This window comes from Rattus norvegicus, chromosome 5, assembly GCF_021556685.1.
Source record: "Rattus norvegicus strain SHRSP/BbbUtx chromosome 5, alternate assembly SHRSP_T2T, whole genome shotgun sequence".
In the NCBI taxonomy this organism is placed as follows: Eukaryota; Metazoa; Chordata; class Mammalia; order Rodentia; family Muridae; genus Rattus; species Rattus norvegicus.
Window position 1 is genome coordinate 5,687,692 of NC_141538.1, and position 72,089 is coordinate 5,759,780.

General features: G+C 42.0%; 1 protein-coding gene across 1 annotated transcript; it reads right to left on the bottom strand.

The window, feature by feature from the left end:
• Nucleotides 1–6,880: 6,880 nt before the first annotated feature.
• Nucleotides 6,881–54,248, bottom strand: LOC148005599 (nidogen-2-like). The gene is made up of 8 exons (XM_087551466.1): nucleotides 53,964–54,248; nucleotides 52,945–53,165; nucleotides 42,143–42,402; nucleotides 39,517–39,694; nucleotides 9,987–10,049; nucleotides 9,391–9,478; nucleotides 9,035–9,140; nucleotides 6,881–7,406 (listed from the first exon to the last, which is right to left on the bottom strand). Exons 1-3 carry the CDS (start codon nucleotides 54,186–54,188, stop codon nucleotides 42,204–42,206), a joined length of 645 nt encoding a protein of 214 aa, XP_087407592.1. The 5' UTR covers nucleotides 54,189–54,248; the 3' UTR covers nucleotides 6,881–7,406; nucleotides 9,035–9,140; nucleotides 9,391–9,478; nucleotides 9,987–10,049; nucleotides 39,517–39,694; nucleotides 42,143–42,203.
• Nucleotides 54,249–72,089: the final 17,841 nt, after the last annotated feature.

The following is a 72,089-nucleotide window of genomic DNA, read 5'->3' on the forward strand; positions in this document are numbered from 1 at the left end:
CTACTACCACTGAGTAGTCAAGGCTACCTTGATTAGAAGCATCCAAGACTTATCTTCTTTTCTCTTTCCACCTTACCATGTGACCTGTGGTATCCACATCAACCATGCCCATGCTTATTTCATATGGATTAGTTTTTGATATGGTGGCTGTTTGCGGCAAGGTCTTTTCCTTAATGAATAAAGGTTTCAGGGCACCAATCACTGGACATATACTTCCAGGTTAGACTTCCAGGTTGGAGGGAGAAAGAGAGGATGAGAAAAGGGACCTGTGAATTGTTGGATTGTGGGAGAACTTGGGGTAGGTTATATAATGAACTAGAGCCTCCCACTTGGATTTCCGATCAGTCAGGATCAGCCACTGAAGGATTTCATTTACTATGGCTTACTAATAAAGAATGTTAGTAGTTGTACTCAGTGATTGAATTACCTGTTGATTCTAAACTAAGTTTGTGTTGTGTTTGCCTTCGCACAGCTTCTCAATTGTTTTCCAGAGATAGGTACAGCCCCACTCCCACCCCCACACCCCAGCCAGCCGATAAATTTGGATGCTCCAATCTGAGGTTTGTCATGGTAGTGACTTTCTAAGGTGACATAGCTAATTGGGTGAAGAGATTTCTGGAGCTACAGGCCAGAAAGTCTGTCAAGATGAGAACAGCCCACCAGGGCCAAATGACCCATTGGTGCCATGTGACCTGCTGGTACATGGGGTAATATGGGATGGCTCCCTCTTCAGTATTTCACGCTGCAGGTGTACAAATTCAGTTTGAACCAAAATGAGTACTTTGGTATTAAAGCCTAAGTTTAACCAATAACAATATTCCAGCACTGACATTATATTTCATAGCATAAAGCATCCTATGGGATCTGTACGGTTCAGAATGAGTTCTCTGTATTTGATCTTTTCACAAGATTCAACCCAACTCCCAGGTCCATTGGAGGTCACCAACTATACTATAGGCTGTTCTCCTATGGCACCAAACCTGGGCAAAAAATGTAAAATGTTATCAGGTTGATTGAATTCCCATGAATCCATTTCCTTTCACTTTCCTCTTTTTCAGCCACTGATGGCTTTTGGTTGTCTTTTTAAGTAGCCATACACATACCACCTTTTACATTGCCTTTTACAGAGAGGCTCTATGGCTCATGCCTGGACAAACCACACCAGGCCAACAGGGCTCCACGTGGAGAGGTTTATTGCAATGGTAGAGACAAAGGCCAAGGGGTGAAGAGAGGTAGGAGAGAAAGAGAGGAGAAAAAGGGAAGAGAGGAGAGACAAGTGGAAGATGGTAGAAAGGATCTGTCTTTTATGTGAAATGTGGTGTAACTGTAACATGAAATGTATGCTGGAAATGGATGACCATTGCCTTGACAACAGATGCTCAGGTGACCAGATGACATTATTGCTGGAGGCAAAAGCAGTTCCGGATACCAACATTTGGAAATTTAGGTCACCAACTGGGACCCTCCTTTGTACTTGTAGCATACCTGTCCAAAAAAACTAGATCTAATCATGCAGGGATGGCACCTTGTGTTTGTACCTTAGCAGCTGCTGAACTCCTTATTCAAGAATAAGAAAACCTAACATTTGGGTTGCCTATAATGGTCTTCTCCTCTTATAACATGTCACAGCTCCTACCTTTCAAAGGTTTACAGAATCTACCTCCCTCCAAGGTTCTTTCTCTTCAGGTAGCACTAATTGAAGACTCCACACTAACCTTTCAATCATACCTGCCTTTCCAACCTTCTTTCTCCACCAAATACTAACCACTCCTTATCTCACCCCTGCACTAAAACCTTAGAGGAATTATTAACTCACCCTTCCCACATACAGGAGGGCAATTTGCCTCAGACATCTAAACCTGGTATACAGATGGAAGCTCCTTTCTACATGAAGGAGCCATAAGAGCCAGCTGCCTCATAGTGACAGACACTGAGGCACAGGCCCTTCCTGCTCATACCACCAATCAACAGGCTGAAGTAGTAGTCATTACCCATGCATTTCAACTGGCACAGGGACAAACCCTCAACATCTACACAGATTCTAAACATGCTTTCCATATCATCCTGACCCATGCCATTAACTGGAAGGGGCATGGGGTACTTATGACTAAAGGACGATCAGTAACTAATGCAAACCAAATTATGGCCATGCTAAAGGCCTCCCATCTCCACACAGCTATTGGATTTGTCCACTGCAGATCCCACCTGACGAATGACTCTATTGTCTCCAAGGGAAACAACGGAGCTGAAGAGGCAGCCAGAGCTGAGGCCCTTAGGGGCCTACACATGTAGCACCCTCCCCAGGACATTCTTACACTGCAACCCACAACCCCACTCTCACTCCCTAACACTCATCAAACTCTGTCCTATCTTCGCCACATCTTTCATCCTAACAGCAAGGCATTGTCTTATTTTGATAAAACCCACCTGAAGCCTACTCCTAAGGACTTAAGTTTTTTAAAATCCATCACTGCCTCTTCCAAAGTCTGTCAAATGTCAGACTTACACCTCTGGTATTGTAGCACCCCTTTTTCTACCCATCAGGCCAGAGGTTCCCTTCCTGGAACTGACTGGCAACTTGTCTTTACCCACATGCCAAATGTGCTAAGTACCTCCTAGTTTTGATTGACACATTCTCAGGGGGGGTGGAGGCATATCCCACAACTAACAAAAGGGTTCAGACAGTTTCTGAGCTCCTCTTCCAAGAGATCATCCTCAATTTGGTGTCTCAGCCTCCCTTCAGTGAGACAATGGTCCCGAATTTACTTCCCAAATTTCTCAAATTCTGTCTAAGGCCCTAGACATCACCTGGCATTTTCATATTCCATACCACCCTCAATCTTCAGGTAAGGTAGAAAGAACTAACTGCTCCCTAAAAACCACTCTTGTCAAACTGTCACAGGAACTTTGATTGGACAAAACTCCTGCCTCTGGCTCATTTAAGGCTACAAGCTCTCCCCAAGTGACCTCTCTTTGTCTCACCTTTCAAACTCATGTATGGTTGTCAGTACTAATTCCTGGTCTTTCAAGTAAATGTGCTCCCCTCCTAGACCATTGACTTACACCATTACTTTGTCACCCACTTTCTCTCCTATGGAACTTTACTGACCAACACTGACTAAGGCCACATGGTGTCTCCTGTCCACTACCTATCAACAATGAGACCAAGTTCGTCTGTCTCCTCCAGATCAGTATCTCTTAGCTGTCTCTCCTAAATGGTAGGGCTCTTCATGGACCCTGCTCTCTTAAGCTCCAAAAGATGTTGAGAACACCCACCTTGTCCCCAATCCCAGAAGAATGAGACTCCACTCTAGCATCTGCGCCCCACTCCACTGGAATAGACCTGGACTTCTCATCTGATCGTTTCCATCCATGGTATCACTTACATCTAGAGATTCAAGGTTCAAGGAATCCCCACTGATAACAAACAGACTTTCCCAATAGGATCAGGAAACCGCTCCATGCTGGGAGCCAATCCAAATTGCTGTCATCCCTATATCTGTCATTCCTTCTACATATTATGTTCTCTTTGTCTGCTTCCTCTTTGACCAGACAAAAGATGATTGCAAAAAATGGCCAGACAAATATGGGGGCTGCCCATTTGGTCGTTCCAGATACATATGTTAGGATCAAGGACCAATCACTTCTGTCAGCAATGCAAGACCCTGTTCTTCTCTATACCAGACCCATGGAATCCCAGGTAGAAAACAGGAGTTGTTGGTAAGCTCTAATGTAAAAACCAAGCAGGGACTCCAGTGAGTACTATCCACATCCAGAGAAATTTTGTCCAATTTCCCAAACTCTAGATATTGGAAAAATAGGAGAAATAATCAAACACTCCTCCAGGGTCCTTACGTCCTTGACATCCCCCCTCACAAATGGTACTAACTTGTCATTTAGCTTTTTGATTCAGACCCTGACCTTGGTGTACCAACTCTTTATGGCACCCAACCTAGTCACTTTAAAGACTGCTAGCTATGCAGTACTCCCCTGAAACTAATTCACAATTGCCAATTACAGCCTCTCTAGTGATACTGCCCAATAACCTTACCTCAGCTTTTATCAGCTGCCCTGACTCCGATGCTGCCATCGCCCCATACTTCTTTATATCCCTCTTATTGGTTTGACAGTTTTATGAAATCCAGGACATATTCTGAAGGAAAACTCAGTTCCCTAGACTGCAATAGATCCACCATCCTTGATACCCCATCTCTGCTGCAGTGCCCTGCAGTCCAAAACACGTCAATTCTCTGTGGCACTGGTATATATCATCACCTACCTGCCAACTGGTCAGGAGGAGTTTGCACACTGGTGTTCCTTCCCTGAGCTAGGAGTAATACATGGCAAAGAATCTCTACCAATTCCAGTTTTTGACATACCTGTCCAGCATAAGAGGGCACTGCAGGTTGTGCCATTCCTGGTTGCTGCAGGAGTAGCTACAGGTGCTGGCACTGGAACAGCAGGGCCGAAGACTTCCCTAACCCTATACCAGAAGTTCTTATCCCAGCTTGCAACCGTTTCCAAGGAATGTATGAAACCATGCTCATCATCCAGAAAAAGATCGATTCTTTGGCAGCAGTTGTGCTTCATAACTGACAGGGACTAGATGTCCTGACAGCTAAAGAAGGTGGTTTTTGTCTGTTTCTCCAGGAAGAATGCTGTTTCTATGTCAACGAATCTGGGGCAGTAAGAAATAAATTCCATCAGCTGCAATCAGACATCCAGAAATGCAGGGAACAGCATGAAGCCTCCAATTCCTGGGTTTTTCAAAACCCTACATGGAAATAGGATACTGCCCTTCTTAATGCCTCTTCTCCCCATTTTCCTGGACCTACTATTTCCTCCCTGCCTCATTAATCTTGTTTCCACATTCCTTCAAAGACAAATTCAAAATTTTCTAACCAAAAAGTCAAACAGTTCCTTTTACACAACTATCAAGTGGGCCTGGATGGTGAAAGTCAGCTACACCCGAAAACTGATAATGCTCCTAGACAGCAGGGAGCAGTTTAAGAGGTCTAAAGCCCCTATTTCCCTTTTAGCATTGGCTTCCCCTGTTTCCCTTTTTTCTTCTCCCTATGTTAAGAAAAAGGGAGGTATGTTATCATCAGAAGTGGTTTACAGCTAGCCTCTGAATCCAGCAATGACATCATCCTTAGGTAACAAAGACCTGCTTGCTTCTGTTGCCACAGCAACCACCACACTCTCAAGGCACATGCCTCACTCACATTAAAAGTACACACACACACACACATATTTACACACACACACACACACACACACAAATGAGTATTTACAAACAGATAAGTAAGGTAGAGTACACTATTCTTTGTATTATTTTATACTATCATGTGTATTTATAACTATGCTCACATAAAGAAAAACTATTATAAGTAACTAAACATCATTTAAAAAATGGTAAGAAGTAATACGTATCTATATAAGCAATGGAAATGGAGAAAAGTACACAATTAGAGTGAGAAATTATCTCTTTTTAAATTGTTTTTAATGAGTTTTTAAATAACCATACCACTAGCTTTCAATTTACGTCCCCAGGAATTAAATTCCTAAAGCATGTTGTACCATAACTGACATGGATAAATCCTACCTCATAGTAATAGTACTTTTTTAAATAGGCAAAGACATATTTGTATCCATGAAAATACATTGTTTCAGGTAGCATAATTTAAATTTTCAATCTCCACCTTCCTCTCCAGACTGTCAACAGCCTTATTTTCAAATGTTTTCCTATTTCCCATCCTTTCCTTTTCACTTCCTCAGTCAGTTCCTTCCAATGAAATTTAGGTCTTATACGCAGTATTCCTGCTTGGCATAAGCTTCTGTGAATATGTAAGAGATATACTCCTTTCCATGGTCTTTCCTCTTATGTTCATTAATGGACCTGGTGAAATTCAATAAAAACACACTAAGAAGTGAAATAAATGGTCTAGTGACTTGTTTTCATATAAATCCAGGATGTAATTACAAAATATTAATTTTAAATTATAGGCTAAATAACAGTTTTGTGCTACAACAAATAAAAGCAGTTTTTCAAAAAACAAAACAAAACAAACAAACAAAAAGCAAAAACAGGGTATGTTGCAAAACCAAGCAGGCGAGCCTAAGCTATGACATTTAGGAAGCAGATTTTGTTCTGAAAATATTTGCGCCTATATTAATGGAACCAAGATCATACATGGTTCAGAACGAAGAAGTATACCTTTTGAGTGTGCACAGTGTTATAATCTGTATTTACAATAAATCAATATTACTTCCTGAATCCTATTTGAGCCGATATAAAGGTAGGGGAAGAAAAGTATGTAAAGGGCGCCACCACATTCTCAAAGTTGAAAAGGTAAGATATTCCAAAAACAGTTAGAAAACATTTACTGGGAGTCTAATCCTGATGCTGAAACCAAACAACCGGAAAAGAAAGTCATACACCAACATCTCTGATGACCATAGGTGCACAAGGCATTAATAAAATACATGTAAACCAAATGCAGTAACACAAACAGATTTCCCATTAGGTTTAAGGCAACTTCATCCCAGAGATGGAGGAAAGCATCAATACATGAGAATTAACATAATCTACCACATAAGTACAAGTACCACCCTATTTCATACATAAAAGACCTTTGATAAAATACACCCTCCATTTGTGAGGAAAGTCTTGCAGAGAATAGGGATACAAGGGATTTATCTCAACATGATAAAGGCAATATACAGCAAAAGTCACCCAAAAGAGAGAATAATTCAAAGTACTTGTGTTGGAATCAGGACCAAGACAAGGATGCTCACTCTTCTCACTTCTCAACATACTTCTTACAGTGTTAGGTCAAGCAATTAAACAAGTCAAGGTAATGAAGCAAATACAAATGAGAAGGGAAGAAATCAATATATGTTTATTTTCAGGTTTAAAATTCTATACATAAAAACTAAATCATAAAAAAACCTCCTAGAGCTGATAAATATTGATAAAAGTTGAAAAACACAGAGTTAAAGCACAGGAATCAGTATCCTTTTTAATATACAAAAGACAAACACAGAAATCAAGGGGACAATACTATTCTCAAGAAACTAAAACAAAACAAAACAACAACAAAATACTTGAAATTAATATGACAAAGGAATGTGTGCCATGAAAACTGTAAAACACTAAAGAAATTCACTGAACATATTCCTGCTTTTTTTTTTTTTTTTTTTGAGCTGGGGACTGAACCCAGGGCCTTGTGCTTCCTAGGCAAGGGCTCTACCACTGAGCTTAATCCCCAACCCCCACATATTCCTGCTTAAGAAACAGCTACAGGTGTTTCTTGCCCTCTTGCTAAGAGCAGAAGAATAAATAATACTCTGTTAGTACTCAGTGGCTTCTGGGATTTTCTTAATATTCACATCACCACAGAGACCTACAAACAAATAAGAAAACTCTTAAGTTATTGAGAAGCAAATCCCAAGCTTCATGCGTTTTTCATGTAAATGAAATAAACTATTTAAATATCAAGTTTAAAATGGAGATAGGATGTAGTATGCACCCCCCACCCCACCCCCCGCCCCGATCACCACAGTCCTGTGGGTGTTACTCAGTGTGACAGCTCCAAGGACTATGTGTCCTGAGAGCTATGTGTCCTGAGGACTTGATGCTGTTATGCTGTTATGGAGTTCTGCTCTGTTCACTGCCAGCATGTTCCTCATAATCTAAGAATTATGGGAAAATTCTAAGGTGCCTCAAATCACTCACTGGCCAACATATCTGGCACTAACAATTGATTTCTTATACACATTTTTGCCCTCAGCTTCCTGGTGAGATTTATTAAGAATTGCTCTTGAGTAGATACTCATTCTGAGGATTTAAAGTAGATATGACTGATTTTTATATAAGTGGTTAGATCTGTGAGTCTTTTAAGAATACTTTTTAAGGATAAATAATGAAATAATTACTCCTGTCTTTGTCTAGAAGAAAACTAAAACAATTACATTGCAACTTAATGCTGCTTGAAAGATTTGGCTGGGATATATAAGTGATGGTACAAATAATAAAGCACAAGGGTTAGGGCATCCATCAACTATGTGTATCTCTTAAGGCTTGTGTATGATAGGCTGGAACACTGTTCCTTCTAACATCAACTCTGTGTGTGTGTGTGTGTGTGTGAGAGAGAGAGAGAGAGAGAGAGAGAGAGAGAGAGAGAGAGAGAGAGAGAGAGAGGGAGAGAGAGAGGGAGAGAGAGAGAATTTTCTCTCTTCCCTGTTCTTTCTCACTGACCCCAAGAAGTTAAGAGTTCATAGGTTTTTCGCTGATCATAGAGAGTGTCAACCCCCCAGTAACTTAAGCTTTGCTCCCTCAGAAACTGTCTGTTGAGTAACATCTCTAGTCGCTGGCTGCCTGTGGCAGCATCCCCATAGGTGTCTGGATCCACCCCCATCAATAGCTTTAACCATTGACCCCCATTGGAAGGTTGCCTGCTTCATTTTACCCACCACACAGACGCCAACATTGGTCATCAGCAATGGTAGAAAATCATTTACTTTTAATTTAGAAGGAAATTGAGTTTCAGCTTAATTTTCTGTGTGTTTTCTTGAATGTATGTGACTGTGTCCGTGAAGAGACATACTGCCCAGAAGGGCAGTTATGAACAGTTGTGAGGCGAGTTTTTCTTATTTGTAAAGACTGACAAATAAGGCCTCGCCAATGCCATTCAAATAAAAAAAGAAAAAGAAAAAGAAAAATGTAGCTTTCAATTTCTTATCATTTTATACCTGAAGGATGCTAAACATGACAATGCCTATTACTATTACTATTACTATTACTATTACTATTATTATGGTTTTCATTAGAGGATCACTAGGGACTATTATGTTATTTAAAATTCTTTACATGGTAGTATAGATGAAGGACTCAGACTAAAATATTTCCTTTGTAATATATATTTCATAAGTGGAAATTGTAGCACTGACTTGCGAGGCTTAATCTTTCTAAAAATATTAAAAAAAAATCAACTATCCATTAAGAAATAGAACTCACTTAGTTTCTCCATACCTGCCTTCATAGCCACAAGAAGCAATTTCATCTCTTGAAAAAAACAGAATCAATTCAATTTCTTTGCGTAGAATCGGGATTCTTACTGATGAATCTGATATTAGGTCTGCATTAAAATACGATTTAATCATTATGTTAAAATATGTTTTCCTTAAATTTTATTAAGGAAATATGGTTTCTATTATTTTCAGGTGTAAATATTTAGGTTCCAAACACCTGCGCGAATGGCCATTACTTCTATACTTAGTACAAAAACTAGTAAAATTGTTTTTTTATTCTTCAGCAGTGTTCAGACAAAAACGTGTCACAATAAACTCACGGTATCATGTTTTAATAAATGTAAACCATTCTGTTACCTTGTCAGACAGTCCCTGGGGTAAGCAAGGGTGAAAATGGTAAGGAGGATGAAGTCCACCTACTTGCTTAGGAGAACTATTCAGCTCACTATAACAGGAAAAACAGAAAAGAAGTTTCTTGGAATGGTTATTTTTTCTTTCCTAAAAGAACTTTCTATAGAACTTAAAACTAATATGTTAAAGAAATTTCAAGTTTCTGCCAGCCATTTGATTAAACAAAAACTTACTAATCGTTTTTAGAAAGTTTGGTTCCCTGTTTCCCATATCCAGAAACTAAGTCAGTGTAGCTTGATGATTTCATCTATACACTACATCCATACATACATGCGTACACACACACACACACACACACACACACACACACACACACACACACAAATATATGCACATTATATAAACATTTTTATATACTATAATGTCACTTTATCTTAAACATTAAAGTTTTTCTTTTACGCACAAGTAAAAACAGTCTAACAGCATTATTTTCTACTTGTCATGAAACAAGTGCACCTTCAACTAAAAACCTGAGCTCAATTTTATTCAGTAGTAACTGCTTTACAGAACATAATTCCAGTATCGATAGAAAAACAGCTTACCAGCATTTGTAATATCCAAACCAAATTTTCAATCTCACCCAGATGTATAAATGTGCCCGGCACCTGAACCATAAAGAAGTCCATTAATAATGGATGAGTATATTAAAGAAAGTGGTCATTGCTCTGGATAATACTATTAGGTTAAGCATGATGTGTGCTTTTATAGAACTTTTTCTGCTACAAACAACACTGTTAGTAAAGCAAGACCCAAACCTATCACTTTAGCTAATTCCAAACAAAGCTATTCTGTGTACACTGCAGTGGCACATAGTTTAAAAAACTACTCACTGCCTCTTTTTCACACATATTGAAACACCTCAATGCTCTATGAAAAACAGCAAAGTTATTGCACCACCAGAAATACACAGTACAATATCTAACTTCATTTCAGTAGAGCATGAGACTTAATCTCAGGGTCAAGGGCACCAATTATAAAAGGAATTAAACACTCTAACTAGTCCAAATAAAAGACACACAATCCAGGTACTTTATTTACAAGTCATAAGCATAATTGGGCAGGTTTACAGCTATACTAACCTATTTCCATGCCATAATGTCCCTTCTTACTTGCTCTTTTTCCAGGTCATATGCTCAGGGTCCATCTCCTCACATGGTGGCTTCCTCCTCCCTTGGTCTCCTCTCTTGTTCCCCCTTCTCCTCTCTCTTGAGACCCTCCACTCCATCCTCAATTCCCACCTTTCTTCTTCTATTGCCTAATCACAGACTCTATCCATTTTTGATGAGTTAAACTAAGAAGCAAAGTTTACAAAGCATCACTTGGGGTACTTGAGGATCTGCTCCTCAGGGCTTCCAGATCTTGGGAGCCAGTGGGTAGGGAGCATTTAAACACAAGCAGCACCACACCAACCCCACCAATAACTTTTCCTTATCTGACCAATAACCATCAACATCTTTACCTAATACACAGCCCATACAGATATTTTCAGATCCTAGCACCCATAGCTATGGCTTCTGGTGAAATGTAAGTACGTGTCACATTTTTACAAACTCAAGACAAACTGAGCAGATTATCCAGTGTTTTCACAACAGTCCACTATTTAATCTGCAAGAATTTAAGGGTTATCAATAACAAACCAACAGAAAATGCCACTAAACAAAGACAACAGCCATGATATATTATATTCCAAAGTTACAACCATGAATTAAGCTTTAAAAGGAAGTTACATGACCTTTATATTTTAAAGACTTTTAAAATAAGAGTCTCACTTGGAAATTATGCAAAGTTCATCTTTGCCTACTGAGTGTGGGCCATGCACCCTCACTGCCCTGGCCTGAGAGGCAACACCAGAGTGTTCCTCTTCACTGGGCTAGCTGACCTTTTCCACAGTGCAGCAGAGTGCATGGGTCTCTCCACTAGCAGAGTGATCTACTCTATGTGAGATTCGTGGAAATGCAAGGATACACGGTCCTCACTGGAGGGCAAACTAGACAAGCACATGGAGAAAGAATGTGGAGGAATAGTTGGAGAAATCAGAGACCAGGACACAAAATTGTGAAAGAGGAATCACTGAGAGTCAGTCTGTGACCAATAGAATTTAAATTGTTGCTCTTGTAGAATGAAAAGTAAAGTTGCTAAGAGGGTAGAAAACATCTGCATCCTGGGAATCCAGGAAGGGTTTGTAAAAGGCCCCAAACATGTGCAGAGATTAAATAGCTCTAAACAGAATCATCAAAGAGATGATTCAGGAAACAGCACACAAAGGAAGTCACAGATGGATCAAATGCTCTGGTTACATTGACCTAATTTCTTAATGTAAGGAACAAGAAATCAGTTTCCAAAATACACGAAAGATGCTTCATCTAACAATACAAGTCAATATTAGACCTAATTATTATAGAGCTAATGTGAGAAGTCAAAGATACTAACTTCTAAAATGACTCTTAGTACATTTAATTTTTGTGCAATGTCTAATAATGACTCAGAGAATGTGATATTGGAAAAAAAGTGGAAGAAAGGCATTGGAAAAGGAGTTTTAGGCACAGGTTTGGCTGTAAATTTAGTAAACGACAATCTAGTCATTTTATATCTAGCAAATACTTTTACAGGCTCCAAATGTATCAAAGACCTTAAGATACAAAAATGAATGTCATAAAGTTAAAACAAGAATATAGTATCAAGGTATTATGACCACTTTTTTACAGGAAAGGAATATTTCATTTTCTGGAACTTAAACATTTCCTCTAATATTTGACTTCTGGTGGTCCATCCAAAAGAAATGAAAAAGATATGAATTATAAAAGGATGTTAAATATTTTAAAAATCCAGTAGCTAATAAGATGCAGCTAATTAAGTAAGCAAAGAAAATATTCTGCTGCAAAACCAGGCTTGGCCAGCCAGTGATGGAAAGCAAGACAAAAGAAGATTAGTTTCCTGCTATTTTCAAAGAACAAGCACCTACCCAGGTCAAAATCTAGATGCAGACTACTAAAACAAGCAGCTGACTTGGAGTCTACCCACCAGACTGAGCAACAAAGGAACTAGAAACACCACCAAACATGCACAACAGTTTTTTTTCCCTCATTTTGACAGATGTTCACTAAGTATTTTCTTAGTGTTCAGCATGGGACACGTACTGTGTACTTCCTTCAGTTACACATCCCTTACTTTCTAGAACTTAAATTTTTATCTATTTAATAATACGAAGTAGGAAATTCAGAAAGAAAAAGCAACATGGTACACAAGTATGCTGAAGAAACTGACCACAAGCAATGAAACAAAGACTCAACAAGCTCAGGAAGTTATCCCAAGATCTACTGACACAAATCACTAATCTCAAACTTTTCTGAAAACATTTAACTGCTATTAAGAGCCCTAGAAAACTTGAAAAACTGATACACATATAAATTTTAAATGTGTGTCTACAATCACCCTTCCTGGTGCACCGTGTAAGCAGATGATGGCAACCAAGAAAGACTAATTCCCGAAAAGAAATCCAGATGGCCAGATTCTGTTTTGCCTCAACAGGGTCATTTCTAAAATAACCATTGTTTTTTTAAATCTGACAAAACAGGAAACAGAAGTAACTGGGATAAAACCAAAATCTAGATCCTTTCTACTGTGCTATATGTCTTTCTTCTCGCTAATGTGTTCCTAAAACAATGATTTTTTTTTTAATATTTGTGGTTTTACAATTTATTCTACAAGGAAACCAATGGGAAAGACTTGCCAATTTCTTTGGAACTGTAAGGCAGGGTAGTATAACAAATGAATATCTTGTGATTGTAAAGAGACTAATATTCCAACACAGTTATGGAAATATTTTTTCTAAGAAACCAACTCACTCAAATGAGGCATTTAGACTCTGGTTACAATAGTGGTTGTGTCCTTCCTTGAGTCGGGGTTCCCTGCTCTGTAGCCTTCCCTTGAAAGTTCTGTTCTCTTGGTGTCATCTCCTGAAAGCCGAGATTAGGTACCATGGTGTCTGCTTTTAAGTTCTAAAAAATACTGAAGAACATAAACTTCAGTGTCTGCACGGTGACATAAGCCACATCGCTAATAGCTCATCTAGTTAATATGAAAAAATCATGCTTTCACTCCCAACCTAAGTTGGGATTGAGTTCCAGGTGAACATCATCCTCCAGTTCCAGAAATCAAAACTATACACTGGTCATTGCTCAGATTTAGATTTTGTTTGGATTCATGTTGTCACTTCTAGAAGTCTGGACCCGGTTCTTCTTCCCAGCCCCATGATCCCAGAAATAAGACGGAGACTCAAAATATATTAACAAATACCTTGGCCATAGAGCTAGACTCTTCTCTGACAATTCTAACCCACTTACTCAAATCTATATTCTGCCATGTGGCTCATTACCTGTGCTCAGGAACCAGGAGTCTGTCTGGTCACATTTTCCAGGGCAAATCTCTCCCACCTGGCTCTATCCCAGAATTCTTTCTGCCTCCTGGATGTCCCACCTTCTATTCTACCCTTTCCTATAGGCCATAACTTTTTTTAACTGAAAGGTGATCTATCCATACAAATACACAAGATACTCTCTCTACAGTCACTAGCATTCTTAAAGCCTTCAAAGAGCTAATTATTCCAATTCCAATTTTACTTCTAATGCACCAACACCAACAACAACATTCAGAGACCATCCATGGGAGGACTATAGCTTTAAAGAACTTATGTGATCCCTGGCCCAAGAGGAAACTGTATAAGGCCTCTGGGCTCCCGTGGGGGAGGGCCCAGGAGCGGCAGGACCCCTGGCTGAGACACCGCCGGAACCTGAGGGAAACACACCGGATAAACAGTTCTCTGCACCCAAATCCCGTGGGAGGGAGAGCTGAACCTTCAGAGAGGCAGACAAGCCTGGGAAACCAGAAGAGACTGCTCTCTGTACATACATCTCGGACGCCAGAGGAAAACACCAAAGGCCATCTGGAACCCTGGTGCACTGAAGCTCCCGGAAGGGGCGGCACAGGTCTTCCTGGTTGCTGCCGCCGCAGAGAGCCCTTGGGCAGCACCCCGAGAGCAAACTTGAGCCTCGGGACCACAGGTAAGACCAACTTGTCTGCTACAAGAGTGCTGCCTGGTGAGATCGGGACACACAGAGGCAGAGTTCATCTAGGACCGGGCACGTCCTGTGTTTGCCGGAGGTCCCACTCCCGCAGATCCAGGCCTGCAGCAGCTCTCTGCTCCCAGACCCCTTGGGAAAGAGACCTCACCGCCTGGTCAGGTGGGCACTCCTGAGGCTGCAGAGCGGAAGAGACCACCAACACTGCCCACCCCTGCCCACATCCCTGGCCCAAGAGGAAACTGTATAAGGCCTCTGGGCTCCCGTGGGGGAGGGCCCAGGAGTGGCAGGACCCCTGGCTGAGACATCGCCAGAACCTGAAGGAAACAGACCATATAAACAGTTCTCTGCACCCAAATACTGTGGGAGGGAGAGCTAAAACTTCAGAGAGGCAGACAAGCCTGGGAAACCAGAAGAGACTGCTCTCTGTGCACACATCTCGGACGCCAGAGGAAAACACCAAAGGCCATCTGGAACCCTGGTGCACTGAAGCTCCCGGAAGGGGCGGGACAGGTCTTCCTGGTTGCTGCCGCTGCAGAGAGCCCGTGGGCAGCACCCCACGAGCGAACTTGAGCCTCGGGACCACAGGTAAGACCAACTTTTCTGCTGCAAGAAAGCTGCCTGGTGAACTCAAGACACAGGCCCACAGGAACAGCTGAAGACCTGTAGAGAGGAAAAACTACACGCCCGAAAGCAGAACACTCTGTCCCCATAACTGACTGAAAGAAAGGAAAACAGGTCTACAGCACTCCTGACACACAGGCTTATAGGACAGTCTAGCCATTGTCAGAAATAGCAGAACAAAGTAACACTAGAGATAATATGATGGCGAGAGGCAAGCGCAGGAACCAAAGCAACAGAAACCAAGACTACATGGCATCATCGGAGCCCAATTCTCCCACCAAAACAAACATGGAATATCCAAACACACCAGAAAAGCAAGATCTAGTTTCAAAATCATATTTGATCATGATGCTGGAGGACTTCAAGAAAGACGTGAAGAACTCCCTTAGAGAACAAGTAGAAGCCTACAGAGAAGAATCGCAAAAATCCCTGAAAGAATTCCAGGAAAACACAATCAAACAGTTGAAGGAATTAAAAATGGAAATAGAAGCAATCAAGAAAGAACACATGGAAACAACCCTTGATATAGAAAACCAAACGAAGAGACAAGGAACCGTAGATACAAGCATCACCAACAGAATACAAGAGATGGAAGAGAGAATCTCAGGAGCAGAAGATTCCATAGAAATCATTGACTCAACTGTCAAAGATAATGTAAAGCAGAAAAAGCTACTGGTCCAAAACATACAGGAAATCCAGGACTCAATGAGAAGATCAAACCTAAGGATAATAGGTATAGAAGAGAGTGAAGACTCCCAGCTCAAAGGACCAGTAAATATCTTCAACAAAATCTTAGGAGAAAACTTCCCTAACTTAAAGAAAGAGATACCCATAGGCATACAAGAAGCCTACAGAACTCCAAATACATTGGAACAGAAAAGAAACACCTCCTGTCACATAATAGTCAAAACACCAAACGCACAAAATAAAGAAAGAATATTAAAAGCAGTAAGGGAAAAAGGTCAAGTAACATATAAAGGCAGACCTATCAGAATCACACCAGACTTCTCGCCAGAAACTATGAAGGCCAGAAGATCCTGGACTGATGTCATACAGACCCTAAGAGAACACAAATGCCAGCCCAGGTTACTGTATCCTGCAAAACTCTCAATTAACATAGATGGAGAAACCAAGATATTCCATGACAAAACCAAATTTACACAATATCTTTCTACAAATCCAGCACTACAAAGGATAATAAATGGTAAAGCCCAACATAAGGAGGCAAGCTATACCCTAGAAGAAGCAAGAAACTAATCGTCTTGGCAACAAAACAAAGAGAATGAAAGCACACAAACATAACCTCACATCCAAATATGAATATAACGGGAAGCAATAATCACTATTCCTTAATATCTCTCAACATCAATGGCCTCAACTCCCCAATAAAAAGACATAGATTAACAAACTGGATACGCAACGAGGACCCTGCATTCTGCTGCCTACAGGAAACACACCTCAGAGACAAAGACAGACGCTACCTCAGAGTGAAAGGCTGGAAAACAACTTTCCAAGCAAATGGTCAGAAGAAGCAAGCTGGAGTAGCCATTCTAATATCAAATAAAATCAATTTTCAACTAAAAGTCATCAAAAAAGATAAGGAAGGACACTTCATATTCATCAAAGGAAAAATCCATCAAGATGAACTCTCAATTATAAATATCTATGCCCCAAATACAAGGGCACCTACATATGTAAAAGAAACCTTACTAAAGCTCAAAACACACATTGCACCTCACACAATAATAGTGGGAGATTTCAACACCCCACTCTCATCAATGGACAGATCATGGAAACAGAAATTAAACAGAGATGTAGACAGACTAAGAGAAGTCATGAGCCAAATGGACTTAACGGATATTTATAGAACATTCTATCCTAAAGCAAAAGGATATACCTTCTTCTCAGCTCCTCATGGTACTTTCTCCAAAATTGACCATATAATTGGTCAAAAAACGGGCCTCAACAGGTACAGAAAGATAGAAATAATCCCATGCGTGCTATCGGACCACCACGGCCTAAAACTGGTCTTCAATAACAATCAAGGAAGAATGCCCACATATACTTGGAAATTGAACAATGCTCTACTCAATGATAACCTGGTCAAGGAAGAAATAAAGAAAGAAATTAAAAACTTTTTAGAATTTAATGAAAATGAAGGTACAACATACCCAAACTTATGGGACACAATGAAAGCTGTGCTAAGAGGAAAACTCATAGCGCTGAGTGCCTGCAGAAAGAAACAGGAAAGAGCATATGTCAGCAGCTTGACAGCACACCTAAAAGCTCTAGAACAAAAAGAAGCAAATACACCCAGGAGGAGTAGAAGGCAGGAAATAATCAAACTCAGAGCTGAAATCAACCAAGTAGAAACAAAAAGGACCATAGAAAGAATCAACAGAACCAAAAGTTGGTTCTTTGAGAAAATCAACAAGATAGATAAACCCTTAGCCAGACTAACAAGAGGACACAGAGAGTGTGTCCAAATTAACAAAATCAGGAATGAAAAGGGAGACATAACAACAGATTCAGAGGAAATTCAAAAAATCATCAGATCTTACTATAAAAACCTATATTCAACAAAACATGAAAATCTTCAGGAAATGGACAATTTCCTAGACAGATACCAGGTACCGAAATAAAATCAGGAACAGATAAACCAGTTAAACAACCCCATAACTCCTAAGGAAATAGAAGCAGTCATTAAAGGTCTCCCAACCAAAAAGAGCCCAGGTCCAGACGGGTTTAGTGCAGAATTCTATCAAACCTTCATAGAAGACCTCATACCAATATTATCCAAACTATTCCACAAAATTGAAACAGATGGATCACTACCGAATACCTTCTACGAAGCCACAATTACTCTTATACCTAAACCACACAAAGACACAACAAAGAAAGAGAACTTCAGACCAATTTCCCTTATGAATATCGACGCAAAAATACTCAACAAAATTCTGGCAAACCGAATCCAAGAGCACATCAAAACAATCATCCACCATGACCAAGTAGGCTTCATCCCAGGCATGCAGGGATGGTTTAATATACGGAAAACCATCAACGTGATCCATTATATAAACAAACTGAAAGAACAAAACCACATGATCATTTCATTAGACGCTGAGAAAGCATTTGACAAAATTCAAGACCCCTTCATGATAAAAGTCCTGGAAAGAATAGGAATTCAAGGCCCATACCTGAACATAGTAAAAGCCATATACAGCAAACCAGTTGCTAACATTAAACTAAATGGAGAGAAACTTGAAGCAATCCCACTAAAATCAGGGACTAGACAAGGCTGCCCACTCTCTCCCTACTTACTCAATATAGTTCTTGAAGTTCTAGCCAGAGCAATCAGACAACAAAAGGAGGTCAAGGGGATACAGATCGGAAAAGAAGAAGTCAAAATATCACTATTTGCAGATGATATGATAGTATATTTAAGTGATCCCAAACGTTCCACCAGAGAACTACTAAAGCTGATAAACAACTTCAGCAAAGTGGCTGGGTATAAAATTAACTCAAATAAATCAGTTGCCTTCCTCTATACAAAAGAGAAACAAGCCGAGAAAGAAATTAGGGAAACGACACCCTTCATAATAGACCCAAATAATATAAAGTACCTCGGTGTGACTTTAGCAAAGCAAGTAAAAGATTTGTACAATACGAACTTCAAGACACTGAAGAAGGAAATTGAAGAAGACCTCAGAAGATGGAAAGATCTCCCATGCTCATGGATTGGCAGGATTAATATAGTAAAAATGGCCATTTTACCAAAAGCAATCTACAGATTCAATGCAATCCCCATCAAAATACCAATCCAATTCTTCAAAGAGTTAGACAGAACAATTTGCAAATTCATCTGGAATAACAAAAAACCCAGGATAGCTAAAGCTATCCTCAACAATAAAAGGACTTCAGGGGGAATCACTATCCCTGAACTCAAGCAGTATTACAGAGCAATAGTGATAAAAACTGCATGGTATTGGTACAGAGACAGACAGATAGACCAATGGAATAGAATTGAAGACCCAGAAATGAACCCACACACCTATGGTCACTTGATTTTTGACAAAGGAGCCAAAACCATCAAATGGAAAAAAGATAGCATTTTCAGCAAATGGTGCTGGTTCAACTGGAGGTCAACATGTAGAAGAATACAGATCGATCCATGCTTATCACCCTGTACAAAGCTTAAGTCCAAGTGGATCAAGGACCTCCACATCAAACCAGACACACTCAAACTAATAGAAGAAAAACTAGGGAAGCATCTGTAACACATGGGCACTGGAAAAAATTTCCTAAACAAAACACCAATGGGTTACGCTCTAAGATCAAGAATCGACAAATGGGATCTCATAAAACTGCAAAGCTTCTGTAAGGCAAAGGACACTGTGGTTAGGACAAAACGGCAACCAACAGATTGGGAAAAGATCTTTACCAATCCTACAACAGATAGAGGCCTTATATCCAAAATATACAAGGAACTCAAGAAGTTAGACCGCAGGGAAACAAATAACCCTATTAAAAAATGGGGTTCAGAGCTAAACAAAGAATTAACAGCTGAGGAATGCCGAATGGCTGAGAAACACCTAAAGAAATGTTCAACATCTTTAGTCATAAGGGAAATGCAAATCAAAACAACCCTGAGATTTCACCTCACACCAGTGAGAATGGCTATGATCAAAAACTCAGGGGACAACAGATGCTGGCGAGGATGTGGAGAAAGAGGAACACTCCTCCATTGTTGGTGGGATTGCAAACTGGTACAACCATTCTGGAAATCAGTCTTGGAGGATCCTCAGAAAATTGGACATTGAACTGCCTGAGGATCCAGCTATACCTCTCTTGGGCATATACCCAAAAGAACCCCCAACATATAAAAAAGACACGTGCTCCACTATGTTCATTGCAGCCTTATTTATAATAGCCAGAAGCTGGAAAGAACCAAGATGCCCTTCAACAGAGGAATGGATACAGAAAATGTGGTACATCTACACAATGGAATATTACTCAGCTATCAAAAACAACGAGTTTATGAAATTCGTAGGCAAATGGTTGGAACTGGAAAATATCATCCTGAGTGAGCTAACCCAATCACAGAAAGACATACATTGTATGCACTCATTGATAAGTGGCTATTAGCCCAAATGCTTGAATTACCCTAGATACCTAGAACAAATGAAACTCAAGACGGATGATCAAAATGTGAATGCTTCACTCCTTCTTTAAAAGGAGAACAAGAATACCCTTGGCAGGGAAGAGAGAGGCAAAGATTAAAACAGAGACTGAAGGAACACCCATTCAGAGCCTGCCCCACATGTGGCCCATACATATACAGCCACCCAATTAGACAAGATGGATGAAGCAAAGAAGTGCAGACCGACAGGAGCCGGATGTAGATCGCTCCTGAGAGACACAGCCAGAATACAGCAAATACAGAGGCGAATGCCAGCAGCAAACCACTGAACTGAGAATAGGACCCCCGTTGAAGGAATCAGAGAAAGAACTGGAAGATCTTGAAGGGGCTCGAGACCCCATATGTACAACAATGCTAAGCAACCAGAGCTTCCAGGGACTAAGCCACTACCTAAAGACTATACATGGACTGACCCTGGACTCTGACTTCATAGGTAGCAATGAATATCCTAGTAAGAGCACCAGTGGAAGGAGAAGCCCTGGGTCCTGCTAAGACTGAACCCCCAGTGAACTAGACTGGTGGGGGGAGGGCGGCAATGGGGGGAGGGTTGGGAGGGGAACACCCATAAGGAAGGGGTGGGGGGAGGGGGATGTTTGCCCGGATACCGGGAAAGGGAATAACACTCGAAATGTATATAAGAAATACTCAAGTTAATAAAAAAAAAAAAAGAACTTATGTGCACCTGCTTTTCCTTTCAGTTTATTCTGGTAATAATGCCACTCCAGCTGGGTGTTAGCATCAGGATGAAAAGGTGTTCTATGTAGACCAGCCTGGCCGGGAACTCATAGAGGTTCACCTGCTAGGATTAAAAGCTTGCTCCACCAAACATGGCTCTGATGAACTGACTCAATCTAACAGCAGCAGAGTCAGTTTTCTGTGGCCTTTGATTTCTTACAATGAAAAACAGGCAACTTGGATACCAGGTTCAGATTGTAGGAGAAGAAAATGAGACAAAAAACTACAATCAGACTTTTGTAATTCTGGTATAAGTAGGTATAAATAGATTTAGAGAGCAGGGGGCTCAGAACAAAGAGACATATAACACACAAGCTCTCCTGCCTCACTACATAAGTCAGACAAAAGAACAATAGACCAGAAGGTAAGTGTCCCTAGCCTAAAATCAATTCCTTTACATTCAAAAAAATCCCTTTCAGAGCTGAGTCAAAACTACCTAGAACAAAAATAAAGCCTTGTTGGGAATCTAGAATTTTCTAGTATTTTCACATAAGAGAAAAACTGACTTTCAAATGAAACTGCAAATGTAGCTATCTTGTCCAGAAAGAACTAAAGAAAAATGCTAAATAAATGCTTCTAATACTAGTAAGTAGTACACACATAAACCTGAAATTTCATTTGCAAAACAGACTGCCCAGTTGACTCAACTCAATGATACAGAATTATCCAAAATCCAGAAGTTAGTATGTTTACTGACATTAAGGGAGGAGTTATTTGAACAGAAGAGAAAGTCTGAAGACACAGTATAGCAGCAAATTCCCCTTAATGTGCAATAAAAAGATATAAAAAAATGCAGAAACTCTCATCTATGTGAGATAACAGAGTCCTCAATTTAAGATACTCTTCTCTGTATATTTCAATGTACACTAAAGCAGTACTACTCTAATTTCCCTATACCTGTGATAATAAAGGGTAGCCAATTTGAACAAATGAATAAATTTAATTGAGAAAAAACAAAATACTTTCCAAAGAATATATTGTTATCGTTTCAGATACACACACACACACAGACACAAAGACACACACTCACTCTCTCTCTCTCTCTCTCTCTCTCTCTCTCTCTCTCTCTCTCTCATGTATCAATTTTTTTAAACAAACAAGAATACAGATCTTTAAGATCTGTTATACTTCTTACACCCAGGAGACAAAGAAGAAAACAGTATCAACATGCCTTCCAGAGCTCTGATGTCTGGGTGCCCTCAATACTGACATATTGCCTAAACGGAAAAAAAGAGCATTCAAACCCAAGCTAATTCTTCTCGTTAAAAACATATTTAGTCAATTTTAAAAAGTCACATTTAAGAATAATGTTAAAATAATATAGACTATATTATGGACTGTAAACCACCGTAATAGATGAATTTCCATTTCCCCAGTTTTCTGATAGAATGTTAAATCACTTCTAACAATAGCATAGCATTATTTCCTATTCTACATTCTAATCTTCTTCCTTTAGATTATAATTTTATAAGATAAATCTTATTATACAATTTAGTTATGTGTAGTTTCACCTATTTAGCTTTGATAAACTCCATTCTGCACAACTCTACAAATTTTATTTAATGAAACAATTACAATGGCTACTACTACCCAATGTTGTTGATAAGTAATAAAACACAAGAGGTTTACAAGGAGTTAGATTAATCTCACAACACTATAGGGAAAAATTCTATCACCCACAACTTTTATATTAGTAATATAAGTTCAACAGCTGGTGAGTGCCCAAATAGGAATTTATTTCCAGTCAGTCTGATTTCCAAGCTCCTAAATTATCATACTTCTTGTTATTAAAATCTCGTTGTAATAAAATACCCACCACACCCATCCAAATAGAGCACACAAAACTAACACAGTTCCACTTGGTGAAATTTAATGGGAGAACAAGACAAGGGAAAGGGGCGAGAGAAAGAAGAGAAAAGAATGAAGAGAAGAGAGAGCATGAGGGCAGAAGAAGTCTGCCTTTCATTTGGAATATGACATAACTACTCCCACGTGGAGTTGGGATTTGGACCAAAAGAATACTGCGAATGTAGGGCTGTTGCCATGTCAACAGTTACAAAATGGTGTCGCTGCTCAAGGCAATTCCTGATACCAACAATACTGCTGTTATAATTCGACATATTTCAAAAAGTAGTAAAACGAAAACAAAGTCTATATACACAGGGAATTTTTCTTTCATCATTAGCTGTTACTAGTTCTGCCGCATGACTATTATATTTATGGAGATGAAAGTAAATATTATCTCATAAGGAAAATTACTGACTTAGAATAACCAGAGATTGTTAATAAGGATTATTATAACCCAACTATTAGGATAACACTACTTTATAATAATATTACTTCTAATAATCCCCCTGGTGTTCCAAAATATGATAGTACAGGTCCTAAAACTGCCACCCATTTCTACATGTCTCAAGCTCTGGCCGAATCTTTTGTGCACTGTGACAGCCAATTCTGTGAAAAACTGACTCATAAAAGGCCAGTGAGAGAAGAACACAGACTGGAAACAATTAAAAAAAAAAGTCTATTCAGTCCCAAATCAAAGGACACCTGCCTGTTAAGATAAAGGACAGAGCAAGCAGTGAAGATCCAGGTAAATATATTTAAAATGCAAATTATACCAGCCCTCAACAAACACTGAGAAGTCAACAAAATGATCTAAGTATTAAAAAGAAAAAACAAAACAAACAAAAAAACCCAAAAACCCCAAACCACTCTTTCTCTTCAACAAGATGGCCAAGTAGCAGATGCCAACATGCAGATCTTCATGAACACCCTAATGGGCAAGACCATTACTCTTGAGATTGAGCCCAGTGACACCATCAATAATGATCCAAGACAAGGAAGGAATCCCACCGACCAGCAGAGCTGATACTCGCTGACAAACATTTGGAGGATGGCCACACCCTGTCCAACTACAACATCCAGAAAGAGTCCACCTTGCTCCTGGTGCTGCTTCTGCACAGTGGCATCAATGAGTCATCCCTTTGTCACCTTGTCCAGACTTACAATTGTGACAAGATGATCTGCCACAAGTGCTACTCATGCCTGCACACAGTGTAGTCAACTGCTACAAGAAGTTCGGCCACTCCAACAACCTGAGCCCCAAAGAAGAATGTCAAATAAGGCTGGGGCCATACCTGGCCTGTGACCCTGTGACCAAATAAAATCTATTGACTGGGACAAAGAGAGAGAGAGAGAGAGAGAGAGAGAGAGAGAGAGAGAGAGAGAGAGAATGACAAAGAAAAATATCAAGCTGGGCACAGGACTTAAACCCTAGCATTCAGAGACAGAGGGCAGGCACATCTCTGTAAGTCTGAAGGCAGCCTGGTCTACAAAGTGAGTTCCAGGACAGCCAGGGCTATACAGAAAACCCTGACTGTAAAACAAAACAAAATTCTGACAATTAGCTTTCCTGTGTAAAACCATTATGACTCTTTAGCATATCCAACAAAAATTCATGTATTGGTGGCAAGAAAATACACTGTTAACTATGAATACTCTATGCTGGTACAGAACACCAGACAATCCCACATTTGGAAAACAGCTGTGTAAGAAATATAGTAAAACACACATTTAAACAACTAACATTGGATTTTGTACTAAAAACTGAGATCTTACGAGTAAACGGTTGTGGTTTGGCTTGATGCTGCTTGTATATTATTGTTCGTATTGGTTCCTCAAGAGGGGTTGCCCCCACCCCACAAGCAGAGCATCCTGTACTTAGGTGATGCTATGTGAACCTTCTCTCCACTTTAATAGGTCAATAAAAGGTTAGAGCCTATGATTGGGTAGTAGATAGGAAAGGTGGGACTGGAGGCTCAAGAGGGGGTGGCAGGTAGAAGGAGAAAAAGAATGAAGGAAGAGGAGAGAAGGAAGCCACTATGCACCAGAATCATGTGGCTGGGAGAAACCAGAAGTAATAAGGAGTCTTAGAAATGGGAAATAAGTTAGTATTGTATTAGATATGCCCAATCTAGGCATATAACTTATAATTAAAATACTTGGATTGTGTGTCTTTTGCATGGGCTGTTAACGTTGGAAATTTTAATAACAATTTGACAAACCCATGTCTGGCTTAGAACCAAAGTAACCCAATACGGAAATCCACCCCCATCCACTCAATATTAACAACTAGGGTTTCACTCTAAAGCTCCTTCAGGGTGGCAATTAAGCATGAGTCTAAAGGGTGTACAGAGAGCTAACTGAGAGGCTCCCTGCCCAAGCCCCAAGCAAACCTAGGCAACCGGAGGTACCACACCAGCCCTGAGCTGGGACACAAAGTAGCACCAATGCCACAACATAGTTGGGGCTCCCTGAGTCTGAGAGAAAAAAAAAGGACAAGAAGTCAAGGTTGTCTGAGATGAGGCCTTCACAACTGAAAATTAGCAACTGAAAACACAGCAGGTATCTTTCCAAAGCTTTCTCACAGATAACAATGGGCTGATCTAGGCATCTCTCTCCCAAGTCAATCTTTCCATGCACACTTTGATTTCCAACATCCTTCCACTTCTAAACAGGGCACAGGACACAGGTAAGCGAGACCAGCTCTCTCAACTGCTTACACTGCAGGCTATGTAAGATCAATACACAGGCTGAAGGCTATACAGGACAGTCAAAAGACCTAAAGGGCTCAAAACACAAAAGCCAAGGGTCTTTGTACAGTCAGCCCCTCCCTACTAGTGAAAGAATCTGAAAGGACCTAAATCAAAGACCAGAAGGAAACAAAGATAAAAGAAACTTCAGACCAAATATAAGAATTAAAATAGTACCACTGCACTCTTTTCCTCCTTCGCTTTTTCCCACATAAGGTGCTATAGAGAATTGAGGAGTTTCTTAAGTAGTGAATATAAAAAGCAGTGATTTTGTTTTTAACATTCTTAGCTTCTCAGAGTATATATGACCAAAGTCTAAGAAATTAAATTTGCCAAGGTATGTTGAAGAAAATTTTTGCATTTTCTACAGGCTAACACTAAAAGCTGTACCAGGATCCACTCTGACGTAACACTTTACCAGCAAAACTTGTAATTATAAACACTATGATCTGCTCTCATTAAGCAAATATCTTGATTGATTAGTACTTAACTTTAACTCAACGAATAAATAAAATAGTTAGATTCAGTCATCACAGAGACAACAACAGTACAATTAATACAGTAATGAAAATGTAGCTCTACCTTATGTCTATATAACAAGGAACTATAGGAAGGACTAAAGAGTGCTAATATTGCACATACCTAAAGAGGCATGGACCTGGGCAGGAGAGATAGCTCAGTGAGTAAGAGGTCCTGAGTTCAATTCCCAACAACCACATGGTGGCTCACAACCATCTGTAATGGGATCTGATGCCCTATCCTGATGTGTCTCACAGCTACAGTGTACTCATGTTAATTAATTAATTAATTAGCCATGGACCCAGAGAAACAAGGTGAAATCATCTAAACCAGTATGAAGACAACCAGGCAATCAAGCACAGTGATATATGAAGAGATCTCAAATGACAAATATGTATCAGTCAACTGCATGGGTTCAAAAAATGACATTGACATACATATTGATAGCAATTTGCTGTCAATTGGGGGCAAACACACAACTATGACCATCAAGAAGACTTAAAATTAAGAAAAATTTGGGTAGTAATACTCAATAAAGACAAGTGCTAAAATGATCAGAAAGGAATAAATCTAGATTGTGTAAATGAAAACTCAGAAAGAAATTATTTGGTATAAAAAAAAGAAAATAAAATTAATTAAATAAATAAATAATTGGGGGCCAGAAACAGATGGAACAATCTCACTGGGCAAGACAAAAGTAGGTGAATAGGTGTCTTACAGTTTTATTGCTGTGAAGAGACACCATTACTGAGTCAACTTTGATAAGGAAAACTGACATTGGGCTGGCTTACACTCTCAGAAATTTAGTCCATTATCGCCATGGTGGGAAGCATGGCAGCATTCAGGGAGGCATCGTGCTGGAGAAGGAGCTGAGAGTTCTACATCTTCATCTGAAGGCAGGAGCAGGAGACTGTGTCGACACTGGTCATAGCTTGAATATAAAGACCTCACAGCCCACTTTCCCAGTGACCTACTTCCTCCAACATGGCCACACATACTCCAACAAGGCCCCACCTCCTAATAGTGCCACTCCTTATAGGACAAGCATTCAAGCATATGAGCCTATGATGGTCATTCCTATTCAAATCATCACAGCAGATAAGTCTTCAGACAGGGAGTTCATAGCTAAAACAATATAAAAATTAAAATTTCCAGATATCTTCACTAACCCACAAGACAAACTACTCATTGATTCCAGAGACTAGACCCAGGAAGAGTAGATAGAGCTGGTAGAAGAGGCAAACAACACAAAAGGGTAACTCGGTGATACCCTTTCTAGACTGACAATTATGGCCTTTTCCTGGTCTTCTTTGACAAATCCAAAATGTTCTCTGCTATGTATGTACCCTTTCTCAAGCAAGAAAAAACAGATCTTTCTCTAGGAAATCACAAGCATGAACCCCAAAGGACCTCAGGGCCAACCCTAATCCTGAGTTCCTGCATGAAGACCCTGAGAGATGAAGTGAAGCCTGGGATACTTGTACAGACTCCAACGTGTTGGAAGCGCCAAAGCTGTGATTTCTGCCAGGGAGAATTGCTTACATGGGATAGAACCAGCCTGGAAGAGATATGTTTTACAGGCAGAAAGATGGAGGGATGGTGCCATCTAAGCCTCTGATATCAGATATTAAGCTAGAGCCCTGGTTCTCAACCTTCCTAATGCTGTGACCCTTCAATACAATTCCTTGTGTTGTGGTGAACCCCAACCATAAAATTATCTTTGTTGCTAATTCATAACTGTAATTTTTCTACTGTCATGAATCATAATGTAAATATATGTTTACAGTTGGACTTAGGGAGCCACTGTAAATAGGCCATGACCCAGAGGTGGGAAGTCTGACCTAGGAGACTTGATGTTTACATGCTGCCTTATCAGTCTTGCTTGGTCCAGCGTTTTCTGACTATGCCCCCATTCCTCCTTTTAGGAAATAGTAATATATATCTTTTCTATTGTATGTTGAAATTAATTCACTTTTCGAATTCACAGGGTTTTATTGAGACTGTGGGAGACCATGGGGACTTCTGAAGTAGGATTAAATATACTTCGTGTTGTAACAATGGCCTTTGGAGCCTGGGAGGGAAATGTGGTGGTTTGAATGAGAATATCTCCCATAGGCTCAAATGTCTGAACCCTGGTGGTGACTTTACAGGCTATACCTTGCTAGGGGCTAGCTCTGAGGCTAGTATATAGACTAGCCCCAATTCCTGTTCACTCTCTCTGCTTCATATTTGGGGTTTAACATGTGATCTCTCAGCGCCCTGCCATGATGGTCTCATGGAAGCCCAACCAAAATAAATTCTTCCATAAACTGACTTGGTCATGGTATTTCATTATAGCAACAGAAAAGCAAATAAGTCAGGCTATAAATAGTTAAAGACTAAAACAATTTTTTCTTAATCTTAAAAAGTTCATGATAAAATTGGGCACAAAACCAGTAAAAAGCACTCAACATCTCTAACCATTAATATAGATAGCAATTCCTCTAAATATTGCAGTGTCCCATCCTCCTGCTTAACAGAACAAACGGTTCCTCCAGCTTCTGGAACAAGACAGCCAGGTGCTCATCCTACAACCAAGAAAAGACATTCCAATAAACAGCAGGTACAGCTCCCTGCCACAAAAATAACTTTAACATACCAACACACTTACAAATACAATTTCATGTTTTTTTTACACTGTTTTGATTAGTTTGCTTCTTTTTCTCCATCTTTATTAAATTGGGTATTTCTTATTTACATGTCAATTGTTATTCCCTTTCCCAGTTTCCAGGACAAAATCGCCTAACCCCTCACCCTCACCTTCTATATGGGTGTTTCCCTCCACATGCTTCCCCCATTATGACCCTCCCCCACCAATCACATTCACTGGGGATTCAGCCTTGGCAGGACCAAGGGGTTCCCCTTCCACTGGTGCTCTTGCTAGACTATTCATTGCTACCTATGCAGTTGGAGCACAGGGTCAGTCCATGTATACTCTTTGGGTACTGGCTTAGTCCCTGGAAGCTCTGTTTGATTGGCATTGTTGTTCATATGGGATCTCAAGCCCCTTCAAGCTTTTTAAGTCTTTTCTAAGATTCCTTCAATGGGGGGTCCCATTCTCAGTTCAATGGTTTGCTGCTGGCATTCGCCTATATATTTGCTGTATTCTGGGTGTGTCTCTCAGCAGAGATCTACATCCGGTTCCTGTCAACCTGCACTTCTTTGCTTCATCCATCTTACCTAGTTTGGTGGCTGTATATGTATGTGCCACATGTGGGGCAGGATCTGAATGGGTGTTCCTTCTGCCTCTGTTCTAAATTTTGCCTCCCTATTCCCTCCCAAGGGTATTCTTATTCCCCTTTTAAGAAGGAATGATGCATTCGTATTTTGGTCATCCTTCTTGGGTTTCTTGTGTTCTGTACATCTAGTGTAATTCAAGCATTTGGGCTAATATCCACTTATCAATGAGTGCATACCATGTGTGTTTTTCTGTGATTGGCTTACTTCACTCAGGATGATATTTTCCAGTTCCATCCATTTGCCTATGAATTTCATAAAGTCATTGTTTTTGATAGCTGAGTAGTATTCCATTGTGTAGATGTACCACTTTTTTTGTATCCATTCCTCTGTTGAAGGGCATCTGGGTTCTTTCCATTTTCTGGCTATTATAAATAAGGCTGCTTTAAACATAGTGGAGCATGTGTCTTTGTTATATGTTAGGGTATCTTTTGGGTATCTGCCCAAGAGAGGTATAGCTGGGTCCACAGGTAGTTCAATGTCTAATTTTATGAGGAACCTCCAGACTGATTTCCAGAATGGTTGTGCCAGTCTGCAATCCCACCAACAATGGAGGAATGTTCCTCTTTCTCCACATTCTCGCCAGCATCTGCTGTCACCTGAGTTTTTGATCTTAGCCAGTCGCTGGTGTGAGGTGGAATCTCAGGGTTGTTTTGATTTGCATTTCCCTTGTGACTAAAGATGTTGAACATTTCTTTAGGTGTTTCTCAGTCATTCTGCATTCCTCAGTTGTGAATTCTTTGTTTAGCTCTGAGCCCTATTTTTTAATATGGTTATTTGTTCCCTGCAGTCTAATTTCATGAGTTCTTTGTATATTTTGGATATAAGCCCTCAATTGATTGTAGGATTAGTAAAGATCTTTTCCCAATATGTTGGTTGCCATTTTGTCCTTACAACTGTGTCCTTTGCCTTATAGAAGCTTTGCAGATTTATGAAATCCCATTTGTCGATTCTTGATCTTAGAGCATAAGCTATTAGTGTTTTGTTCAGGAAATTTTCTCCAGTGCCTATGTGTTCACGGTTTTTCCCCACTTCTTCTTCTATAAGTTTGAGTGTATCTGGTTTGATGTGGAGGTCCTTGATCCACTTGGACTTAAGCTTTGTACAGGGTGATAAGAATGGATAGATCTGCATTCTTCTACATGCTTACCTCCATTTGAACCAGCACCATTTTCTGAAAATCCTATCTTTTTTCCTTGGCTCCTTTGTCAAAAATTAAGTGACCATAGCTGTGTGGGTTCATTTCTGGGTCTTCAATTCTATTCCACTGGTCTATCTGTCTGTCTCTATACCAATACCATACAGTTTTTATCACTCTTGCTCTGTAATACTGCTTGAGTTCAGGGATAGTGATTTCCCCAGAAGTCTTTCTATTGTTGAGGATAGTTTTAGCTACCCTGGGCTTTTTTGTTATTCCGCATGAATTTTCAAGTTGTTCTGTCTAAGTCTATGAAGAATTGGCTTGGAATTTTGATGGGGATTGCATTGAATCTGAAGCAGTCATTAAAAGTCTCCCAACCAAAAGAGCCCAGGTCCAGATTGGTTCAGTGCAGAATTCTATCAGACCTTCATAGAAGACCTCATACCAATACTATCCAAACTATTTCATAAAATTGAAACAGGTGGAGCACTAACGAATTCCTTCTATGAAGCCACAATTACTCTTATTCCTAAACCATAAAAGACCCAACAAAGAGAACTTCAGACCAATTTCCCTTATGAATATCAACTGAAAATACTCAATAAAATTCTTGCAAACCGAATCCAGGAGCATATCAAAACAATCATCCATCATCATCAAGTAGGCTTCATCCCAGCAATGCAGGGATGGTTTAACACACAGAAAATCATCAATGCAATCCACAATATAAACAAACTGAAAGATAAAAACTACATGATCATTTCATTAGAGGCTGAGAAAGACTTTGACAAAATACAACACCCCTTCATGATAAAGTTCGTGGAAAGAACAGGAATTCAAGGCCCATACCTAAAGATAGTAAAAGCCATATACAGCAAACCAGTAGCTAGTATTAAACTAAACGGAGAGCAACTTGAAGCAATCCCACTAAAATTGGGGACTAGACAAGGATGCCCACTCTCTCCCTACTTATTCAATATAGTTCTTGAAGTTCTAGCCAGAGCAATCAGATAACAAAAGGAGATCAAAGGGATACAGATTGGAAAGGAAGAAATCAAAATATCACGATTTGCAGACAATATGATTGTATACTTAAGTGATCCCAAAAGTTCCACCAGAGAACTAGAAAAGCCACTTAGGCCTGGTCTACAAATTGAGTTGCACAAGGTGAAAGAAACATGTTCCCTTGATTCAGCACAATTTCTGTGTTCACCTCCTCCACAAAATATGACCAGAGTCTCTAGAAGTGTAGGGACAGACACCAAAAGCACGTAGGATGCTGTTAAGAGGTACAAGTCGCCCCTACCCTAATTTCCCTTTGTCTCTCTACTAACCCTCCAAGTTCCCGATGAAGGTGGCCAGAGAACCTCCTGGGAAGCTCTCCAGATGCTTTTGCTGCAGGTGTCCTCAAGGTCAATTTTCAAAATGACTGCTTTTTCCAAGGTTTTTCCCAAGGTACACTACTGGGGACAGCTGTTATCACTAATACTTGGCTAGGATTTTAACATCTTAGTGTTTTCATACCAGCCCTAAGAAGGTCCCATCCCTCATCTTCAATTCAGAGTTGGTTCAGTTCCAGAAAACCTTAGACCCTCACCCCTAGGCCCAGAGCAGCCAGGTCTCCCTATTCCTACCCTGACGCCACACCTCAGGCAGCCAGGTAGAGACAAAGTTGCTCATGCACAGAGCGACCCCCAGGCACCAGGGTGGGGTGCCCGGGTGCCCCAGCCCTCACTCACCTTACCTGTCTGGACCAGGATGGCCAAGGAGAAAACAAGGTAAAGGAGGAGAGTAATGAGCCTAGCCACCATGGCTGGGAGCAAGTGCAGGGCCCCAGAGGAGGACAGCTATCCCAGGAGGATCTGAGAGGTGGGTGGGGAGGAGGGGCCGGAGAGGAGGAGCCTATCACAGCTGCAGGACCCCACCAACAGCTAGAACCACTTGAGCTGCTTGGCAGCAGTCTGGGGGTGGGACATGGGGGAGAGGGCGGAGGCGGGGCTTACAGACACCCTTGGGTTGCCTGATCCGGATTGGGTGGTGTGTCTACTTGCTGCCCACAGAACCCTCCCCACCCTGCGTCGCTATGGGAATGTCAGAAGCAGCCTGCGAGTATCAGAAGCCAGGGGGTGAGAAACAGCAGTGGAGATGGTGCTCAGAAATGGCTACCTGTGAGACCACTACACCCTGGCCCAGAGCTTGCGACCTTGGGCCGCACCTTCCTCCTCTACTTCAGTTCTCCCAGCTGCGAGGACCCCAGCACGTCAGCAGTGCTTGCTACTCCAGGATGAAAGCTGCAACAAAATCCCTGCCCCAGACTAAAAGAACTAGTCTGTTTGTGTAGCTGCTGGGAACCAGGTGGAAGCTGAGGATCAGGGCAGGCAACAGGGAGGGTGAGCTCAGTCCAGAGTAAAAGCTGTAGGGAACAGTTCCTGAGGCTTGAGTTAGGGATGGCCTTAGTGAAGGGAAAGTTCACAGCTGCTCAGTCTACTGAGACTAACAAATGTGCTGCAGTCTTTCCCCATGAATCTCTCTGTCTCTCTCTGCAAATGGAGTCCATCTCCCTGGCGGTGAGAATGCAGATACTCTCTGCTGTGACAACCAAAAACCTACTGCAGCCTGGATTGATAGCTCCCAATATGAGCAGGGCTGCAGCCAGCTCTCAGGACAAAGAAACACTGCTCAAGGTGGCAGCATGGAGCCTGTCTATACCATCATGCTGCATAAGCTGCCCTGGGGCCACTTCAGAGCACCTCTCCTATTCCTATTCCTATGGGGCGGATACAACACATATACATATGCACAGGCAGGCAGGCAGGCAGCCATGCACAGACACACACACAAACACAGACAGACACACACACACACACACACACACACACACACACACACACACACCCTAATGAAAACAATACTAAAAAGAAGAGAAATTTTCTGAGCCTTTAACAAAATCCTAATTCCCTGACTCAGCAAACCAAATCGTATATGCTTAAAGGGGAAGTTAAAATTTATTGAGAAGGGTGCTCTCTGTTCAGAAAATAAGGTTCAAACAGCATCTGTCTTCAAACTACACAACAGAGCTGCGGGGGAACTCAAGTCCATTCACTACCAGAAGCCGCGCATTTCCTACCTTGAGCTGGTACTAGAAGGTCTCAGCCCCATGTCAACAGCTGCCCAGAGTAAGCCCACAGCTGCTGGATAAACCTCCGGGACAGCAGTGTTTCCTCTGAACATAAATAATAACAATTACATGTTCCTATGCTTCACACAGTTCACCAAACATTCTTTCTTACGGGCTAGGCTTTCCCACACATGAACTTGTATACATGAACACACATAAATATTTTTTTAAATAAAATTTAAAAGTATTTTTCTACTCTAAGACTTAAAAGCTTCCAGTTGGACAATATCCCCCTGAATGTCTTTTTCATAAACATTCTAGCATTTAGATGTCAGCATTGACTACATTTGGCAGCTGATTAAATACCACAGATCATGTCCCTCCTGGGGTATGCTGTTACCCTCAGTTTCCAATGACTGGTTACATTTCAGGCCTTTCTGAGCTCTTAAACAGCCACGCACAACTTTGACACTCTGACACATTATCATCTACAAAGTTCATGCTTCAAGAACCATGACCGATTGCAAAAGAAAACTCTCTGAAGGTTTTAGATCAGTTTACAGTTTTGTGCTGGGCCATAGCCCACTCCTCAGGTTTCAGACAACTGTACATACACCCACTTTCCAATAACTGTGTGCTCTTTCTGGGCCAGGAAAATACAACCCCCAACAAAAGGCCACTCAAAAACACATCTGTAACACAAAATCCCTTTGAGGAAACTTTTGATTCATGCCTTTAAATCTCTTAGATAGAAAGAACTCACACTGAATATTTTAGGAGATTGTTAGAAGAATTTGAAAGTTCTAGAACTTTTAAAAGAAATCCATGCCTTTGGCTTTAACAAAAACAAATGCTCATCAAACTTCATCAAGCAGAAAAGGAGCCAGGAGGCAAAAGCTTTTTAATGAGACTTTCTGTTTTCAGTTTCTCTGTTTTCCAGCCCAGCTGCTCACCCCCCCCATCCTCCAGTTTCTTATGTTTTAAATCCTCTAAAGATGGTCTTAATTGTCTTCTGAGGAACAGACTAATGCAGGCACTCAAAACATAACATATACTAACAACAAATCCTGGCAACACGTTTATAAATGAAAATCAGAGACATGAGGGTGAAGTAAGTTGCCTTAGCATGGCCAAGATTCAAACTTGACAACAATGGTCCTACCCTAACTATTACTCTATACTCTGTTAAACACAAAGTGTTTTCTTCCCTCCTGAACTATTTCTCTAAACAACTCCTGAACCTGCAGAAAATGTCCCAGCAGACCCAGAAGGTCCTCTTTGCTAGGTTAATGTTTTTGTCAATACACGGACAGAAAAACTGTGAAGTTGAAATGCTGTGCAGAGAGGTGTGACTTCTGACACATCCTCCTGGCAGAGATCATTGAGCAGGGAGAGCGGGAGATAGGTGTGGGGGAGGATGAATCTAGGACCAGTTTCCCAGTCCATCAGGGTGGATGAAGAGTTGTTCCCTCTGGGCATTCCCCTGCCTTCTTCCTGCTACCTTTAGTGCTAGTGAGTCACAGAACCAGGTTAAGGTGGTTCAGGGGAGGTGAAGGCCACAGCTGTGGGGACAAGAACCAGAACTAATAGCAGACACAGGTGTCTATACCATGTTCTCTCCCTAAGGCTCTTCAGCATGTTTGCCTAAGCCTGCACAGCTAACTACCACAGTCAAAGCTAAATGGCTGTACCCTCCATCCTGCAATGCCTATGAAGCCTCGACATGGCTCACCTTCTCTGAACTTGCAAACCGAAATTTTTCATTACACTTGGGAAGAGAGCTGGCTGTATAATCCAGGCTGGCCTAGAATTCTCTATATGGCCCAGGCTACTCTTGAACCTAGACAATCTGTCTGTCTCAGCCTGCCCCAGCCTTCCCCACCCTTCCCCAGCCTGCCCCAGCCTGCCCTTGCCTGCCCTAGCCTGCCCCAGCCTGTCCCAGCCTGCCCGGTACAGGGATGGGCCCAGGTGAATGACCATATCTAGTTTGTCAACTCTGCTATATTTTCTTTAAACAAAACCTCAAATGCCCAGTTTTTCAATGCACTTGCCTTGAGCTTTAGAACTCACATAGTCATCCATTCCTACCACATACCTCCCTCCACTCAGGGGTGGCATGTACCAGAATCGGGGTAATTAGGAAGGATTTCTCCTTCCAAAGGAGCGACGGGAACATCTGGCTGTGAAGGCACTGGCCATGCCTCTGGATAGGACTGGGTGTTTCTGTTCCCAAGGTCTTTCCTGCCTGGAGTTAGGAAAGCTGCATCTGCCTGTGGAGGAGCTGGGGTTCTGGTGCCCATTGGATCCAAAAGCAATGCTGGGTCCTTGAAATCCAGGACCTCTACTTCTCACACAGGTGGCCCCTGTTTCCCGGTAGGATGGCCAGTTAACAGGTGCTGGGTGTGGCAAAGGAGAAGCGTGATCAAAATCTGGAGACGTGGTGCCAACATCCACAAAGCTCGAATTAGCCTTGGATTTGAAAGACACATCAATACATTGATTCTGCTGTGGTCTTCCAGGGCCTCCCCTGGTTCAATTGGTGGGTATTCTACATCCTCTCCATTCTCCTTGTGATAATTGCAACTGTCCTCAGTACAGATCTCCAGGGCTGCAGCATGGTTGAAGGAGTGCTCCAGCGCTCAGGAGCAGGCTGTGGAATGGTCACCTCTGACCGCGACTGGCCAGACATTGTCCAGGGCCAGTCTACTGCTGATGTGAAAAGGCCACGCCCCAGGAATCCCCGGGTTGCTTAGTCTAAGAACAGAGGAAAGACTGGATTTTAACCAGTCCATTCACCCTCCTTCAGAATTCATATTGAAATCAAAAGACTTTAACGATCAAAGTCAAACTTTCCATGCTATGTCAAACAGAAGCAAAGCTTCTAAGTAACTGAGATAAATACTGTACAGGAACGTTGTTATAAGCTGCCTTTTGTCTGGCATTGTATATGGAACACTAAGCCATCAGGTTATATGTCTGCTCCAGAAGCCCAAATCAAATATTCTGTCAAAAACCTGGCTGTCTTGAGAGCAAACATAGAATGCAAGAATATTTTATGCTTTCTCGACGTGAATGAAAACTTAAATCGGACTCAAGCTTACTTAAGCTTAAAATTCCTAAAACACTTAAATAGTACTGATTTCTACAAGCCGTGCCTACACCAGTGCTTATCAGTCTTCACTGTGCTCTGCAAGATAGGGGTGGTAGCTGTGCTAGACCTTAGTGAGGAAAAAGTTGGTTTTGAGAGGTTAGCTAATCTTCAGATCATACAGCCAAAAGTTGGCAAAGCCACGGCAAGAATTTCATGGTAACATGAAACTTTGTCTTCCAAACATCTCTGTGTACTCTGATTCACATAGACTAATTTATTAATGACAGAGGATACATCTAGATAGATCTAGGATAGGTAGATCTATCAGTACTTTTTAATGACCAAGTCTAAAACAATTTTTGAGCAAAAGTTCAACATGAGTAAGATACAAATGTATTAATCAAAATGAGGCTCAGTATTTGGGAACAGGACTTCATTTTCTCTGTAGAGTAGACCATGAACCCCTCTTAGTTCCCAAGAATCTCTTTTCTCAGAGGAGTCCCACCAGCTAGTCCCAGCTATCCTGAAACTTAAGATCTTCTGCTGGGTTGTGGCACTACTCATGTCAGCTCAGTCACCTACTATCTCAGTGTCAATGGTACGCTTGCTGTGAAGAGGACAGCCATGTGTAAGGTGACTCCTAACCCTAAGAGAAAGCTCGGGTTCAGAAGGTTCTGGAAGGATGAAGGAATGCCCATTCAGAGCCTGCCCCACATGTAGCCCATATATATACACCCACCGAACTAGATAAGATGGATGAAACAAAGAAGTGCAGGCTGACAGGAACTAGATGTAGATCTCTCCTGAGAGACACAGCCAGAATATGGCAAATGCATAGGTGAATGCCAGCAGCAAACCACTGAACCAAGAACGGGACCACCCCATTGAAGGAATCAGAGAAAGGACTTAAAGAGCTTGAAGGGGCTTGAAACCCCATATGAACAACAATGCCAACCAACCAGAGCTTCAGGTGACTAAGTCACTACCCAAAGACTGACCCTGGGCTCCAACTGCATAGATAACAATGAATAGCCTAGTAAGGGCACCAGTGGAAGGGGAAGCCCTTCATCCTGCCAAGACTGAACCTCCAGTGAATGTGATTGTTGGGGGGAGAGTGGTAATGGGGGGAGGATGGGGAGGGGAACACCCATATAGAGTGGGAGGGGAAAAGTGTTAGGGGGATGTTGGCCTGGAAACCAGGAAAGGGAATAACAATTGAAATGTAAATAAAAAATACCCAATTTAATAAAGATGGAGAAAAAAATGACTTTGGAAAACGGGACCTAGCCAATGATATCAATCCTGTGTTTGCACAAAATACCAAAGCTCAAATTATCCCAGACTATGTAATTTACTCAAAAGTCAACAATCAAGAATAATAGGGAATGGCTAAAAAGAGGTATTAAGATCCACTGAATCATATAACGAGATCTTTGTTCACTGGGGCAAGTATTCATCATTCTAGTCTAGGTTTCTACTGCAATAATGAAGAGAGTTGAGGTTTTCTTCAGTTCTCTATCTCTCTCTCATTCTGTGCACTGTCCACTAGCCACTACCTGTACCCAAGTGTATTCATGATACTCTGCTGTATTGGCTGGATTTCGTCACCCTGATGCAGACCTGAGAAGAGATTGCCTCACACAGGCCTGAAGGCAAGTCTGGGGGAGGGGCGTTTTCTTGGTTAATGATTGGTGGCAGGAAGAGCAGTTCACTATGGGTGATACCACCCTAGGGTACCATCTCTGGTTGTGTAAGAAATCAGGCTGAGTAAGACAGAGGAACCAAGCCAATAATAATGTTCCTCCATGGCTTCTGCTCCAGTTCCTACCTCCCTCTAGGTTCCTGTCTTGCTTTAGTTCCTGCCTTGGCTCCCCTAATGCACCGTGTGACCCAGGACAGTAAACCAAATAAACCCTCTCCTCCCCAATCAGGTCAGTGTTCGTCCCTTCTCTGATTTGTTATATTCAATTGCTAAGGTTTCTTTTCATTTTTTTGAGACACAGTCTCATGTAGCTGATGATAACCTTGAGCTTCTATTCCTCCTGCCTGCACCTCCCAAACACTGGGATACCAGGTGTGATACTAAACCCTGTTTGTGTGGCACAAAGGTCAAAACTCTGGGCTTTGTGTCCGCAAGGCAATGTTCTACCAGCAGAGCTTCAACTCTTGCCCTCAGTTGGTGCTTATAGAAATTAGGGTTGCAAATAAAACACACCACAGAAGACAAAAATCCAGGCTGAAAAAAATGACTTAGCAGGGAAAGCCACTTACCTACAAGAGCTTAGAGCTATACCCAGAATCCACATGGTAGGGGGAGAGCACAAACTCTGACAAACTATCTCATTTTATTAAGTGTGAGGAACACCAAATTTGTCAATCACTCTGGTCATGTCTCACGCTGCTCCTTTCTGGCACACGCCTGACACCTCCCCACCAGCTGCCTCCAACCCCCAACTCCCACACAGTAATGTAGTTTTAAAAACTGAAACCAATCAGTAAGAAGAGACCCTGGAGCCCCAGCCCATCCCACAGCAGGGTATTGCAGCTGGGAAATCTCTTTTTTTTTTCTGGGGCTGGGGACCGAACCCAGGACCTTGCACTTCCTAGGTAAGCGCTCTACCACTGAGCCAAATCCCCAACCCCCCTCTTTTTTTTTAAAGATTTATTCATTTTATTATATATAAGTACACTGTACCTGTCTTCAGATACACCAGAAGAGGGCATCGATCTCTTTACAAATGGTTGTGAGCCACGTGTGGTTGCTGGGACTTGAACTCAGGACCTCTGGAAGAGTAGTCGGGTGCTCTTAATCACTGAGCCATCTCTCCAGCTCCTGGGAAACCTCTTGAGTTTGGAAGTGGACAGCTTCAAAGCTTCAAAGAGTAAGAAAATACAAATCATGCAAGAGTGGAGCTAAATAAATGCCTTCTAATGAGACATAAATCAATATCCTGGTGTTTGCCACAGCGCCTGGTGGGAATCTAAACAGTTAATTTACCCTCCACACTGAGGTCCTTTATGAATGCTCACAGATAGAATTTGTCTCCTAGAAAGAAAAACTGTATCACAAAACAGAACAGCCATGCTGGCCCCCCTGTGACTAATCCCTTCCCAGGAACTACTCTCTTCCCTACCTGAATATTCATATGTTTCAGAAGAGGCCTGCAAACATGAATAATGTATGACCCCTGTTGGAGGAAGAGATTCCAGGACTAGGAAAATGTTCTTCTCCTTGGAGGGGTACAGCAAAGCATCCAGAGGGAGCTAGGACCATGATCCTGAGCTACTTTAGTTTACAAATGTTGTCCTCAATGCTGGGCATGTGTGATGCAATGTTTCAACCCTTAAAACAACGATACTGACAGAAGCTGGAGGAAAGAAGCCTAGGAGACAGTGTTAAGTATGGAAACACTGAATGGGAGGAAAAGCCCACGCTGAAAGGGGAGGTAGCAGAGTTGTCACTCAGAGTAGTGGTAGGATAATTCTGACTTGCATTTTATGTTATTCCATTGTCTGTAGTTTGTCTCATTTTATTAAGCGTGAGGAACACCAAATTTGTCAATCACTCTGGTCATGTCTCATGCTGCTCCTTTCTGGCACACGCCTGTGTCTTAAAAATTGTAGTATTTCAAGCACTCAGCCCTCCTTCCAAGGGGCTCTAGGTACAACCTGGGGAGAGAGAGTCTTTAAGCTAGAGGGTAAGAGGTTAGAGGAGAAAGGATAGAGACCAACTGCTAAGTCTGTTCTAGAGTCTAGACTACACAGACTACGGTGAGATGGAGACCAAGACCCGGTACGGATCACAGAACAGGAGGGGACACTTGTATGTAGAACCCTTGGAAATAAGGCTGAGTGCCTGAAATACTATGATTTTTAAAGGCAAAACCCCTGGACACCAACAGAATCTGGGAAGGACCAAGCATCACAGAGTATTAGAATGAGAATTGGTACCTGCATAGCCATAAGAAGCTGCTGTGTGTGTGCATGTGTGTGCCCGTGTGTCTGTGCCTGTGTGTGTGTGCAAAAAGCATGTGAGGAGAAAGTTGTGTTTCCCTACTAGAGCCATAAAGGCCTTCATACACGTGCTCACACACACATGCATGCACATGTACGCATGCGCACGAGCGCCTACGCACACGCGCGCGCGCAAACACACACACACACACACACACACACACACACACACACAAACACTGTCATCCATTCACTCTGGTTCTTCACTGTCTCCTTTGATGCTTTCCAGAAATATCAAAATTGCAGGAGAGGGGCAGATTGAGCTGTAACCGGAGTGACTGATAAAATGAACCAAAATACAAACAACCAGATAACATGAAATCCAAGTAAGAAACACCCTATCTACTCTGCATAAGAGATCACCCCTGTATCCATACTTCAGAGCTGTATTGGCTATGGCTCGGCCATTTAACTCTGACATAAGCACCTTTCATAATTTCGGTAAGACTATTGGTAAAACTGGGAAGATAGTTATACTTACCACCTGTAAGTTGAGAGAGTTTTAATTAAGATAATATCTGCAAGGGTTTTATCACAATGCTCTGCAGATAAAGTGATCGGCAAATTTTTGCTCTGTCACTCTATCTGCCCATGATCTAGTTTGACTGAGAAGCAACTATGGGAAGCCACAAAGTAACTACTGTGGGCTAAGCTAGTATTGCAAAATACAAAGACAAAAGAGCCCACCTGAAGTCGATAGTCTCTTAGGAGCACCAACTGGACAGACACCTGCAGAATAGCCTATTGCAGCACTAGCAGAATAACCCACTGGGGAGACTAAGAAATGAATTTGTCTCTGGCAACGCTGTGGATAAACAAGTCAGCATGATTTCTAGTGATGGTGGCAAAAGAATCCTGAGACGACTAAAAGCCTCATCTACCTCCCCCCTCCATTATAGTATTCATAATTTAATCCTTAACAATACCTGTTTGAAAGACTGAATCATGATGCCTCCTCTCCAGAAAAGCGTCCACTGAGGCAGTCAGTTATGACTGGATATTTTTATGTAGCCCATTTATTGTAGAACAATATTTTTCACAGCAAGCCCCAGTAGTTCTGCAAAAACATATAATCACTGCTGGTTCTGGTTTCTATGCCTGACAGATAGTGCAGGAAAAAGAAAGAATCTTTTAAATATTGGACAGCCTGAAGCTCCAGAGGTCCAGCTTAGCTCTTGGTTTTCAACCAGCGCCTTTCTTAGAAGCCACCAAAGGTTATTATCAAATGGTTTCTGGCCACTAGAGATAGTGTCCCTCCTAAATGTCCTTCCAGTGCATAGCACAGTCACACACTCCACATTACTCACTGGTAGAGATTCTTCACCGACTGCTCACTGTTAGTCAGGCTGAAATACAGGGCTTTTCTCTTCACATCATCTGCTTCCCCTTGGCAGAATCCCACCTTAGCAGGAAGCTGCAGCTGGACACTGTAGGATTCTTTGGGGTGAGTTCCAAAAACTGAAGACCATTGGGAGGATAGAGAAAGAGGGCATAGGAATCACATTCATCGGATGCCAGAACAGCCTGGAAAGTGTTCAGCTGCAGACAAAAAGGAATTGCAGACACCCTTAAACAAAGAAATAAACAAAAGAAGAAAATCAGAACACAGGTAAGGTGTTCCAACAAGGGGGCAGAGGCCAGATCCTTTTTAGGATTTCCCCATGTTGGTTTTGAACATAATCTCCTTTAGAATCCCCTCTTCAAATTACAAATATAATTTTGTAAACCATGTGTTATTTTTTTAATCTTTTCTACCAATTTAGATCAATAGTTAAATAATGCATAAATGAAACACTGGTTTAAAATCTTTAGGATTGCAGGGAAGAGGATGAAGAAGAACTAACACTAAGGATATTTGAAAAAGCCATATGAAGGGCCAGAGAGATGGACAGTTAAGGGCACAGGCTGCCCTTCCAGAGGTCCTGGGTTCAATTCCCAGCACCTACTTGCCCATGGTAACTCACCCCTGCTTGTAACTTCAGTTCCAGGACTTCTGACAGCCTCACATAGACATAAAAGTAGGTAAAACGTCCACGAACATTAAAATACAAAAGCCATATGAAAAGCTACTTGCCAACTTACAACGAACGTTACAAGGTGGGTAATTCTCCTTCCATTGGCTACAAGTTCTCAAAAAGTCCAGAGCTAGATGTAGGACACCTTGCTCTCAAGTTGTTGGTCGAGGATGTCACAGAGATGATACCAGAGTTGTCAATTCTCATAACTCAGGGCTATCCATCAGAATGTGATGGTAAGATCCTATAGCTGATGACACCACACAAGTAGGTCAAAGAACTTGAAGAAATCACACAGACCTGCCTGCACAGTACTTAGCAGGAAGCTTCCACCCCTGCTAGCTACCCTTTATGATGCTAGAAGATGCTATGCAGACTATTCTCACTCCACTGTGACTACTCAGGGCTACATAACAAAAGCCCTGGCAAGATGTACTCATGGGTGCGCCATAAATGGCAGGAATGTAATGAGGATCACCAATCATTTTCTGGGTGGATTCAAGGTCTGCACTACAAGAGGAAACTTTTGCCTGGCATTGTAAATCTGGTCAGGAAACCATGGCAGAGAGGCTCATAAGCCCTGGGAGTGAACCATAACTACTATTTTCTTAAATGGATATATAGTATCAAACTATACCAGTTACAAGCTCATAGATTAACACAGCTCTCGGTTGTCATTGGGGGAGCATCTTCATACAGTGGATGGTAGTTAATACACATTCATAACTAGTCCGAGTATTGAGAATGAACTTTCTGTGGAGAGCTCAGCCACAGAAGCTCCCACCATATCAAGTTCCCTCAAGGCTCAGGGAATATTGGAAAGAAAAGAGGTGGAAAGAGTTTAAGAGCCAAGGTCAGGAGGAGTTGGATCAAAACAATGACATGTTCTCATGATATGGTCGTTGAACTCACAAACTCAGTGCACTTGGTGTCCAGCAGAAGAGCAAACCACTCAACATTCCAGCATGGATGTGGTAGGGCACTAAAGCCACTGCCTGCAGCTAAGAAGATTCTGTCACTTGAGAACTGCTAGGGGAGGGTTTTCTTTAGGGGTATGGTCCCTAGTGAGTGGACCATGCTGCATCCTTCGGCATCCACTATGTTGGTTTTCCAGTATGTATTTGGCTCCTGTTGGTTGTCTGGTTTGGCTTTGGCCTCCACTCACTAACACATCTGAATATTAATTCATCGGGGTTGGGTACCCGCTAAACCACATTATGTTTGATGCTGCAGTCAGGACAGAGCCAAAAAACTATGCCCCAAGAGCCTGAATTATAGGAGAGAGAAACAGCCAGGACTGGAATTTTAGGAGAGTGACTGGGGACAGGCATGGTGGCAGAGGCCACAGAAAAAGGAGAGTGTCCAGGACATCAGAGTGGGGTAGGGTAGCATCACAGTGGCAGCCAATGAATGAAGATAAACACTGTGGGAGCCAAAGCAGACCTAGATGAGAGTTGGAGTCTGAATTAACACCAGGGTGACTGTGGAATTACTCCCTGATATTTCATTTACAGAGTTTCAAAGGGACCTTTTCTGCCATTACCACCTTCTTCCACCAAAGAATTAGTTAAGGGATGCTCCACTGGCTTAGACGCTGTAGTTGGCTTCTCTCACTAGATCATATATGTTTTACAATTTAGTAGGGAACTGGGGAGACATTTCTCTTACAAATACTCGCTTTATAAAGAAGGTGGATGATAAGAAGGAAAAGAAATCACTTATTGGTATCATTACCTCTTCATTTTGCTAAACAAGACAAACTGACACAGCAAGAACCTCAAAACTGAATACAAGGAACGAATGTGTCCTTGTGCTTTGTTCTGCCTTGTTCTAGAACATCTCAAATGTTACTTTTACCTTTCTGACACGTAATGCTAAAGTACAGCTTTGAGGTTTGGGTAATAAGACAAAGAAATGCAGATATTAATATGGTTTCAAGAAAAAAATCTGTATTCTCTAAATGGAAGAGTCTGCTTACCTTCCTTGTTTTTCAAAAAAAATTCATGAATTCAGTCCCCACATTCTACATTTGTTGCAGCTGTAGTCCTCAAGTATGTCATCTGCGGGGCTATACCCTCCCCAGAAAGGTCAAAACCTCTAAGTTTCCAACTCAGGTACATACTCAGGTACATGAAGAATATGCGTCATCCATCATCAGCCAGGGTAGGGCCAGAGGCTGTGAAAGCTTTATTTCAGTCACAACAAAGTTCAAGTAGGAGATAAAAAGCCGAACTAATAATCCCATCCTTAAATAACCAACTGTGGAGGCTCCAGGTATGGAGGCCACAATCAACTTCACAAGATAAGGGAGAACCAAGGTTCTAAATTTACAGAAATTCCATATGATAAGGGCTGTCTACATGTGGAGATCAGAAGGCAGTGAGGAGGAGGTCTGGGAAGAAGTGAGGAGGCTGTGATGGGAGAGCCTGACTTTTAATCTGGAGATCTGTACATGTAGTGCCTTATTTGCTCTATGTCTTTTCTGTGTCACCTTTTGGCGAAGCACTCACTTCAGATGGCAAGTTTTTAATTTCCTTATCCCCACTAAAAGAGGCAAATAACAGAGGAGAAAGCAACAAAAACTTCCTTTTAATATAATTTATGATCCCAAAGTACATTCCGGAAGAGTTGAGCTGCTTGAAATCTGCCACACATGAACCCCTTGTCAGGGCTACAGACTTCCACACAGAATCACTAAAAGGCCACTTCATAGGCTCTGAAGAGCCCCTCCTTAGAGGCACCCTCTGTCTGACTCTTTTCCAAAGGGAAAGGCCCTCACATTCCCAGAGATAAGTTTTCCAAGAGTCCTCCACACTGGTTCTGAAAGTAAGCCCTCAGTTGCACTGCCAAAACCTGTACAAGAGTCATGGTCTCCCAACCTCCCCAAAGAGAAAGAGAGAGTGCCAGCTAGGAGAGGAGCTCTCCACAGGGTGGGGAGCAGTACAAAGAGGATCAGGTCAGAGTTGCCCAGCTGCAAGGTCTCCAGTTTCCTGTTCAGACAGAAAACCAGAAGGCTTCTCAAACATACCATCCAACAAGGGTAAAACATCAACCAGCAGAATGACATCTTTACAACGTGGGATTTGTCTATTCAGCCTTACCAAAATGATAACAAAATAAGAAATGAGGTGCTTCCTTCCTGGGGGACAAAGTTCAATGCTCAGTCTTCTTTAAGGACACATTCTCTGGAGGTGTAAGGCCACTGATTCTGGCCTCCGATGTTTGGTGTGAACACCAACCACCACTTTGTATGTTACTTTTTCCCCATTCCCATGGGAACACTGATGTGCTTGGGGTATTCCAAATTCACCCCTGTCCTGCAGAGTTAAGAGAATGCCTAATGCTTTCACGATGGCATAGTGTATCCTCCTTCATATGTACTCTTCAAGGACACCTAAGCAGTTTTCTTCAACCCATTTTCATATATCTAGTTATTCTCTATCCTCTCTGTCTTCACTGACATGTGGTAAATTACACATGTACCATTTCTGTGGACTCTAGCTTCATAAATTAAAAGCTACAGCTAAATTCAAAGTTCTTGATCAACAACTGTCACCTCTGCACCAACTCAACACCCACCATTCCATTTTAAAGCATCCAGGGACCAGCTGTGATGCATACTATTAGCTGTCAATCTGACGCTATCTACAACCAACCAGGAAATAGTCACCAGGCATGTCTCTGATAAAGTATCTTGATTAGATTAATTAAGGAGGGAAGACCCACCCTAAATATAGACACCACCATTCCCTGGGCTGAGGCTTGCACTGCATACAAAGAAGAAAGAAAGCTTAGAAACAACACCCATCTTTCTCTGCTTCCTGGCTACAGATACAATGTTTCCATCCTTTTGTGAAGCAACTTCCACCCTCCCATTCCTCTCCCAGGATGCAGCCCAGACTAGGGCAAGCTCTCCTATCATTCACACTCAGTTCCCATTCCTGTGGTCCTTCCAACCCAAATGAAATTCCTAATCAACAAAAACCTTCGACATACATTCTAACTCAGTTCTAGATAACACCCTCTTCCCCAGTGAGAACACAACAGCCTTCCCCTGACACCAAAAACACACAGAGCAACAACCACAACCACAACAACAACAAAAAACGGTACCCATCCTTACTCAGATCTTCTAGCCATAACCTCTTTGCTCTATGAAGTGACAGTTTAAGAAATCTCAGATTAACTAAATGAACAAACACTTTATTTGGTCATTTTTGTAATGCAGTTGCACCATGCCATTCTTGCATGCCGGGTAGAACACTCTGTCACACCCAATGTGAACATCCTGGAGGGAATGAAGAGAGCAGAAACATTTCACACTGTAAAGATGTTATTCCTCTGATGTCATTTCCAGTGACTAATATTAATATTACTATACCAGATGTAAGAAAACTATGTAGAGATCACAGAATCTTCCAGGCAAAGGAGATTGGTGTGTGCCAAAATCTACCTCAAAAATAAAAAAAAAAAAATCTATCAAAGCAAGAGTTCAATCCCAGGATCTTCAAAATATTCAGAAGAGCCTTCCACAGGAGTAATTGAAAACACATCTTGTGCTCAAAACCTCAGCAAATGGAACAAGTCCTGAAGCCCATTTAGCCTATGGCAATATCTGAAGAACAATATGGATGTTTGGAAAAGTTAAAAAACAAGAAAGCTACAGAATTTTCCCCACCAAATTCCCCTAGAAAAAGATAAGAAAAACAAAGGGGAAAAAAGCCAAAACAGTAATTTGGAAAACCCTCCATTTAAAAAGTACTTATAAAGAAGTCCACAGAAGGCTCGAAAGGTAAATAAATCCATTGCCTTGAAATCCAAGTTCAGTTTCAGGAACCCATGTAAAAGGAGAGAACTGGTACTGGGAGGATCTCCTCCCAATCTCTGCATGTGCACCCCGCTACGTGCACACATAAGTCATACAAAACCACATACCATATATGTCCTACACACATACCATACACACACCCCACATATATATCATGCACACACAAGTGGCCTCAATGCAGTATTCACATACCATACAAACACCACATACTCACACACGACATGCACATACCATATGCATATAAACACACCATACAGACACACACAAGCACAAACATCATGCACATACACCCATCATACACACATACCATACACAGACACACACATCACACACACACATATTCATACACATATACAAGCACACACATCATGCACATACACACATCATACACATAAACCATACACAGACACACACATCACACACAAACATATACAAACACACACATAATGCACAAATGCAGACATACATACACATCATGAACAAGCAGACACACAATTTCATATACAGCATAAACATAGATTATTTACATACACACACCCCATACATAGACATACATATTCACATGTAGCATGTAAACATATACTTACACATACATGCACACACAGAGAGAGAATAAAATGAAATAAAACAACCAAGTCCTTACATAAAGGAGTTCTACCACAAGATCGTTACATGGCAGGAACAACACATCACCTTGGTTAATTCTCATGACAACCCTAAAAAGTCAGCACTACCATGTCAATCTACAGCTTAGAAAATGAAGACTGAGGGCTTGTGTTTTCCAAGACCACTGCTGCAAGTGTTTTCTGCCTTGTTCCTGACTTCATAAGTACCTGGAAGGTGTAATGAAAGAATTACTGTGCCTATGGGTGTTGCTCATTCATGAAGGACTTACTTAGCTAACCTTCGTGAGGACTTGTGTTCAAGTCCCAGAACTGCAAAATTGAAGGAAGAGCTGGGAATATGGTTCAGTGTGAGGAGTTGCTATTCAAGCATAAGCACCTGAGTTTGATCCCTAGAATACACACTGAACAAAAACAGTCATGGTGTCTGTCAGTCCCAGATCTGTAGTCCCATAAGAAGGAAGGCAACTCCGAGAGCCTCGTCACCCAGCAATCAATCCTGGCTTAGCTGCTGAGTACTGGGTCAGAGGGAGGTGTGCCTGAAAATGATTTGAAAGGGAGCTGGATAGAGTGCTCAGCAGGTTAAAGGCACTTACCTCAGATGCCTGATGACCAGAGCTCAATTCCCAGACCCCATCAAGGGGGATTAGCAGAGAGCTGACTCTGAAGTTGTGCTGTGACTACCACAGTGTCAAAGAATGCACACGTACACAGAACAAATAAATAATTTTTAAAAGGTGGATAGTGCCTAAGGAATGACACTCAAAGTTCTTCTCTGATCTGCACACACATGTGTCTCCACACAAATGTGAGCCATGCATGAATGTCTGTGTGTGCCTGCACATGCGCACACATGCGCAGGCACACACAGAGACACAGGTACCGCATGCACGGACACCAAAAGGAAACTGTCAAAGACTGTTTCTAATGAAATGTTGCTAATGAAATGAGAATCCTAAGTAGTAAACTCATCTCTCTAGGGCTGTAACCTTCATGTCAAATAAACAGTAAAACACTTGGGACCCACCGCAGCCTCAAGACCCCGGAGCCTCAGTGCAAATGCTTCTTGCTCTAATTTTTGTTTGTTTGTTGTTTGTTTTTTCTGTTGCAAGAGGCTAGCTAATTCAGCTGAATTTTCCTTGGGAGCAGCAGAACAGTAATTTCATAGTGAGGTTATCATCAGAAGCATCCTTCACAGCAACTTCACTCCAGTTCACTTCCTTTGAATATGGCTCCTAGAACTGTCCTAGCACCAAAGCCACAATGAACACTAAAACGCTAACCTTATTTATTAGATGTCTTCAGAAAAAGTGCAACGATTGTTACTGTAACTACTTATATGATTCGTATACAGAAAATGGGTCTTGCATGAAAAGTGTAAGAAAGGGGAAAGTATGTCTTCTAAGGTGACTTTGCCTCACTTAAGGCAGATTTGGAAATTATTTTCTCTTCTGTGATATAAACAGTTATTACTGTACTTATCCTGTGGGACTGTGTCGAGAAGACAGTATAAAACACTCCTGCAAGAAGGTAAGGAGAGGGGAGCAGAGGGATGGCTCCCTGGTTGAGATCATTGGCTCTTCTTCCAGAGGACCCATGTTCATTTCCCAGCACTCACAGGACAGCTCACAACTGTAGGTAATCCGGTCCAGGGTATTCCATGGGCACTGTATGCAACGGTGTGTAGGCATATGACCCATGTGCATAAACACAATTTTAAAAATTTAAAGAGAAGTCTGATAGTGTGAACAAATAGACTATTTAACAGTTGTCTAAGTAGTTTGCCCTTCGACCCTTACTAACTAAGGTCACCAGAAAGACTATGGCTCAGCTAGTAGAGTGCCTGGTCAGCCTGTACTCTCGGTTCAGTTCCCATCAAATGGGTAGGGTGTGATGCTGCACACCCACTATCTCAGCACAGGTCAGTCAGGTCAAAAGGATCAGAGATTCAAGATCATCCTCCATTATGAGGTTTGAAGCCAACCTGAGATGCATGGGGGGGGGATCAAAAGCAAAACAAAAGGAGCAACATAAACGTCAGACTCCCCACTTCAAATCGTTCAAGGCTGCCTACTTCCAGGAACCAATTGCAGTCCTCAGAGGGGACAACATCTCTACCCTTGAGTGCTCCTGCATCAGATCCCAGAACCCTGCTCTTCTGAAAGACACTGTGCCTGCCATGCCCCTTGTACATTAACCTCCAGCGCACAGGCTGATACATGCTTTGCCTTCTATCCTGGAGAAATTGCTTGCTCACTGAAACCTACCCAAATGGAATCCCTGAATCAAGATGGGTTAGGAGGAAGCTCTAGCTGGAGAGTCTACCATATTACCACAACAAAAGGTTATCAATAGTGTTCCTACTAAATGTAAGAGAGGCCATTCAGAGTAAGAGCATTCCGCTTAGAGTCTATGTCTATTTCAGTGCCGATATAAGGAAAATGTGTAAAAGTAGTTTCTGAATTAACAAATATCGACTATGTTCAGATAGAGATTATATATGATATATATGACTCTCTGCATATATAACCCTAACCCTAACCCATTACTCCTAACCCTACCCCTGTGACATAGATTTTTTTAACATTACAAGAGAAGCTGGGAAGGCAGCACACCCTATGAAGTGCTTGCTGTGCGTGCATGAAGTCCTGATTTGAATGGCAGCACCCAGATCAAAAGCAGGTCGTGGCAGCACATTTGTAATCTCTGCTCTGGAGAGAAAAACAAGCAGATCCCTAGGGCTCACTGGCCAGCAAGCCTAGCCTAACTGGGGAGCCCCAGGTCCCAGAGAGACCCTGAGTAGAAAGACAAGATGGCTCCCAAACAAAGACATTTAAAGTTGACCTCTGGTTCACACATGCATATGCACACATGAGCATGCACACCCACACTCTCACTCATAAATTAAAAAATTTAAAAAAGACTGTAAGAAAATATAAATATTAGAATTGGCGACCTAGTTGCTTGTATTAGAAAAGTCTATTTTTTTCCACTATAAGCTTGTTATACATGATATTGGATAAACGTTTTAAAAAGAATGTATGAATGAATGACTGAGTGAATGAAACTTAACAGTGGGGACTGTCTTCTCTAGCCCTCTAGCTGGCTGGCCTGTGCCAAGGAGGCAGTGTTTGAGTTGAAGGTATTCTGTTGAACTGTAATTGAGATGTCAAACCAAAGGCATTACAAGGCTAGTCAGTAAACAAACCTGGATGTTAGCCTGTCAAGTAAGAAACTGAAACTTCAAACAATTTCTCCATCTCTGCTAGTGCAGGCTTTAGGAAAACATGTCTCTTCCTTTAAGTTCACAGAACAAACAGGAACAATGGGCAAGCTCTTAGGGAAGACATCACTTCTGTAGCTCAGAGGCACTAGGGGAGTTAAAGCAAACACAGATTTGCTCCAGGTCTATGGCATTTTACACCCAGGTGGAATTTCACAAGAGGACTCTGTCTCTACCTACACCAGGAATGAGGCCATTTACCCTCACCCACCCATACCTGCTTCACATGTTGCCAAGACCAAAGTCAGAGCAGAGTTGGTGTTTTCTCCAGGGAGACTGCAAAGCAGGCTCTTGCAGACAGAAGTATGTAAACTGTTACAAAGGCAATGTGGAGAAAGCTACAAGGAACTTACTAAGAAGTTCATGGCATGCTTGCTCACTCTCCTGTGATGTCAGCTAAGGCTGTGCAGTGTTTTGACACTTTAAAAAGTGTTGGCTTTGAAGAGGTGGCTCAACACCTAGTAGTCCTTTCAGCATGCTAGCTCAAATCTCTGTATCCATTGTCAGTCAAGCAGTTCACAACTGCCTGTATGTAACAACTCCAGCTTCAGGGGGCCCAAGCCCTCTTCTGGCCCTACCAACACAAGCAGACACAGAGAAAGACAAACACACACACACACACACACACACACACACACACACACACACACACGAATAAAATAAAAACCTTATAAAGCGTTTTATAGTATTGATTATAGTAAAAACGTCATGGGAGCAACGTTAATGACCACTAGGAAGGGTGAGATTTTATACGGTTGTAAGAAATGTTACAGAAATACACTGACCAGAGCATACTAAATAGAAGAACTAGCAAGTGAAATAGTAATATGGGCACTGTGGACCCACTGTTGTCAACAGCAACAATATTAAAGAAATAACTAGAAATGTACACACGAACCTACGGGTTATTTTTGGTTTCTCCAGACAGGGTTTCTCTGTATTTTGTCCTGGAACTCACTTTGTAGACCAGGCTCGCCTAGAACTCACAGAGATCTGTTTGCCTCTCTGACTCTGCTGGGATTGAAGGTAAGTGACACCACACCCAGCTCATACAAAAAAAAAAAAAAAAAAAAAAAGTTGTTCCTTTTTAAATTTCCCAAATTTTTAATTTTTTTGATGAATATATCATTAGAAATATTTGTGTACTTATAGGTGATTCCAGAAAAAAGAAAAAAAAACCTGTAAAGTGCCTTAAGTTCCGTCAGAGTCTTTGGTATCTGCACCTTAGTCCCTCATTTTACTAAGCAATTTTCTTAGTGTTGAGGAGCGGAATCAAGAGAATGCCTCTTAGCCAATGTCTTAGTTTCCAGTTCAAGCCCAACCCTTCTGTTTATTCAGCTGCAGGGTAACCCTGGCTTACCTCTCCAGACCATGCAGCCCCAAGCCTGTCCTCCTCCTAGGCGCCCACTTGCTCCCAGGTGGCCAGGAAGAAGTGGGTAGGGGGAAGCTGGACCTGGTCAGCGGGAAGCCTGTGCACAGGTAGCAAGCAGCCAGACTCAGCACATCCCAGGATGTGTCCTCCATACAGGATCCGGCCACTGCTGTGACTCGAGTGGCTGTCAGCCAGGAATGGGGCGATGGCTGGGAAGTCAGTAGGAAAATCATCAATGACATATTAAGTCTCCCTGGGTAAGTCCTGGGTGGAGATGATGCCATTGGTGCCCACCTACAATAAGACCACAGGGCGGTGAGACAGTTCAGCAGGTAAGGGCACTCTGCTGTCAAACCTGACGACTTGAGTTTTAGGACCAGACAGAGGGTGGGATAAAAAAAAAAAAATAAAACTGGTTGTTCTTTGCTCTTCACACGCATGAGGTGGCACGTGAATCCCGCCCCACATAAACATTTTTAAAGGGCAAAACGGTGGTCGCTCAAACTGGTGGTGGGCAACCACCAGTCGAATGCACCTACGGTCCGAGTTCTACTCGAGTCAAGAAGACTCCCTCCTCTTTGCAGGTTGAGACACATCCAGGGAAACAAACTCAACTTTGGCGACAGTGCTCTAGTGCACTGCGACCCACAGGTGCGGCCACTCTTGAACCCGCTCATCTTTCTCCACCACTGCACACCTTGGGCGCCGTGTCCTTAATTAGATTGCTATGCCTGCGTGCACAGCCTCCCACCGCCCCTAAACGCAAACCGCACTAGCAGCCTCAACTTCATCTTCCTGCCTGGGAAGTCGAAGTAGAGGGGGACGGTTCCAGCTCTCCCTTGAAATGATCCTTATTCCTCCACAGTAGGGATCAAGAAGCTGCAGTGCCACTGCTAAGCCCGGTCCCCAGTGGCGATGACAGTTAAACATTGAGGTTAGTTGCTCCACACCCTGGGAAGAAACTACAACCCCACACCAAGCCACACACCTCTGGGAGCTGAACTTACATAGAGGTTGCTGAACTGGTCACTGTAGAAGCATAGAGGTACTGCTAGCTTCACAGCCGGGGAGCTTCCAACGTCGCCCTCCTGTGGCAGCCGATCTCCCCACAACTCCCCGTAAGGAAAGAGCTCCACAGGACGCAGAGCCCCGGCTCGTGACAGCAGCACCAGCACCAGGAGCAGCGATAGGCGGTGATGGCGCCTGGCTGTGAGGTCCCAAGACATGCTCATTCCTCCCTGGCTCTGCCCTCCACACTTCGAGTCTCTGCAGGCCACTGTGCCCGCCAGATGCCCACTCGGACCTTTGGTCCGAAATGCGGGCCCAAACACTGCGCTGATTGGCTACAGCTCTCAGCCACTGACCAATCAGCGACTCTGAGAAAGTATGCCAGTGGCCACTACAACTGGTTCTCCTTAGGTTTCCTAAGACTGCTGTAGTTTGGTGGAGCAGCCAGCCTGGGAAGGTGAGACTGTTGGCCGGATCTGGTCTGGGCTGTCCCAAGTACTCCTGGGCTACCCACGACTCTCCAGTATGGGTAATGACGCTGCAGGAGGTGACCTCCTGGGCTGGAGTGACACTCGGTGCTCGGGCAGCTGTAGGCTGTAAGCGACTGTGCGCTCTAGGTTGGCAGAGCAAGAGAGGGTAATGAGATTACACACTGGAGTTTTCTCCCTGCCCTGGCTTCCCAGGTACCCCTCTCGCAAGAGGCCAGGCCTTCCGATAAAGATTCAAAGAAGCTTTGTCTCTATCTGGGGACTGCTCCGCCCCACCCACATTTCCTGCTGAGAAGCATGCCTTTGTGAAAGGCTGACTCCCAAGTTCTATCCCTAATCACTGGCTAACCTTTGGGAGGACACTGACACCCTCTGAAATGTCCTCCCCAGCTGTTTACCTTCCCTGGGGCAAACCACCCCAGCACGGACTGTGAATCCCACTTTGTGTGACACCATTCAATTGGAGCCTGGAGTGAAGCTGCCTGGCGCCAGGGCGGGACAACTGAGTGTTTTCTCCCAAAGTAAAGGAACTGCCCTAGCAGGAGGCCACAGAGTCCATAACCCCAGCTGCCCTGTAGGGCTGGAAACCTCACAACCTGGAAAGCAGCTGCACCTGTGTTGGGGAACCCCCTCCACCATAAACATCCCCTCTGCTCTAAGCCTCGGGAGCCGGATGAGATTTTATTACCATTTTATTATCAGGAGCATGAAATTTCCCACATACAGCCAGTTTTCTCTCAGCTAGGCCCACCCCCCACGGGCTCCTTAGAAGCACAGGTAGTTTTTAAAAAAGCCTTAGACATACTTTAAAGGACTCCCAAAACCAGCTTTCTCGTTGTGTTTTTCCCAGCCATGTAATTCTTAATTATTTATATATTATTTGATATATTTTTTATTATTTGGCCCCAAGGGGCCAAATACTAAAATCCTTGAAGATACCAGACTGACAGACTCCGAATCAACACAACAGAAAAGGCCCAGAGCAGTTTGTCCCTGCAAGCTGGAGAGAGCTATGTTTTCTCCCTCAGAAAACAAACTGAAGCTTGCACTTTTTTTTTCCTCATTTGCTCCCCTGTGACCAAGTATTTACATTTTGCTGAGGACAAAATGGTGTCTCAGAGGCAGGAGGCGATTTGACTTGTCCAAATTATTTACTCTTATTTACTCTTATTTATTTAACCTTATTTACTCTTCCACCCACCTTACATTCTGCCTCTGGCTCAACATTTCTCCTCTGGCTCAGCATCCCTCCATTCAGCAGAACAATAGCTCTAACATTGACTGGAGGTCTAGCCTACAAATTAGAGGCAAACCAAAATCAAAGATGGAATCCCCACAGCTTGATTTCCTAGTGTTCTCTTTCTTGTATAAAAGCCCATCCTCCCATGCACTCCTACTCTCCAACAACCCACCCCTGCCAACCTGAGAAGGGTAGGCTAGCTTGTGAACTCTGACCAACAGAATGGGGCCATAGTGATCAGAATTCACTTCAATGGCCTTTCTGTCTTGCCAGTCAACACCATATCTCCACTGGTTCTGAGGAAGCTATATACTCCCTTAGGAGGGCAACACATAGTAAAGAACTCCAGAGAGCCTCTGGTCACCAGCCAGCAAGAACCAAACTCTGCCAAGAGACCTATAAATGAGCTTCTGGAGTCTTGAGATAGCACCACAACCATGGTTGACTTCGGTTGCAGCCATGTGATAGACCCTTGAAGCAAGGGCCTCATTTAAGCCATAACACATTCTTAATTCATAATGACCCTGAGAAGTACTAAATATGTGTTGTCTTAAGGCATTTCATTTAAGAGGAGTTGCTGGACATTAATAGATAACCAAATCAGGAGAACACTGTGCTAAGGAAACTAAACTTGAAGAGTGTTTGGTTTTTTTTTGTTTGTTTGTTTGTTTGTTTGTTTGTTTGTTTGTTTTTAAGTGATTATTGTCACGTGACTGGTGTATGTCAAAGCTTATCTTTAAACCCAGTTTTGTCTTGTCTCTAGACTTCTACCTTCAACTGCAAATTGTACTGACTCAATGGCATTTTTACTTTGCAACGTAACTTAGGTTAGATTCACCTCTGGCTATGCTACCAGCTGTCAAATGCCACCTCCTACATTTCATGATGCAGAATAACTCAAACACTAGTCCCGTTCCCTGTGGTGGGTAAATTTTTCCACCAGTCTACAAATGACCCTTTGTATCCCTCGAGGCATGAAGCAATAGTCTTCAGAATGCTTTCCTGGACAACAACTTGATTTAGAAGCCTCTTGCTCAGCACATACCCCACATTACTTACCAAGGTGGAATGTCTTCCCATATCTCTCTTGTGATCCAATTAGACACCTTCAGTATGTTTTGGCAGAAGAAATTTTGTCTTATTCTGAGCCTGTCAAATGCCTAGAAATTCGAGGAGTATTTGTTGAGTGAGTGAAGCCAAGCAAGCCAGCCTGGGACTAGGACCGAGTTTTGCTGGCCCAGAACAGTGGTCTTTCTCACTGTCCACCCCACCTTTTCTACTAATGGGACCTAATTTGTAATCCTCTTTACCAGGCTGCTTAGCAACCCACCCACTACTGTACTCCAGTTTTCATCAGTCTCTCATTCATTTGGCAATATTCCTGCAAGCTTACCCAGGTGGGTAAGCTTATGAGGGCTTTCATGACCTGGTCCTCGACCTTATTGGCCCACGATCACAATTAGGTTTGGAAACTGAAGAATAAGTACAAGGCTCTAACATACCATGTAGACACCAGCAAAACAGGAAAACTGACTTTGAAAGTAAAGATAGTACTGGATTTGATTCCTACATAATCTGAGGATCAAGAAGTGAATCCAGCAGAGAGATGGCTGAAGTGAATGGTCTTGTGTCCCTGAATTACAGCTGTGCTTAAACAAACATTCTTTGGAGTTTCTACATTTATTTTTAAATGACTCCATGGCACCAAAAGAGAGGCTTCTCCTTTAAAGTGTCACTTTGTGTCTTTGGGAAAAGGCAATTTCTGTCATAGCTGTTCCACTAATCAGAGGGAAGAGCTGCTTCTCTGGTACCTATAGCTCCGTTTGCAAGGATAGAATTTCTGTGAGCTGCCCAGCTGGCTGAAGAGGCAGAGGCCCCTTTCAAGCTCAGATTATAAGGGACTACAGAAGTGTTGGGTCCTTGGTCTTGGATTGGGTCCTTACGGTGACTGACACCATTTGAGAACTGAGATTATTCTATCCCCCTCAAGATAGGGACTGAACCAGACACCCTGCTTCCCAATAGATCTCACGTGACTCTCCACACATTCCTGTTATGAATACTGTGACCTCAAGAATGATGATACTTCCTGTTATTTTGCTTAGGAAAATGAAAGCACATCTGTTCTCTGTGTGCAGATAAATGCAAGTTCTCAAGAGCACATTCCATGCATAGGTGGGGGAGCATGCTCCATGGTGAGTCAGACGAGCATGCTCCATGGTGAGTCAGACAAGCATGCTCCATGGTCAGTCAGATGAGCATGCTCAATGGTCAGTCAGAGGAGCATGCTCAATGTTTAGTCTGATGAGCATGCTCCATGGTGAGTCAGAGGAGCATGCTCCATGGTCAGTCAGAGGAGCATGCTCAATGGTTAGTGAGATGAGCATGCTCCAAGGATGGGCCAGAAGTATATGCTCCATGGACTGTCAGAGAAGCATGCCCCATGCAAAGTCAGAGGACCACACTCTCTGTGTAGCCCAGCTCTTGTAGTACTCAGGCACTCTTTGCATAACTTTGCTATCCAACTATATTGCAAGGTTGGTGTCATGGCCTGTGAAAAAATAGAATAGGGCAAATTAGCACGTCTTCTCAGACTGAGGCTCACGTGGAATTATGTTGGGCCTAAGAAATACCACGCGCAAGATAGCATTTGATGAGATGTACGGTGTATAATGACTGTGAGTCTTGCAGTCTTGTCATCTGTGTTACTGACCATGTAGGTTTCCTATAATTTTAAATACAGAGATGGTATGGGGGGGCATTCAGATTCTTTCCCAACAGCCTTCCTCTTCTTTTCTTTGGACTCAAAAGCTTCATACTGTTCAGATTCTAAGTGCAGCAAAGCTAGGAATGGTGGCCCCCATTCTGACAGACAACTAAAATTGGTCCGGCAGTCATGATTACAGTTGCTACCTCTTCCATTGCAGAACACATCCCCTGGATGTCTGAAACTGTGTGTTAGGGCTTTTCCTATGCACCCCTAGGACAGCATTGAGTTGTTAATTAGGTGCAGCTGAAGGGGCTGGAGACTGCTCAGCAGTTAAAAGAATTTGCTGCTCTCAAGGAGCCCCTGAGTTTGGTACTGGGCACCTACTTCATGCAACTCAGGACTGTCTCATAGTCTAGGGAACGTGTAAAACAGAGACACACAGACACACATACCTACACGTAGTTAAAAATCATAATAAAAGTAAGCCCTAAGGCATTAACAAAAACAGAATGGAACAAGATGCTTTAATAAGACTTACTGAAAAAAACCTATGCATTATTTATTTCTGGAAGTGTGGGGGCTGCAGGTACTTGGCCATGAATAACTAAGACAATAAAATACAAAGTCATGGATAAAGGGCGATGCCTGAATGCCTTTTCTCATTCCTACAAGTGTCTCCTGTGCCTTCAACCATTCCCTTCCTATTGGCCTTTCTCCTAATCCCTAACTATATCCCAGTCAAGCCATTAATGTTTTTCTCTACTTCCTACTGCATTGATTTTCTTCCTCTACATTTTTAGAGCCTCTGCTGAGAAGGAATTTAAACTAGCCAGGTGCCTTCCTTTACAATACAGGGAAATGGACTGTTCCGTTTCCACCAACAGATGGCTCAGCTCGAGACCAGCTATGAAATCATATGACAAAATTCTCTATGCAATTTCCAGCCTTTTACCTTTAGACCTCTTTGGTATTTCTCGCCCTTCTGGAGTCTCTTTCTAGAAATTCTCTGCCCGGCTCTCCTCTCTGGTCATCTCCTTATATTCTTCCTTAAGGTCTCTGTTTTATGCCTCTGCTCTAAAAGCATGTCATTACTGAGGCCTGATTCTCTTTCTGCTACATGCCATCCTGGACTCTTCTAATGGCCCCTGCTCACAGCTAGAGTCTCAGACCCAGCCCTGAGCCTTTGGCTTTTGAACTTATATCCAGCCTTTTGCTGAGTTTCCCCTGAGACTCCACATCAAGAACTAGAAGAATTTCTAAATTCCACGTTTCTTCTAAAGGCATGTATTGTTACCATTACCCTGCTGCAGGTCCTCATTGTATCTCACCTGCTCCCTATGGTAGAAGAAATGGTAGCTTAACTTATTCATTGTTTATTCCCAGTTTCCCATGCCCAGACCTTTTATACAAGGAGAATTACTGCTTGCTTAGTTTTTCTTACAGCCAAAGATGGCCATTGGAGATGGTATGTACCTGACTTGCAGAAATCTACTGAGGCTGTTGGTCTCTGGAAGGGCCTTTATGATGGATGATAAAGGAACTGTTGGCTTATATCCCACTCTTGTATCATTAAACACAACTGCAAGGTCCTGTGCTCAACCAATCATCTTCTTATGGCAGAATGGCCTCTAGGAGAGCAAAGCATGACAAAGCCAAACTGCAGAGAGCAGAGTACCTGAATCAGTCATTGCCCTCCTGTCACCACCCCTTCATTGTGAGAGAAAACACACCAGCTATGAAATCTTCGTAAGATTTTCTTACATGTAGGCATTCCTATGCCTTATTAATACACTCTACACTTAACCCTGCACTGTCCATAAAATTTAAACAACTCTATGGTATATCTCTGTCCGGCATGCTTGGGTGGAGCTTCCCCACCTTCCTGGAAAGCTAATCCTGTTCTGTATCTCCTCTGATACATCCTGTTCTTTCCAGCCTTACATCATCAGAATACTGAACTATTTCTCTCCAGTACCCCATCTGCAAAAACAGCTGGATCCTGGTATACCTCAGCAGATGCTGCTCCTTGCCATTCCCACCTGCAGATGTTCCAAAGAACCTGCTCTTTCTGCATGCCTAATACTTGGGCATATGTTTCTCAGCCTTTCATCTAAACTCTCTAGTTCTCTAGTTAGGTCTGTCATTTCCAAAGACTCCAGGGTTTGAACTGTAGTTTCATGTCATGGTATATCTTTGACCCACTCTGTCTGTCTCTGTCTCTGTGCTCTCTTATCTACCTTATGTAGTCACTTAAGAATGCTTGTTTCTCTGATCACAGGACAAGAGATAGCTTTACAAATGTATTCCTGGCTGGCTTTGCATAGTCATTGGAATGTGGTCAGCGATGCATAGTATCTCTTTATCTTATTTTTCACAGCACAGACCTGCTACACAGGGATGTTCAGTAAACCCTTGCTGACATGAATAGGAAAAAATACTACTAGAATGGCTTTCCTAACTCCCACACTTTCTCCTGTATAATCCACTCCCTAATTCTATGCATTCTTGCTACATTCTTGATTGTTACTAGGAATACATGAGACTTGAGTTAAAAAACAAAGAAAAACAAGAAGCAAACCCACACACAAATTATACTTCAGTATATTCTATCAGTCTCTATGTCCTCCACACAGAAGTCTTCCCCTCCCCAGACTCTGTTTCTCTTAGGTTCTACACTTCATTTCCTTTAAGACTTTCCCAGCTGCCCTAACACAGTGTTCTGTAAATAAATGCTGGTGTACTTCTGATGATGCAGAAAGAACTCATGGCTGCCCAAATATAACATCAGTGTGAGCTGTCTCCACTGGGTAGTGAAAGCAGCCATGTTTCCAGTTGTCTTTGGCTTTCTTTGTGCTGTTTGCCTAGATATGCTGTGCTTTTCCCCAAATCAAATCACCTGTTATTGTTACATGTGACCTGCTGGCCACCAGCACTTCCTCTAGAACTTGGTACTTGAGCCAGAACGATGTTCCTGAAGTCAATGATAGCAATAGCAAGCCTTAACTGAACCATCTATAACGTACAGGGCTCGGCCTGGGCACTCTTTCCACTGTTTTGTTTATCCGGTAATCGTGCCTCATTTTCAGATACAGAAATGGAGTGTAGAGGGATTACCTGCCTTAACCAAGAACCCACTCAGCAAGAGTGAAAACCAAACTTCAAGCCCATGCTATCTGACCTCTGACCTCCCTCAAAATATGGGCAACAGCTGAACCTCTAATTCTGCCAGCTAGTTCTTGTGTTCCAGATTTTCATGAAGCTAGAAATATGTGTGCTCAACAGGACATACCTCATAAAATTAGAGGACTTTAAATATCTGAATTCTTTAGACTGAAAAAATATGACACCATGCCCTTTAAAAGCTTGCAGTCTAGATTTGTTGATGATGTTCTCATAATTTATTAAAAATTTATTACACAATAGACATTGCAATGGATTCGCAATCTTCATCACAGCATATGAGATAAGAAAATTGAGATTTTGAAATTTTAAGTGACTTGCTCATGCTCCAACAGATAACAGTAGCTAAATGAAAATCTGAATGGCCCGAAAAGCAACCTCACCCATAAATATAGCTATGCTTCATTAATCCAGCAGCAGGAACAGGGGTTGTAAGCCATCCAGAATTACTGCAAAGTTCTCAGAATTCTTCCAATAATGAGCATCACACATTATACCACAACATAAAATACTAAATGAAGAGTGGGTTCCACTGAGATGGTATCGTTTACTGGTAGTAGAATGTCATGTCACACACTGCATGTCTCTTCCTACTGAAATACTATTGTCAAGATTATCCTGGGCAGTAGTGAGTTCTCACTTTCTCAGTGATGGAAAAGGGGGCTATATTCTAAGGCTGCTTTTCCTCTTTATTTTGGTCATTGTGTTGGCTACTTTTAACTGTCATTTTTACACAATCTAGAATCACCTGGAAAGAGAGTCTTACTTAGGAATTGTTTCGATCATGTTGGACTATAGGCACGTTTTGGTGGTTGTGGTGGTGGTGGTGGTAGATATCTTGAATTTTTTTTTTTAATCTCAGCACCCAACGACTATCTTACTCTTGGTACCAATTTTTTTTTTCACTATGGGTAGTGTAGGATAAGTATTTTTTTCTTTTTATTTTCTTTTTTTTTTTTATTAACTTGAGTATTTCTTATATACATTTCGAATGTTATTCCCTTTCCCGGTTTCCGGGCAAACATCACCCTCCCCCCTCCCCTTCCTTATGGGTGTTCCCCTCCCAACCCTCCCCCCATTGCCGCCCTCCCCCCTTAGACTAGTTCACTGGGGGTTCAGTCTTAGCAGGACCCAGGGCTTCCCCTTCCACTGGTGCTCTTACTAGGATATTCATTGCTACATATGGAGTCAGAGTCCAGGGTCAGTCCCTGTATAGTCTTTAGGTAGTGGCTTAGTCCCTGGAAGCTCTGGTTGCTTGGCATTGTTGTACATATGGGGTCTCGAGCCCCTTCAAGCTCTTCCAGTTCTTTCTCTGATTCCTTCAACAGGGGACCTATTCTCAGTTCAGTGGTTTGCTGCTGGCATTCACCTCTGTATTTGCTGTATTCTGGCTGTGTCTCTCAGGAGCGATCTACATCCGGCTCCTGTCGGTCTGCACTTCTTTGCTTCATCCATCTTGTCTAATTGGGTGGCTGTATATGTATGGGCCACTTGTGGGGCAGGCTCTGAATGGGTGTTCCTTCAGTCTCTGTTTTAATCTTTGCCTCTCCCTTCCCTGCCAAGGGTATTCTTTTTCCTCATTTAAAGAAGGAGTGAAGCATTCACATTTTGATCATCCGTCTTGAGTTTCGTTTGTTCTAGGGATCTAGGGTAATTCAAGCATTTGGGCTAATAGCCACTTATCAATGAGTGCATACCATGTATGTCTTTCTGTGATTGGGTTAGCTCACTCAGGATGATATTTTCCAGTTCCAACCATTTGCCTACGAATTTCATAAACTCGTTGTTTTTGATAGCTGAGTAATATTTCATTGTGTAGATGTACCACATTTTCTGTATCCATTCCTCTGTTGAAGGGCATCTGGGTTCTTTCCATTTTCTGGCTATTATAAATAAGGCTGCGATGAACATAGTGGAGCACGTGTCTCTTTTATATGTTGGGGCATCTTTTGGGTATATGCCCAAGAGAGGTATAGCTGGATCCTCAGGCAGTTCAATGTCCAATTTTCTGAGGAACCTCCAGACTGATTTCCAGAATGGTTTTACCAGTCTGCAATCCCACCAACAATGGAGGAGTGTTCCTCTTTCTCCACATCCTCGCCAGCATCTGCTGTCACCTGAGTTTTTGATCTGAGCCATTCTCACTGGTGTGAGGTGAAATCTCAGGGTTGTTTTGATTTGCATTTCCCTTATGACTAAAGATGTTGAACATTTCTTTAGGTGTTTCTCAGCCATTCGGCATTCCTCAGCTGTGAATTCTTTGTTTAGCTCTGAACCCCATTTTTTAATAGGGTTATTTGATTCCCTGCGGTCTAACTTCTTGAGTTCTTTGTATATTTTGGATATAAGGCCTCTATCTGTTGTAGGATTGGTAAAGATCTTTTCCCAATCTGTTGGTTGCCGTTTTGTCCTAACCACAGTGTCCTTTGCCTTACAGAAGCTTTGCAGTTTTATGAGATCCCATTTGTCGATTCTTGATCTTAGAGCATAAGCCATTGGTGTTTTGTTCAGGAAATTTTTTCCAGTGCCTATGTGTTCCAGATGCTTCCCTAGTTTTTCTTCTATTAGTTTGAGTGTGTCTGGTTTGATGTGGAGGTCCTTGATCCACTTGGACTTAAGCTTTGTACAGGGTGATAAGCATGGATCGATCTGCATTCTTCTACATGTTGCCCTCCAGTTGAACCAGCACCATTTGCTGAAAATGCTATATTTTTTCCATTGGATGGTTTTGGCTCCTTTGTCAAAAATCAAGTGACCATAGGTGTGTGGGTTCATTTCTGGGTCTTCAATTCTATTCCATTGGTCTATCTGTCTGTCTCTGTACCAATACCATGCAGTTTTTATCACTATTGCTCTGTAATACTGCTTGAGTTCAGGGATAGTGATTCCCCCTGAAGTCCTTTTATTGTTGAGGATAGCTTTAGCTATCCTGGGTTTTTTGTTATTCCAGATGAATTTGCAAATTGTTCTGTCTAACTCTTTGAAGAATTGGATTGGTATTTTGATGGGGATTGCATTGAATCTGTAGATTGCTTTTGGTAAAATGGCCATTTTTACTATATTAATCCTGCCAATCCATGAGCATGGGAGATCTTTCCATCTTCTGAGGTCTTCTTCAATTTCCTTCTTCAGTGTCTTGAAGTTCTTATTGTACAGATCTTTTATTTGCTTTGTTAAAGTCACACCAAGGTACTTTATATTATTTGGGTCTATTATGAAGGGTGTCGTTTCCCTAATTTCTTTCTCGGCTTGTTTCTCTTTTGTATAGAGGAAGGCAACTGATTTATTTGAGTTAATTTTATACCCAGCCACTTTGCTGAAGTTGTTTATAAGCTTTAGTAGTTCTCTGGTGGAACTTTTGGGATCACTTAAATATACTATCATGTCATCTGCAAATAGTGGTATTTTGACCTCTTCTTTTCCGATCTGTATCCCCTTGATCTCCTTTTGTTGTCTGATTGCTCTGGCTAGAACTTCAAGAACTATATTGAATAAGTAGGGAGAGAGTGGGCAGCCTTGTCTAGTCCCTGATTTTAGTGGGATTGCTTCAAGTTTCTCTCCATTTAGTTTAATGTTAGCAACTGGTTTGCTGTATATGGCTTTTACTATGTTTAGGTATGGGCCTTGAATTCCTATTCTTTCCAGGACTTTTATCATGAAGGGGTGTTGAATTTTGTCAAATGCTTTCTCAGCATCTAATGAAATGATCATGTGGTTCTGTTCTTTCAGTTTGTTTATATAATGGATCACGTTGATGGTTTTCCGCATATTAAACCATCCCTGCATGCCTGGGATGAAGCCTACTTGATCATGGTGGATGATTGTTTTGATGTGCTCTTGAATTCGGTTTGCCAGAATTTTATTGAGTATTTTTGCGTCGATATTCATAAGGGAAATTGGTCTGAAGTTCTCTTTCTTTGTTGTGTCTTTGTGTGGTTTAGGTATAAGAGTAATTGTGGCTTCGTAGAAGGAATTCGGTAGGGCTCCATCTGTTTCAATTTTGTGGAATAGTTTGGATAATATTGGTATGAGGTCTTCTATGAAGGTTTGATAGAATTCTGCACTAAACCCGTCTGGACCTGGGCTCTTTTTCGTTGGGAGACCTTTAATGACTGCTTCTATTTCCTTAGGAGTTATGGGGTTGTTTAACTGGTTTATCTGTTCCTGATTTTACTTCGATACCTGGTATCTGTCTAGGAAATTGTCCATTTCCTGAAGATTTTCAAGTTTTGTTGAATATAGGTTTTTATAGTAAGATCTGATGATTTTTTGAATTTCCTCTGAATCTGTAGTTATGTCTCCCTTTTCACTTCTGATTTTGTTAATTTGGACGCACTCTCTGTGTCCTCTCGTTAGTCTGGCTAAGGGTTTATCTATCTTGTTGATTTTCTCAAAGAACCAACTTTTGGTTCTGTTGATTCTTTCTTTGGTCCTTTTTCTTTCTACTTGGTTGATTTCAGCTCTGAGTTTGATTATTTCCTGCCTTCTACTCCTCCTGGGTGTATTTGCTTCATTTTGTTCTAGAGCTTTTAGGTGTGCTTTCAAGCTGCTGACATATGCTCTTTCCTGTTTCTTTCTGCAGGCACTCAGCGCTATGAGTTTTCCTCTTAGCACAGCTTTCATTGTGTCCCATAAGTTTGGTTATGTTGTACCTTCATTTTCATTAAATTCTAAAAAGTTTTTAATTTCTTTCTTTATTTCTTCCTTGACCAGGTTATCATTGAGTAGAGCATTGTTCAATTTCCACGTATATGTGGGCATTCTTCCCTTACTGTTATTGAAGACCAGTTTTAGGCCGTGGTGGTCCGATAGCACGCATGGGATTATTTCTCTCTTTCTGTACCTGTTGAGGCCCGCTTTTTGACCAATTATATGGTCAGTTTTGGAGAAAGTACCATGAGGAGCTGAGAAGAAGGTATATCCTTTTGCTTTAGGATAGAATGTTCTATAAATATCCGTTAAGTCCATTTGGCTCATGACTTCTCTTAGTCTGTCGACATCACTGTTTAATTTCTGTTTCCATGATCTGTCCATTGATGAGAGTGGGGTGTTGAAATCTCCCACTATTATTGTGTGAGGTGCAATGTGTGTTTTGAGCTTTAGTAAGGTTTCTTTTACGTATGTAGGTGCCCCTGTATTTGGGGCATAGATATTTAGGATTGAGAGTTCATCTTGGTGGATTTTTCCTTTGATGAATATGAAGTGTCCTTCCTTATCTTTTTTGATGACTTTTAGTTGGAAATTGATTTTATTTGATATTAGAATGGCTACTCCAGCTTGCTTCTTCTGACCATTTGCTTGGAAAATTGTTTTCCAGCCTTTCACTCTGAGGTAGTGTCTGTCTTTGTCTCTGAGGTGTGTTTCCTGTAGGCAGCAGAATGCAGGGTCCTCGTTGCATATCCAGTTTGTTAATCTATGTCTTTTTATTGGGGAGTTGAGGCCATTGATACTGAGAGATTTTAAGGAATAGTGATTATTGTTTCCCTTTATATTCATATTTGGATGTGAGGTTATGTTTGTGTGCTTTCATTCTCTTTGTTTTGTTGCCAAGACGATTAGTTTCTTGCTTCTTCTAGGGTATAGCTTGCCTCCTTATGTTGGGCTTTACCATTTATTATCCTTTGTAGTGCTGGATTTGTAGAAAGATATTGTGTAAATTTGGTTTTGTCATGGAATATCTTGGTTTCTCCATCAATGTTAATTGAGAGTTTTGCTGGATACAGTAACCTGGGCTGGCATTTGTGTTCTCTTAGGGTCTGTATGACATCAGTCCAGGATCTTCTGGCCTTCATAGTTTCTGGCGAGAAGTCTGGTGTGATTCTGATAGGTCTCCCTTTATATGTTACTTGACCTTTTTCCCTTACTGCTTTTAATATTCTTTCTTTATTTTGTACGTTTGGTGTTTTGACAATTATGTGACGGGAGGTGTTTCTTTTCTGGTCCAATCTATTTGGAGTTCTGTAGGCTTCTTGTATGTCTATGGGTATCTCTTTTTTTTAGGTTAGGGAAGTTTTCTTCTATGATTTTGTTGAAGATATTTACTGGTCCTTTGAGCTGGGAGTCTTCACTCTCTTCTATGCCTATTATCCTTAGGTTTGATCTTCTCATTGAGTCCTGGATTTCCTGTATGTTTTGGACCAGTAGCTTTTTCCGCTTTACATTATCTTTGACAGTTGAGTCAATGATTTCTATGGAATCTTCTGCTCCTGAGATTCTCTCTTCCATCTCTTGTATTCTGTTGGTGAAGCTTGTATCTACAGCTCCTTGTCTCTTCTTTTGGTTTTCTATATCCAGGGTTGTTTCCATGTGTTCTTTCTTGATTGCTTCTATTTCCATTTTTAATTCCTTCAACTGTTTGATTGTGTTTTCCTGGAATTCTTTCAGGGATTTTTGCGATTCCTCTCTGTAGGCTTCTACTTGTTTATTAATGTTTTCCTGTGTTTCCCTAAGGGAGTTCTTCACGTCTTTCTTGAAGTCCTCCAGCATCATGATCAAATATGATTTTGAAACTAGATTTTGCTTTTCTGGTGTGTTTGGATATTCCATGTTTGTTTTGGTGGGAGAATTGGGCTCCGTTGATGCCAAGTAGTCTTGGTTTCTGTTGCTTGGGTTCCTGCGCTTGCCTCTCGCCATCAGATTATCTCTAGTGTTACTTTGTTCTGCTATTTCTGACAGTGGCTAGACTGTCCTATAAGCCTGTGTGTCAGGAGTGCTGTAGACCTGTTTTCCTCTCTTTCAGTCAGTTATGGGGACAGAGTGTTCTGCTCTCGGGCGTGTAGTTTTTCCTCTCTACAGGTCTTCAGCTGTTCCTGTGGGCCTGTGTCTTGAGTTTTCTTGCAGCAGAAAATTTGGTCTTACCTGTGGTCCTGAGGCTCAAGTTCACTCGTGGGGTGCTGCCCACGGGCTCTCTGCAGCGGCAGCAACCAGGAAGACCTGTGTCGCCCCTTCCCGGAGCTTCCGTGCACCAGGGTTCCAGATGGTCTTTGGCTTTTTCCTCTGGCGTCCGAGATGTGTGTGCAGGGAGCAGTCTCTTCTGGTTTCCCAGGCTTGTCTGCCTCTCTGAAGGTTTAGCTCTCCCTCCCACGGGATTTGGGTGCAGAGAACTGTTTATCCGGTCTGTTTCTATCAGGTTCCGGCGGTGTCTCAGGCAGGGGTCCTGCCGCTCCTGGGCCCTCCCCCACGGGAGCCCAGAGGCCTTATACAGTTTCCTCTTGGGCCAGGGATGTGGGCAGGGGTGAGCAGTGTTGGTGGTCTCTTCCGCTCTGCAGCCTCAGGAGTGCCCACCTGACCAGGCGGTTGGGTCTCTCTCTCCACCAATTTTTGTTCTAGTCTTATTTGTCTTACTGTCATTACATATCCTGGCAAGAATCAACTTAGAGAACAAGGGATTATGGTGGCTTGAATGAGAATGGCTGCCAAAGGTTCATATGTTTGAATACTTAGTAAGAAGTCCTAGCTCACTATGGGCAGCACCATTCCCTAGGTTGGTCCCTGAACTATATATAGAAGTGAAAAAAGCTTCTAAGTAACTATCCATGCAAATATGCTCTCTTTACTCTTGACTGTGAATATTCGTCAGCCATCTGCCTCAAATTCCTGTAATTCCTATGATTTTCCTGAAATAATGGACTGTTACCTAAATTGTAAGTCAAATAAACTCTATGTTTGTCACTATTCTATTGCTATGAGGAGATACCATGACTAAAGCAACTCTTGTAAAAGAAAACATTTAATTGGGGGCTTGCTTACAGTTTTAGAAAATCAGTACACGTTATCATGGCCAGAAGCAAATAAGAAGGTGCTGGGGCAGTAACTGAGAGCCGTACATCCTAATATATCCCAGAATGATACACTGGACTTTGAAACCTCTAAACCCACTCCTCCAATAACATGCCTCCTCCAATAAGGCCATACCTATTCCCAAAGGCCACACCTCCTAATCCTTCTCAAATAATTCAACTCCCTGATGACTGAGTATTTAAACGTACAAGCCTATTGGGGTTCATATACAAAAGAATGTAAATGACTAAACTAAATACTACACCAAGGACTGTGAAGAACCAACCCACTCATTGGACATTCTGTGCATGTGATGGCTTGTACTGGGTAGGGTTTCTCCTAAAAGGAAGAAACACACAATGTAAAGCTATAAAATTATGGGATTCCACAAACTGTGTCTTTCCTCTTTGTGAAACATTAACAGACTTTAAAAACTTGGTTTTTACAAAAATCACGAGCAACAGAATACTGAGGCAGCCACATGCCCCTCCCTCTATAAGAGGTCTGAAATGGCACTGTTGTTTTTTCCTGATCTTTGAGAAGAAACAATCAGACAATTTCAGTTGGGTTCTATTGAAAAGCCCTCATTGGGATCTAGAGGTAGGTGGTCCATTCAGATATTTTGATGTTCAGAAGCCTACCTCCAAGAAGAAAACCGGACCAACCAACTTAGCCTCAACACAACCCTTTTCTTCTGGTCAACTTTAAATAGTGGGAGAGAAAAATAAAATAATAAAAGCCTAAAGCATAATAAGGTTATGAGGAGGTAAAGAGCTACTCTATTGATAAAAAACTCCACAAAGGTCCGCTGAGGTTATCCAAAGCTAGAACTGAAGCATATAGATTCACTGAATCCCAGACAGTTATATAACACAAGTGTCATGTATTTTACACACTGCAGGGCCCCTAAGAATTGCACCCCAAGCACCATCAACTGTGTCCTGTGTATTGAGGACTTACACATTCTGTTTAACTAGTTTCTGACTACATGTGTTCTCTACTATGTGGTGATATTTTGGTACTATCCCTCTAGGACCTTGCCCATCCCACAGGCTTGCCTTCTCTTGGGCATGCTTGAGGTTTTAGGCACAGTCAAAAGAATAGGCCATTTCTTTCCATTCCCCCTCTGTATTGTTTTTTTTTTTTTTTTTTTTTTTTTTTTTTTTTTATTAACTTGAGTATTTCTTATATACATTTCGAGTGTTATTCCCTTTCCCGGTTTCCGGGCAAACATCCCCCTCCCCCCTCCCCTTCCTTATGGGTGTTCCCCTCCCAACCCTCCCCCCATTGCCGCCCTCCCCCCATAGACTAGTTCACTGGGGGTTCAGTCTTAGCAGGACCCAGGGCTTCCCCTTCCACTGGTGCTCTTACTAGGATATTCATTGCTACCTATGGGGTCAGAGTCCAGGGTCAGTCCATGTATAGTCTTTAGGTAGTGGCTTAGTCCCTGGAAGCTCTGGTTGCTTGGCATTGTTGTACATATGGGGTCTCGAGCCCCTTCAAGCTCTTCCAGTTCTTTCTCTGATTCCTTCAATAGGGGACCTATTCTCAGTTCAGTGGTTTGCTGCTGGCATTCGCCTCTGTATTTGCTGTATTCTGGCTGTGTCTCTCAGGAGCGATCTACATCCGGCTCCTGTCGGTCTGCACTTCTTTGCTTCATCCATCTAGTCCAATTGGGTGGCTGTATATGTATGGGCCAAATGTGGGACAGGCTCTGAATGGGTGTTCCTTCAGTCTCTGTTTTAATCTTTGCCTCTCCCTTCCCTGCCAAGGGTATTCTTTTTCCTCATTTAAAGAAGGAGTGAAGCATTCACATTTTGATCATCCGTCTTGAGTTTCGTTTGTTCTAGGGATCTAGGGTAATTCAAGCATTTGGGCTAATAGCCACTTATCAATGAGTGCATACCATGTATGTCTTTCTGTGATTGGGTTAGTTCACTCAGGATGATATTTTCCAGTTCCAACCATTTGCCTACGAATTTCATAAACTCGTTGTTTTTGATAGCTGAGTAGTATTCCATTGTGTAGATGTACCACATTTTCTGTATCCATTCCTCTGTTGAAGGGCATCTGGGTTCTTTCCATTTTCTGGCTATTATAAATAAGGCTGCGATGAACATAGTGGAGCACGTGTCTCTTTTATATGTTGAGGCATCTTTTGGGTATATGCCCAAGAGAGGTATAGCTGGATCCTCAGGCAGTTCAATGTCCAATTTTCTGAGGAACCTCCAGACTGATTTCCAGAATGGTTTTACCAGTCTGCAATCCCACCAACAATGGAGGAGTGTTCCTCTTTCTCCACATCCTCGCCAGCATCTGCTGTCACCTGAGTTTTTGATCTTAGCCATTCTCACTGGTGTGAGGTGAAATCTCAGGGTTGTTTTGATTTGCATTTCCCTTATGACTAAAGATGTTGAACATTTCTTTAGGTGTTTCTCAGCCATTCGGCATTCCTCAGCTGTGAATTCTTTGTTTAGCTCTGAACCCCATTTTTTAATAGGGTTATTTGTTTCCCTGCGGTCTAACTTCTTGAGTTCTTTGTATATTTTGGATATAAGGCCTCTATCTGTTGTAGGATTGGTAAAGATCTTTTCCCAATCTGTTGGTTGCCGTTTTGTCCTAACCACAGTGTCCTTTGCCTTACAGAAGCTTTGCAGTTTTATGAGATCCCATTTGTCAATTCTTGATCTTAGAGCATAAGCCATTGGTGTTTTGTTCAGGAAATTTT

Bases quoted from the DNA above. Each gene is read 5' to 3' on its own strand.
- LOC148005599 (XM_087551466.1), bottom strand. From the start codon at position 54,188: ATGAGCATGTCTTGGGACCTCACAGCCAGGCGCCATCACCGCCTATCG. The intron at 53,166-53,963 runs GTAAGTTCAGCT...CTGACTTCCCAG, and splicing joins ACCAGTTCAGCAACCTCTAT to CCATCGCCCCATTCCTGGCT. The intron at 42,403-52,944 runs GTAAGCCAGGGT...TCTTTGTTTAAG, and splicing joins GGGCTGCATGGTCTGGAGAG to GGTGTCTGCAATTCCTTTTT.